Here is a 72,089-nt window from a genome sequence, read left to right on the forward strand (position 1 = left end):
TATTAAAAATTTCCACCTTCTCCCTTTTCCCTCCCCCTCCCCTCCTCCCCCTCCCTTTGTAGTCCTACGAGCAGTCAGGTTTCCCTGCCCCATGGGAAGTCCAGGTGTATAGAGGTAAGCAAACCAGGCTCCCAAAAGGTCAGTCCATGCAGTAGAATTGAAACCCAGTGCCATTGTCCTTGACTTCTCAGTCATCCTTCATTGCCAGCCACATTCAAAGTGTCCAGTTTGATTACATGCTCCATAATTCCCAGTTCAGCTGGCCTTGGTGAGCTTCCATTAGATCAGTCCCACCGTCTCAGTGGGTGGACGCACCCCTCATGGTCCTGACTTCCTTGCTCATGTTCTCCCTCCTTCGGCTCCTCATTTGGACCTAGGGAGCTAAGTCCAGTGCTCCAATGTGGGTCTCTGTCTCTATCTCCATCCATCGCCAGATGAAGGTTCTATGGTTATATGCAAAATATTAATCAGTGTGGCTATGGAACAAGGCCAGTTCAGGCATCCTCTCCTCTGCTGTCCAAGAAACAATCTGGGGACCTCTCCTTGGACCTGGGAACCCCTCTAGAATCAAGTCTTTTGCAAACCCTAAAATGGCTCCCTTAATTAAGATATTTACTTCCCTGCTCCCATATCCACCCTTCCTCCATCCCACCCATCCCATTCCCCCAAGCTTTCCTGAATCCTCCTCTTCTCCCTTCTCTCTACCCATCTCCCCTTACATCCACCTCCCACCCCACCCACTGTGCACACAAGTTTTGCCTGGCAATCTTGTCTACTTCCAATATCCAGGAGGATAACTCTATGATTTTCTTTAGGTTCACCTTCTTATTTAGCTTCTCTAGGATCACGGACACGGTGTGTTTTAAAAATGTTTGTAGACTTGGGAAAAAGAGGAAAAAGAATGTAGACAGTTATAAAAAAGACAGGCATAGATTAAAGGAGTAAAGATGATAAAATAAATATTGAAAAGTAATAGAGTAAAAACAAGCCACACAAACATGGAAAATACATAGAGAGTCTGGATTAAGTATTTTACTGTGTTTTCTTTGAAAATTTTTAATGTAAATGAGCTAATTACAGAGAACTATTTCATTGTATTGGCTGCTAAGCTAAACCAACATTTTAAAGGTATTTTGACTTTAAAATTTAAGTTTAAAGATTAGTTACTTTAGAGAAGATATTCTGTATTTGCTTTCAGAGAAGATGAGAACCTGTGGATTCCTTCCAGACTAATGTGTTTTGATGGAACAAACCCCCCACAAAAGGTCTCTGTGACCCCTAAAAATATTTCACCCAACAAACAGCAAAAAGCAGTTTGGAGAAAACTCTGCCCAAATTTCCAAAATGATCATTTATAAATGCTTATTTTCACTCTAAAACGGTTGATTAAAAGTTACTAATGCTCACTGTTAATTTTTTTAAAAAAAGAATGCATGATATAGAGATGAATACTTTGCACTCATATGGATCTTGGTCTATTTAAGGTTGTTTTTTTATATTATGTATATGCTTAAGGTATTGTATATATGCAGCCCATTTTTTAAAAAATGCAATGTATAGTTAAGGAATATGGATTAATAGGTAGTTATCCATAGTAATAAAATTATAGTCATGTTAGTTAGGTTTTCCAGATGTATGAAGACATATTTCAGATGGATAGGTATTCTTCAAAACTTTCAAAGACCTGAAGAATATGACATTTAAAATTTTTTAAGAACTTAGGCTTTTCTCAGCAATGAGACCTGTCTGCTTCTGGCAGCACCAGTTACTTCAGAGAGACTGGCAGGCATTGAAGAAACTTGTTATAGAATTTGCCTTCAATGAGACAAGGCTAGTCATTTGGGCAAGAAACTTCTCTTGCTTGTATTGCTTTATGGTGTGCTGTATGAGCTGGACATTAAGATCCACAGAAAAGTGACTGCTGAACTTGCTAAAAGATAGGATGGTTCTTCAGGCTTCCTGCTTCAGAGAAGAAACTGCCAAACATTGTGGAGGACACAGAAGAAAGCAACTGACAAATTCACAAGCACAAGGTAAAGTAGATCTTCAAATTTCCAGATTCATGGAAAAGTTTGGCAGAAACTATGGGCCTGTAGGCAGAAGATGGTTGCCTCAATGTTACAGAAAATTTTGGGTGACTGTTCAGGCAGTAAGATGTCTCCGTAAATTCTAAAGTTTTGGAAATTATTTGATTTCACTTCCTGTTTACTAAGGTAATATTATATCCTTCTGGGGTCCTTGATGGAGTTGAAGACAAATAGTTATAGCTTTTTTAGTTATGATAAAGGATAAATTAGATATAAAATTTTAGACTCATAAAATGGGATAGATAATATTTTCTTAATTTGCCAAATGTAAATGGACTAAATATTCTAACTACAATTCTTGCTTAATAACTGTTTTGTTGTATGTAATTTTACTATGTCAAAGTTAAAATCTTCCATTTTATTTAGACAGAAAATGGCAGGTGCTGTGAGATGTCCTTCTGTATATGTGTAGCTGTTATCAGGTAATGAATAAAACTGTTTCAGCCAATGTCTTAGTAGAGCAAAGCCAGGTGGGAAATCCAAATGGAGATAAATAGAAAAAGAAGGCAGAGTAAAAAATAAGCCATGTAGCTGCCAGAGGAGGCAGACACCATGTAGTAGATCAAGAAGCACGAGATAACAAACCATGAGCCTCATAGTAACATATAAATTAGAAATGGGTTAATTTAAGACATACAAGCTAGCTAGAAATATGAGTCATTGGCCAAACAATGTTGCAATTAAAATAGTTTCTCGGTGATTATTCAGGTGTGGGTGGCCAGGAAGCAAACACGCAGTCTCTAGTTATACCAAAACAGGTAACATTATGGTACATAAATTCATGTCTCAAATTTGTATTTATAAATGAAGAATTTATATTGGACTAGATCCACATGCTCATGTCTATTTTTTAAATTATCAACAATGTTTTTGGTTATAAGCCCAGCCTTTAAAGACAGAGTCATCACTCAGGATAGTCAAAACAATCCTGTACAATAAAGAAACTTCTAGAGGCATCACCATCTGTTAGATCAAGCTCTACTATAGAGCTATAGTAATACAAACAACATGGTATTGGCACAAAAACTGATATATGGACCAAAAGAATTGAATAAAAGACCCTAATATTAATCTACACACCTATGAACACATGGTTTTGACAAAGAAACTAAAATTGTACAGTGGAAAAAAGAAAAGCTCTTCAACAAATGGTACTGGCATAACTGGATCTTGACATGTAGAAGAATGCAAATAGATCCATATCTATTCCTACACACAAAATGGAAGTCTAAATGGATCATAGACCTCAACATAAACCAAGCAACACTAAACTTCATCAACGAAAAAGTGGGAACTATACTTGAACATGTGGGCACATGAGACCACTTCATCAATTTAACACTATTAGCACAGACACTTAGATAACAGTTATTAAATGGGACCTCCTGAAACTTAGAAGCTTCTGTAATTCTAAAGAAATGGTTAATAAGAAAAAATAGCAGCCTAAAGAATGGAAAAATATCTTCACCAACACTACATATTACAGAGGGATGATCTTAAACATAAATAATGACCTCAAGAAATTAGACTTTAAAATAACAAGCAATCGAATTTTAAAATTCTATACAGAGAATTCGCAACAAAGGATTCTCAAATGGCCAAAAGATTCTTTTCTCTTAATTATTTATTTATTTATTAAAAATTTCCACTTCCTCCCCATCTCCCTTTTCTCTCCCCCTTCATCTCTAGTCCTAAAAGCAGTCTGGGTTCCCTGCCCTGTGGGAAGTCCAGGGTCCTCCCCCCTCCATCCAGGTATATAAAGGTGGGCATCTAAACAAACCGAGCTCCCACAAAGTCAGTCCATGCAGTAGAAAAAAAATCCAGTGCCATTGTCCTTGGCTTCTCAATCAGTGCTCAATGACAGCCACATTCAGAGGGCCCATCTCCAAAATATACAAAGAACTCAAAAAACTAAACACTAAAACTCTAATTAACCCAATTAAAAAATGAGGTACTGAACGGAACAGAGAATTCTCAGCAGAAGTTCAAATGGCCAAAAGACACTTAACGTCATGCTCAACCTCCTTAGTGATCAGGGAAATGAAAATCAAAACAACTTTGAGATACCATTTTACACCTGTCAGAATAGTTAAAATCAAAAACTCCAATGATAGCCTATGCTGGAGAGGATGTGGAGTGAGGGGAACACTCATTCATTGTTGGTGGGAATGCAAACTTGTGCAGCCACTGTGGAAATCAATGTGGCAGTTTCTCAGGAAACTGGGAGTCAACCTACCTCAGGACCCAGCAATTCCACTCTTGGGAATATACCCAAAAGATGCCCTATCATACTACAAAAACATTTGTTCAACTATGTTCATAGCTGCACTATTTGTAAGAGCCAGAACCTGGAAACAACCTAAGTGCCCCTCAATAGAAGAATGGTTAAAGAATGTATGGAGCAGATACACATTGGAGTTTTATTCAACGGTAAAAAACAATGATATCTTGAATTTTGCATGCAAATGGATGGAAATAGAAAATGCTTTACTGAGTGAGGTAACCCAGACCCAAAAAGAGGAATATGGTATGTACTCACTCATAAGTGGATGCTAGCCATAATTAAAGGACATTGAGCCTATAATTCGTGATCCTAGAGAAGCTAAATAAGAAGGTGAACCTGAAGAAAATCATATAGTTATCCTCCTGGATATTGGAAGTAGACAAGATGGCCAAAAGATTCTTAAGGAATTACTCAAAATCCTTACCCATCAGGGAAATGCTATTCAAAATAGTTCTGACATCTTACACCTGTCAGAATGTCTACGATCAAAAACACTATTGACAATTTATACGGGAGGGAATGTGGAGTAAAAAGAACATTCCTCTATTGCTGGTGAAAGTGCAAACTTGTACAGCCATTTTAGAAACCAATACGGTGGTTTCTTAGAAAATTTGGAACTAATCTACATCAAGACCCAGCAATATCACTCTTGGGAATAAATCCAAAGGATTCACACTCATACCACACAAGGACATTGCTCAGTTATGTTTATAGCAGCATTATTCATAATTGCCAACACCTGGAAAAAATCTAGATGCTCCTCAACTGAGGAACAGATAAAGAATCTGTGGTCCATTTATGAAATGGAGTACTACTCAGTATAAAAAATAGACAGCTTGAAATTTACAGGCAAATAAATGAAACAAAAAAATCCTGAGTGACATAACTGAGACCCAGAAAGACAATCACAGTATGTGCTCACTCATAAGTGGATATTAGACATAAAGCAAAGGATAGCCAGCCTATAGTTTGCAACCCTAGAGAAGTTAAGAAACAAGGAAGACTCTAAGTGGGATATACATGGATCCCACAGGAGCAGGAGCAGATCCAAACCAGGGACATTTATGGAAACAGGACTGAGCCAGTGAGTTAGCCTGAATCAGGAATAAGACAGTGAGCTCCACAGGAGCTGGACTGAGCCATTGACCTAGGCCAGAGCAGGCCTGGGATGGTGAACTCCATGGCAGCAGGAGTGGATTCAGACCAGGGACATTTGCAGAAGCAGGACTGGGCCAGTGATCTAGGCCAGAGCAGGCCTGAGACAACAAACTCTGTGTGAGTGGGAGCAGATCCAGACCACAGACATTTACAGAAACAAGACTGAGCCAGTGACCTAGGCAAGAGCAGATCTGAGACAGTGATCTACAAAGGAGCAGTTACAAAGGAGCAACTGCTGGGGTAGTGAGTCAGAGTCACAGACCTCTCCGGTTTCAGGTGTGAGTCTGAGACCTTTGAGGTAGTAGAGCTGAGCTAGGACACCTTCAGGTACAGACATCAGTCTGGAATCTCCAAGTGAGTAGGAAGGAACCAAAGACATCTGTGGGTCTGGGTCTGAGTCTGGGACCTCTGAGGGAGTAGGCCTGAGCCAGGACCTCTGTAGGTTCAGACACCTCTGAGGTAGTAGACAAGAACAAGAGACCTCTGCAGGTCTGGCATAAGTCTGGGACCTCTAAAGGAGTAGGCCTGATCCAGGATCTCTATGATCCAGGCAAACACAAGTCTGGGATATCTGAGAAAGTAGATCAGAGCCAGAGACTTTTGTGGGACCAACCCCAGGCCAAGGAACTCTACAGGAGCAGATCCAGATCAAGGGTGTTTACAGAAACAAGTCTCAGCTGGCAACCTCAGCCAGAGCAGGACTGAGACAGAAAACTCAAGGGCAGCAGAGAAAACCCCAGGAGCACTGAGTGACTGCCAGGAACACAGAGCAACACACAGGGTGACTGGAACCATGGCACTGAATGCACCATGAGAAGCAATTATCTAATCCTTGGATACACTGACACCTGGAAGATTGATCAACAGAGTCACAGACAGCCCCAACTACAGCAATTAGATAAAAAGATGAATAGACAAGGTAAGAATACATGCAATACCCCAAAGAGCAACATGACACTAGTATGACCCTACAACAGCAATACTTGAACAACCAAATATAGATGAAGAAAATGACTTAAATATAACTTTAGGAAATGTTTAAGGCCCTTAAGAGAAAATGAGACATTCCCTCAAAGAAATGGAGAAAAAGACAAACAAAAAATTAGAAGATATTAACAAATCCCTCAAAGAAAACCAAGAAAAAGCAAATGAACATATGAAAGAAATAATTCAAGACTAGAAAACTGAAATAGAGACAATAAAGAAAACACAAGTAGAGGGAATTATAGAAGCAGAAATCATGAGAAAATGATCATGAACCACAAACACAAGGATAAACAGCAGAATACAAGAGATGGAAGAGAGAATCTCAAGTGCTGAAGATACAATAGAGGAAATAGACTCATCAATCACAGAAAATATTAAATCTAATAAAAGCTTAACCCAAAATACCCAGGAAATATGGGACACCATGTAAAGACTGAACCTAAGAATAATAAATGTAGAAGAAGAAGAAAAAGAAGTTTAACTCAAAAGCACAGAAAATATATTTAACAAAATCATAGAAGAAAATGTTCCCAACCTAAAGAAAGATATCCTAATGAAGATACAAGAAGCTTACAGAACACCAAACAGACTGGATCCAGAAAAAAAGTCCCCTCACCACATAATAATCAAGACACTAAACATTCATAATAAAGAAAGACTATTAAGAGCTGCAAAAGAAAAAGGCCAAGTAACACATAAAGATCAGAATTACACCTAATTTCTCAATAGAGGCAATGAAAGTCAGAAGGTCAGGGCCATATGTTATGCAAACACTAAGAGACTATGGATGACAGCCCAGACTACTTTACCCAGCAAAACTTTCAATAACCGTAGAAAAACAAAACAAGATATTCCATGACAAACCAGATTTAGCCAATACCTAGCCACAAACCCAGACCTACACGATATACTAGAAGAAAAGCTCCAACCCAAGGAAGTTAGCTACATCAACAAAAAACACCAACAATTGATGGTCTCACAGCAGCAAATCTCAAAGAAGGGAAAAACACACACAATAACATCACCAACAACAGGAACTAGAAATCACTGGTCATTAATATCCCTTAATATAAATGGATTTAACTCACCTATGAAAAGACATGGGCTAACAGAATAGATACAAAAACAGAATCTATCCCTCTGCTACATACAAGAAGCACAGTTCAACCTCAAAGACAGATATCACCTCAGAGTAAAGGGCTTGGAAAAAATTTTCCACTCAAATGAACCTAAGAAACAAGCTGCTGTAGCTATACTAAAATCTAACAAAATAGATTTTAAACTAAAATCAATCAAAAGACTTGACTGAGGGTTCTGTGTCACCAAGTCCTATAGCCATTCAGTTCCAAAGAAATACACCAAGGTCTACATTATTTATAAATTGATTGGCCTAGTATCTCAGGCTTATTATTAGCTATTTTAACTTACATTAGCCCAAAAGTCTTATCTTTGTTACCCACATGACTTAATACCATTTTCAGCTAGGCAATCACACCTTGCTTGATCTCTGTCTGGCTTCCTCTGTGTCAGTATAACTACTGAAGACTGAAACTTCACTCTTCCCAAATTCTCATTGCCCTGCCTCTACTTCTTGCCTAGTCGCCCCACCTATACTTCTTGCTTGGCTACTGGGCAATCAGTGTTTATTTAAAATACAAAAGACAGGGTACAGACCATTGCTCCACAACACTTCCCCCTTTTTAAAAAAAAAAGAATTCTAAAATGAATCTACTTTGTTTAGCTTTTCTACTCACCATTATCTATAAAAACTTGCAACCAACATTCTAAACAAAGGCAAACACCCATAATTCATTTTTTGGAAATGTGGGTGTGGTTTTCCAGACTATTTTCTACTAATTGGGGGCACTGATAAGCATATAGTGACCCATAGAAAATTTATAATTATGGTCAAATCCTGACGGGAATATTCTGTGAGACTTGACCTCTCAGCCAGCCATATTGATGCTGTTCTGAATGTTGAACTCAAACATCTGGGCCATCCTTTCCTATCAGAGATTTTTCAGAAGGTATTCCTTGATCAAACCTAAATTTTCTTAATTTGGAATGAATCCACAGCTTCTCATTTCCAGTGGGGAAAAAATCAAAGCCTCTTCTCCAAAGTAACATATATTTTTACTTCAATTCTGAAGTCAAATTATTTTCAAAATACCTATCTTGAATAAATTCAGCAGCATTTAGAAACAAATGTTTTTTATAAGCTTTGGCTCCTTCCTCAACCATCAACAATTTAAAGGAAACAAAATAACATACAATATTCAGATTTTCTGTGTATTTTTCATCTTTATATGGCTTTATTTTAAACTCTATCTCTTTTATTTTTATTTTTTGGATCTTTGAGACAGGATTTCTCTGTATATATTTGGCTGTCCTGGAATTAAATCTGTAGACCAGGCTGTCCTTTGAACTCACAGAGATCTGCCTGCCTTTGCCTTTCAAGTGCTGGGATTAAAGATCTATGCCACCATGCATTGAACTCACAGAGATCTTCCTGCCTCTGCCGTTTAGTGTTGGGATTAAAGGTGTGTGCCACTACACCCAACTACTCTCTTTTTTTTATTGTAAAGACTTTATTCTTTTCACTTGCTTTCCAAGCCTACATGTATTGTAAACACACTATGAACCATTTAGAGGTTCTCTTTGCCTTTGAATCTATCTTTACTGTATATCTCTCTTTTTCTGACTATATGAGTCTTTCATTTGCTAAGCAGTATGGCTAGGATTTAAGCCATGGTTTGACAGCTGGATCCAGCCCATTCCTTAGTTTTTATGAGAGTCTATCCTCAAGGCAGAGTATTGGCTGGAATTTCAAGGTACCTGACGCCATCAAAAATAATGTGGTCAGCTTTGCATCAAAACCATTTTTAGTGTTTTATGGCAGAACCACTTAAAGGAGCTGCAAGGTTTTGCAGCTAAAACTGAGAAAGGATGGCTCGCTTAAAGAGAGCACTTGCCTCTAACAAGCAGAGCCCACCTGAGAAAGTACTGCTATCAATGAGCCATGCTTAACTCTATTCATTTTGTCTAGAATTACTTCCCAAGCTCTCTCAGTCTTTATGTGGATGCAACTGTCCATGTTGGCACCATTTGTTGACTGAGGGTTCTGTCCCATTAAGTGCTGTAGACATTCAGTTTAAAAGCAAGACACCTAGGTATACATTAATTATAAATTGATTGGACTAGTAGTTTAGGATTCTTATTAGCTATTGTAACTTATATTATCCGAAAAGTCTGGTCTGTATTTGCCATATGGATTAATACCTTTTTTGGTGAGGCAGTCACATTTGCTTGATCTGTGTCTGGCTTTCTCTTTGTCAGGGTGACTATTGCAGACTGAAACTTCCCTCTTTCCAGAATTCTCATTCTACTTCCTGCCTGGTCACCTCACCTATACTTCTTGTCTGGCACCTGGCCAATCAGCATTTTATTAAAATTCAATTGATAGAGTACAGACCATTGTCCCACACTAGTGCAGAATAACAATAGACACCAAAGAGAATCATAATGACACACTTAAAAAGCTGTACCTCACCAAAGAGAAAAATGTACAAGAAATTGAAATTATTATCAATAGATAGCACTAAGCAAAGTTAAATAAAGATCAGATTACCAACTTAAATAAGCTTATAACCCCCTCAGGAAAAATAGAAGTCATTAATTGTCTCCCCCACCCAAAATAAAAGCTCAGAGCCAGATGGTTTTAGCTCAGAATTCTATCAGACTTTAAAGAAGAGTTATGCATAATATTCCTTAAATTTTCTACAACATAAACACAGAAAGAATATCACCTCCTTTCTAGATATTGTCCATTCAGTTCTTATTAAACCCATCAGAAGGTGCAAGGCAAGTGAAGAACTGCAATGTTGTGGGATATTTGATCACACGGTGTGAAGATATATCTCTGTTTTACTTCACTTGCTTTGTCAGGGATCTTCATGGAAGAGGAAGATGAAAGGTTGTAGGAGTCATAGGGGATGGAGGATACTAGGAGAACATGGCCCACTAAATTGACTAAGCAGGGCTCAAATTGGGACTGAAATTGCAAGCACAGGGCCTACATATGTCTGTACCGAGTCCTCTGTGTTTATGTTATGGTTGTTAACTTGGTGTTCTTGTGAGACTCCTAAGAGTGCAAGTGGTGGTTGTCTCTCATTGCCTGTTCTTGATACTCATTTCCTACTATTAGGGTGGCATTGTCCAGCCTAGCTATGAGGGTTTTCACCTTGTCTCCCTGTATCTTGCTTTGTCCTGTCTGTCAGGCATCTCTTGGAGACCTGTTCTTTTAAGAAGAGGAAACAGAGGGGCAATAATTCTTCCAGAAAGGGCTAATTAGGAGGACCTGGAATGAGTGGAAGTAAGGGAAACTGTTTGGGATATATTGTACGAGAAAGGAATTTATTTTCAATATAAAAGATGAGTTTATACACACACAATTCAAAATTCAATCTCAATCAAAATCCCCATCTCATTGTTCACAGAAATAGAAGACACTATAGTAAAGTTCATATAGAACCAAGAAAGATCCAGAGAGCTAAAACAATTCAGAGGGAAAAAATAATGCAGCAGGGATTAACATTTCAGATCTTCTGATGTATCATGTGATAAAACAAATCAGTATTGGCACAAAAAGTGTATACATAATTATCCCAATATTGATGAAGATTCCAAAACCTGTGATGGGGAAAAGAAAGCGTAGTCAACAAATGGTGCTATGAAAACTGAATATTCACATGCAGAAGAATGAAATTAGCCCCATATCTACCACCTTGCACCAAAAAGTCCCTAACTCCAGACAGATCAAAGGCCTATTGAGAATGCTAGAAGGAAACATAAGCAATCCCATACATGATATAGATATAGAAAAGGACTTCCTGAATAGGAATTATTTTGCCCAAAAATTAACACCAATGTTTGAAAAATGGGATTTTAGGAAAGTAAAAAGCTTCTGCACAGCTGAAAAATCAAAAAGTATAATAAACAATCAATCATAAAAATAAAATACATAAAGAACTAAAAAAAAGCATTATCAAAGCAACAACAAAAATGGCCAATTCAAATATTGGGCCTGGGACTTGAACACAGAGTTCTCTAAAGAACAAACAAGACCTAAGAAATAGGAAAAAAAAACTGTTTATTGTCCTAAACAATTAGGGAAATGCAAATCAAAACAGCATTGAAATTTCATTTTACTAAAGCCAGAAAGGCAAAGATCTACAATACAACTGACAACAAATGAGGATAATACATCCCTCAGTCACTCCAGACCTTGATGTGAAACTCTTCACTCTTTCAGGTTTCCCTGCACTCTTTCTCTTTCTAAAGATGACTGAGCTATGACTATGTAGCAAGATTGAAAAGTAATCCACCACTCTAAAAATTAATGTGGAAAATCTCAAAAGGCTAAAAATAAAGCTACTGTATCTCCTGGCTATACCACTTCTTGGCATATGCCCAAAGGACTCCACCTTATTTGCTCAGCCATGTTCATTGCTGTTCTGTACACAATATCTAGGGAATGGAAAAAACTTATATGTCCTTCAACTAACAGATGGGTAGTAAGAATGTGATACATGTACACTATGGGATACTATTTTGCTATAAAGAAAAATGAAATCATAAATCTTATGATGGATGGAACTAGAAAGATCACAATGAGTTAGATAATCCAGACCCAAAAAGACAAACATCGCATGTTCACTCTCATATGAGACTCCTAACTCCAGATCTTGATGTGAAACTCTTCACTCTTTCAGGTTTCCCTCCACTCTCACGTGACTGAGCTTTGAATATGTAGTGAGAATGAAAAGTTCCTCTAAAAAACCTCACTGTATTATGCTCCTTAGTCTCATTCTCTGAACATGCATTTTTAGTATACTTCTTAACAGTCTCCTCCAGAAAAAGAGAACTAAATAAAAGGAATTTTTCTGCAGATTTGACTATCAAAATAGTGTAAATTTGTACACCTCTTCATTACACATCATTCAGGTATTAATTAATAATTAATTATTAAATTACTGTAAAGAGACAAGGTGAAGGGAAAAGAAGGAAATGGAAAGCCTCATGTGATAACTAATCTAAAATATAAATATGTTGAATGAGGGTAGCTGTGAATAGAATGACAGACATGAACTCTTTCTATGAAAAGCTCTCCAGACAGAAAGGTCCCCTGCTTCTGTAGAGATGCTGACTCCTGACCAAAGGATGATGGGAAGGCAGTTGTTTGGTACACCTTAGCACTGGTAACTGTGGAAAGCAGGGAAAACTTCTCCTTGTTGGTGGAAGATATTAAGTACAGGGAAGAAAGTGTGTAGTTAGTATGTTTACAATCTGTTAGCCATTCATCAAAAACCAGGTAATGCTGGAAACCTGGAAATGATAAAGGATGGAAAGACGGTAATAGAAGGAATCAATCTGCATCAGTCATTTAACCTTCTGTTCTTCTTAAATGAGACATATAAAAGGCTTTTACAATTGTTTATAAACAAATAACACACTTCTGGGAAGTGTTAAATCAACTGAATTTTGTGCAGTTCTTTATAGTTTTAATTGTAACATTTTTATGAACGTTGTGACATATTATATTTTAGCCCTTATAGGCCATGTTAATGAGCTTAACTGATTGATACCCAGCAAGGTCTTTGATACAATATGGGAGAACTGTTTGTTTCTTCCCATAGAAGGAAACAAAGACATTTTTTTCTCCTACTGCCATCTGTTTCCTCTGTCTGGAAATTTTCATGTGAAAATTACACACACCCTGAGCATTCTGGCAAATAGTCTTGGCAGAACTCATCAGAGACCTGGAAGAGTTCATAAAGTGGAAGTTGCAAGAAAAAGTGGCATTCTCCATTGTGGGGCAGGAAAGTTATAAATCCAATCTCTGAAGCCCTGTTCTTGGGGTAACACTATCAGGTCCAAGAATCACTCATATCAGCCAGATTCCTCTTCACTGCAGCCAATCCCACTTGCATCCTGTGACTTACAACCAGAAGAATTTTGGTAAACATGTCCTACCAAAAAAGCTAAGATTCATCAAAAATGGAATGGGTCCACAAACACTGAACTTCATCTAGTTAACAGAAGTTCAATTTCTGACAGTAACACAACTTCATTTTAGAAAATTAGTAAACGTTAACATTAGTAAAATCACATAAAGTTTTATGGTCTCGCACCTGACATAAAATTATAACCTAAAAATCCTGTCACCTCATTATATGTAGAGAATAAGTACTGATTCAAGGGGAAAAGGGGGAACAGCTGATTATGAATAGTTACTCCCATAGCATGAAATGTCTAAAGTTTCTTACTGGCTCTTACTATTAAATTTTAAACCAATCACTAGAAAGGGATCAGACAAAAGAGGAATGAGCCCATGGCTACTTAGTAAAAGTCTGCTCAAACTGATTCATGAACTGCAACTCAATGATTGGTATGTGCACCTGGATTTACTAACCTCTTTATGTGTGGACAAGCTTCTCACCTAGAGTGTCAATATATGTAAACACACTGCTTTGTGTGGAGTGTAGAGGTAGGATAAATATCTATTCTATCCAGCTGCATACTATTTGACTACATTTTATGAGTCTGTATACTTACGTTAGGGTTTTTTATAACTTACTTAGATCATCTACACTAGATTCACTGCTGGCTGCATGAAAAACTAGCAATACAGGAAGATGATTTAAAAAGCCCAAAAGAGGTACATAAAATTATATGTATTCTACATGTGCAAAAAAATTGAAAGATAGGAGATGTTTCAAATATTGCCAGTATGACAAATGAGATGCTGGTGACAAGAAGCTGACATTACACTCCTTTGAAATAGTTCTGAATATATTTAATAGCACATGGGAAAAAATGTGCAGCAAATTGTGATGGTATTATCTTGATTAATCCTTCCATATGAAAAGATAAATCTGACTAAGGAGATTCTGGAAATCCTGTAAATGAAAGCCAGGCAGAAACATAGTTTTCTGTGTTCAGAAACAGCCTAATACAATCCTCGAGTTGTATCCTGGATAAACTTCTCTGTGATGATTTAAAGCCTATCCAACCCCTTTCCTATTTCTTATGGGTAACTGTTTTATAGCTGTTCATTCCATTCTTAAAGTTAATTCTTATGAAAATGCTTCAGAACGCAGTCAATATCAATTAGGTGTTACAGTGTGTTTATGATCATCTGAGAACTGTTTTCAAGAACCTGGTGAGGAGGACAGACATGTTGTATGTGCTCTGACTTCATCCGTAAGTAGGGGTTGGTATATCTATAACTATTGAAAGAATATTCACTCAATATTTCTTAGAAAAGAAATGAACTCATTGGCCAAGCTCCTTACTCACTGAGCCATCTCCCTGAAGCTAATGGCATCTCCTCTTATAGCCCAAGTAAGCGACATGATAACCCTTTAGTAAGAATTACATAGTCTCATTCAGAACACAAGTTATATTATAAAACTTGGGCCATGTTCCACTAAGTACCAACTAGCAAGTGAAACATAGCTGTGTTTGTTATTAACGTCAGATTATTTTCTCAACAAGTGAAGTCATTTATGTGACGTATATAACTTCACAATGCCAGACAAGACAAGAGTTATAGACAATTTTTTCAGATAATTACTCCATCAACAGATCCTTATTAAGATCTAATTAAGTAATTAGTCTTCTATTGAGAATTTTGGAAAAATATGGGCAAAGCATAAAACGGATTATATTTTCTCAAGGAGATTTTTAAAACAAAACAATTTTAAAATGCAAAAACTATTATACAATAACACAAGCAATAATTAATTAAAAGAAAATGGCAATATTTTCAACAAAATAAAGTTCCTTCGGCGATGCAGTCGGAGGCCCACATTGGAGCACCGGACTGAGCCCCCGGAGGTCCGGATGGGGAGCAGAAGGAGGAGGAACATGAAAGACGAAATCAGTACTGCGAGGGATGCTATCACCCACTGATACAAGGGAACGGATCTGATGAGAGTTTACCAGGGCCAGTCGGACTGGGACTGAACGAGGACGTGATCTAGCCAGATTCTCGGAATTTGGCCGGATTCTCTGACTGTGGCTGGCCCGGGGTCTTTCTGAAAAGCCATTGACTATGACACTGGGACCTGTTTCCTCTGCATATGCTGGATTTTGGGGATCCAGTCTGTTTGGACGCTCGCCTTCCTGGACCTGGAGGGAGGGGGAGGGAGCTGGAGCTTCCCACAGGGCAGGAAACCCTGACTGCTCTGGGGGACGGAGGGGGAGGAGGGGGGGAGTGGGGGGAGTGGGAGGGTGTTGGGAGGGGGGGGCGGAAATGGAAACTTTTATAATTTAATAAAATTTACTTAAAAAAAAAACAAAAAAAAATAAAGTTCCTTTTTGTTCATTGAAAAAGAAAGTCATGAAAGAGAATGAAATATCAAAAATGCTATGTACATACCATTTTGGGTGCTCCAAAACAGTGGTGTTTAACATAGGATGAAGGATGTGGTTTAATATAGGACTTTCACATGGTAAAATGCCTCACTGAAAAGTTAAGGCAGGCACTTGGAGCAATTACAGAAGAACTTTGGGTGACTGTCCAGGTAGCTAGAAGTCTCTGTTAATTCTAAAGTTTTGTAAGTTGCTTATAATGCACTTCCTGTTAACTTAGGTAATATTGTATTCTTCTGGAGTCTTTGATGGTGCTGAAGAATAGATATAGTTTTACTTAGTCGTGATAAAAGATAAAATGGATATAAACTTTGTAACTATAATTCTTGCTTGATAACTGTCTTGTTATACGTAATTTTTCTATCTTACAATTAAAACCTTCCTTTTCAATTAAACCGAAAAGGGAGGGGATGTGATGTGGGATTCCCCTCTGAATGTTGTAAATACTGTTGGTGAAAAAAGAAACTGCCTTTTCCTGTTGATAGGGACTAGCATAGCTAGGCAGGCAAATCTACACTGAATGCTGGGAGGAAGAACGTGAAGTCAGGGAGAAGCCATGGAGCCACTGCTGGAGACAAACATGCTCAAACTTTGCTGGCAGGACATCACCTTATAGTGATGCACCGATTAATGGAGATGGGTTAGCTTATGATATGAGTTAGTCACAAATATGCTTAAGCTATTGGCCAAACAGTATTGTAAATAATATGATTTCTGAGCCGGGCAATGGTGGCGCACACCTTTAATCCCAGCACTTGGGAGGCAGAGGCAGGCAGATCACTGTGAGCTCAAGGACAACTTGGTCTACAAGAGCTAGTTCCAGGACAGGATCCAAAGCCACAGAGAAACCTTGTCCTGAAAAAGCAATAATAATAATAATAATAATAATAATAATAATAATAATAATAATAATAAGGTTTCTGTGTGATTTTTTTCAGGGTTGAGCAGTTGGGAAACAAACAAGCAACCTCTTTATAACAATCTGACACTAAAAATTCTCAGGAATCCACAAGAATAACCCTAGCTAAGACCCTAAGCAACGAGTAGTCATGCTTTCTAGCTCTATAGTTCCAGAGAGCTGCTGAAGTTAATCAAGACCAAAGATAGCCAAATAAAGTTATATGCTAGGGGTATATATGTTAGTTCACCCAAGGAAAAATAAGTGTGGTATAGGCAGAAGAACTGGAGGGACAAGTCTACCAAGACCTTTGATCTGAGTTGATCACATTATGAGCCATAAATAATAGGCATAAGATTTCTGAATTTCCCTACAAAATTTTGGTCTTGCTTTGGTGTAATTTTGGCATACTGTGATATCACATTTTATCATGGGAGCATCTACTCTGCCTTTCTTTGTTAGGAGTTTGTAAGCTACATTTTTACTTTACAGGACATCACATTTCAGAGATTTCTTTGAATCTCAGGAAACTCTTAAGACATTGAACACTTTTGTATTTGTTAAAAATCATGACAACTTTAAAGTTGGTGTAAATACATTTTTTATCATGAGATATAAATAAGCATATGAGGAATGAGTTGCTATGTTTTGCCTTGAAAGTAAAATGTCTCCAAAGACTCATATGTTTAAATGCTTGACTAATACTGTTTGTGCTGCTTAAGACTGTGGACCATTTACAAGGTAAAAACATGGTAGAGAGTGTAAGTTAATAGAATTGAGCCCTTATGTTTTATAGTTGGGTCCCATTTCTTGTTCTCTTTCTACTTTCTGACTGCAGAATCAATATGACCAGAAGCCTCACACAATTGCCAACATACATTCCCAACTACGATGGGCTGGAATATCTTCCTGAAATCAAAGTTAAGTTGCTTCTTTTCAATCATTTTGTCACAACAATAATGCACTAATTAATATACTTATTTATTTATAGTATAATTCTAATAAAAACTGACAAATTTATCCAAGGATATTGACAAGTTTCTTCTAAAATCCATATAGAATTGCAAAGGATCTATGTTAACCAAATCAATCTTTTAAAAGAACAAAATATAGAACTACCACTTCTCAAATTCATAGCTAACTACAAAGCCACAATAATTTACAGACTTTCGAGTAGACATATATATATATATCAATGGTATAAAACTCAAAGTCGATCAATCTTCCTTATATTTAGGACTAACTGATTTTTTTATAGTGGTGTCAGAAAAATAGTTCCAGCAGGTGTGGACCAGTTTAAAGGTGTGCCTTACCGTCTCAAGATCTGTTTAAAAGTGTGTGTCAAAACACCTAAAGATTCAGATCAAAAGTCTGTGTCTTCCAGGCTAAAGAGCCAGATCAAGGGAATGTTTTTTTATTTTCTGACTCAAGGTTCTGATCATAAGTGTACCCTGGATTTCTGGGTTGTATTGCAGTTCATTCTAGGTATAATCAAATTGATAACCAACATAGCTATCACACCTGTTAAACACAAAATGGTGGTTAATAATTGATTGTGCATACAATTCCCACACACAGCTCACTGTGCTAACTTTGTAGGGAGGTGGTAAACTTCCATAGTCATTCTCTTCTCTTTACTGCTCTCCACAATTAACCCTTCATATAGATTTTTCTCTGGCATCTTGGATTTCCTTATCTATAAACAAGCCACCTCATGATTTCCTTTGCTTGTGGCTAAGAACATTTTTTTCCCTGGGATTTATGTGTTTTATCCTTAATCATAGTCTAGGGTAATGCTAGAAAATGCCTCAAGGTATGTTCTACACTGCAGACATACTTTTCCTTTCTCTTAGGTGAAATGGTAGTGCAATTTCTTCTTGGTATTTTGGGTCAATTGTCCTGCTAATGTTGTAAGTCCGCTCTTAACCTGCTGATTTAAGGATATGGCATGATCAAAGTCAAATGGAAGCCCTAGCAGCCAGTTTAATGCAATTGTTGTTCCTTCAGATAAAGATACTACTGTTTTCAGAGCCAGGTGGTCTAGGACATCAGAGTATAAAGGCTAAGAGAGCAAGAAACAGTAACTTCATTTGAAGGTCAATAAGGGAGATGGTGACTTGCTCATTTCATTTCTTGTATTATCTCTTTTTGTTTTTATTAGAAATTTTATTAGTGCACATGGATTTTCTTGACATTTCTCTTATGTCCATAATGTATTTTGTCATATTCATCCCTCCATTATTTTCTTATCTCACTCTCATTCCTTTTATCCCCCTTTCCTATCCAACTAATACTTCTAATGTTTTTATGTCTTCTATGCTCCTCCCACCATGACCCAGTAGATCACATTCACATTGTTTACAGGACCATGAGTAACAGGTTTTTATAGGAGTGTGACTACCTTAACAGTGGCTCTACAATTAAAAAAAGTCTCTCCCTTCCTTAGCATTACTAATTTCATGTATATGTCCAGGGGTGGGTAAAACCTCATGAACCCTATCCTTCTACATAGCAAAGTGTTAATGGACTCAATATTGCATAGGTAACTAGAGCTGCTGTGAATTTCAGAGTAAAATGACTATGTCATTACTAGGAGATGGCTTTCCACACTATTTACCTACTTTCTCTGGCTCTTAAATTCACTTTACATTTTCAGCAATGTTCCCTGAGCCTTAACCCTGTGAAGATGATAAAGAAGTCACATTTATGACTGAGTATTTGAATGTCACAAATTCTCACCATTTTGATCAGTTATGAGTCTTGACAGATACTCTTAATTATGATAAACAATATAAAAAGAAGTCTAGTTGATCAAAGTTGACAGTAGTAAAATTTTTGAGTATAAACATTGTTATTTAGGAAGCTTTTTAGAAAGGATGTTACAGGACCATGTAGAGAAGCTATTGATGTTATTTTGTTAAATGAAACTGATTATCCTCTCTAAAAGCTTCCTAAATAACAATGTTTATACGCAAAAATTGTTATGGCTGTCAAATTTGAACAAATAGACCAGATGATGATTCCTACTTTGCAGTAACCTTCAGATCAATGAGACAGTGGTTGGTTATCTTTACAACAGATTTTCAATTATATCACCAGTAGGCATATACTTTCTGACATGTCAGTAATGCTTCATAAAGGTTCCCTATCAAGCTACTATTTTACCAGTGAACGTATCTAATCTTGAGGTCAGTGTTGTGTCACATAGGTTACATATCCAGGTAAGACAATTAATGGACTTTTCTGTTCAAAGTATTATTAGTATACTAGAATAATGGGCTAATATAAGTTATAAGAGTTAATAAGAAGCCCGAGCTAATGGGCCAATCCGTTTATAACTAATATAGATATCTGTGTGATTTCTTTGGGACTTAACGATTGTGGGAGCTGAGCAGGACAGAAACCTCAGACAACAACTGACCATTTCTATGTCTTACCTTGAGAAATGTGTTTTCATTTCATTGGCCATAGTGAGTATCCATAACAAAATTATTCTCCTCATACTGTGTTCTTTGCACTCACAATGAGCACCTCATTAGACAAAGACTTTTTCCATAGAGGGGTGACTACTGATGTTTTCATTTTGGACTAGCCTGGATCACTTATCTTACTATATATATAGATATATAGATATATCCCTAAAAGATATCCTATTCCTATTTATGGGGCCCTGATGGGAACAAGAACAACAACTTGGAGACTGTGTTCTCCTCGAAGAGATTTTGAGTCTCCTTACAACTGTTTATACGACTGCAACTCTGGAATCTCAGTGCCTTGTAGAGAGCTGGCTAATAAATGAGCTCAGCCTTGACATAAAGGAATTCGCAAATTCCAGGATAATTGGGGGGAAATGTCTTTTGTTAATTCATTACAGAAACCACAATATGTTTATCAAGTTGTCAGACTGTATTTTTTTTCAAAGTTTATTAAATTATAAAAGTTTCCACTTCTGCCCCTCCTCCCAAAACCCTCCCACTCTCCCACTCCCCCTCCTCCTCCCTCTCCATCCCTAAGAGCAGTCAGGGCTTCCTGCCCTGTGGGAAGTTCAAGTTCCTCCCCCCTCCCTCCAGGTCCAGGAAGGTGAGTAGCCAAACAGACTGGATTCCAAAAATCCAGTATATGCAGTGGAAACAAGTCCCAGTGTCATTGTCAATGGCTTTTCAGAAAGACTCCGGGCCAGTCACGTACAGAGAATTCGGCTACATTCAGAGAATCTGGTTGGATCACGTGCTCGTTCAGTCCCAGTCCAATTGGCCTTGGTGAACTCTCATTAGATCAGTCCCCTTGTATCAGTGGGTGATCGCACCCCTCGCGGTCCTGATTTCCTTTTTCATGTTCTTCCTCCTTCTGCTCCTCATTTGGACCATGAGGGGGGGCTCAGTCCGGTGCGCTAATATGGGTCTCCATCTGTATCGCCATCCATCTCTGATGAAGGTTCCCTCTGGTCTTGCCTTCTTTGCTCACGTTCTCTTTCCTTCTGCTTCTCGTTTGGACCAAGGGAGTTAAGTCCAGAGTTCCAATGTGGGTCTCTGTCTCTCTCTCCATCCATCGTCAGATGAAGGTTCTATGGTGATAAGCAAAATATTCATCAGTATGGTTAAGGGCCAAGGCCGGTTCAGGCACCCTCTCCTCTCTCCAGAGAACAATCTGGGGATCTCTCCTTAGACTTGGGATCCCATTTATAATCAAGTCTCTTGTAAACCCTAAAATGACTCCCTTAGTTGAAATATATACTTCCTTGTTCCCATATCCATCCTTCCTCCCTCCCTCATCTCAGTCCCCCGAGTTTTCCCCATTCCTCCTCTACTCCCTTCTCTCTAACCCTCTCCTTTTCCAACAACCCCCTCACCCCCCCCCATGCACCCGAGGTTACCTGGGACTCTTGTCTATTTCGTACCTCCTGGCGGATAGCTAAATAATCTTCATCAGGTTCATCTTCTTATTTAGCTTCTCTAGGATCATGAATAATAGGCTCCAAGCCCTTTAATTATGGCTATAATCCACTAATGAGTGAATACATACCATATTCCTATTTTTGGGTCTGGCTTACCTCCCTCAGTAAAGCGTTTTCTATGTCCATCCATTTGCATGCAAAATTCAAGATGTCATTGTTTTTTACCACTGAGTAAAACTCTAATGTATATATGTTCCACAACTTCTTTAACCATTCTTCTATTGAGGGGCACCTAAGTTGTTTCCATGTTCTGGCTATTACAAATAGTGCTGCTATGAACTATGAACTATGAACTATCTGCTTCAACCAGATTGTTGAAGATGCTTTCCTTCTTCCATTGCATACCTTTAGCCCCCTTGTCGAAAATCAAGTGTTCATAGGTTTGTGGGTTAATATCTGGGTCTTCTATTTGATTCCATAGGTCGACTTCTCTGTTCTTATGCCAGTACCAAGCTGTTTTCAATACTGTAGCTGTGTAATAGAGTTTGAAGTTAGGGATGGTTATACCTCCAGATGTTCCTTTATTATATAAGATTGTTTTGGCTATCCTGGGTTTTTTGTTTTTCCATATAAAATGGATTATTATTTTCTCAAGGTCTGTGAAGAAGTTTGATGGGATTTTGACGGGGATTGCATTGAATCTATAAATTGCTCTTGGTAGAATTGCCATTTTTACTATGTTGATCCTCCCAATTCAAGAGCAAGGAAGATCTTTCCATTTTCTGGTATCCTCTTAAATTTCTTTCTTCAAAGAACTTAAAGTTCTTGTCAAATAGATCTTTCACTTCCTTGGTCAGAGTTATCCCAAGATATTTTATGCTATTTGTGGCTATCGTGAAAGGTGAAGTTTCTCTGATTTCCCTCCCTGCTTCTTTATCCTTTGTGTATAGGAGGGCCACTGATTTTTTGGAGTTGATCTAAAGGTGTTTATCAGCTGTAGGAGTTCTTTGGTAGAGTTTTTGGGGTCACTCATGTATACTATCATATCATCTACAAATAACGGGAGTTTAACTTCTTCCTTTCAAATTTGAATCCCCTTGTTCACCTTATGTTGTCGTATTGTTATTGCTAGAACTTCCAGCACTATATTGAAGAGGTATGGGGAGAGTGGACAGCCTTGTCGTGTTCCTGATTTCAATGGAATGGCTTTGAGTTTCTCTCCGTTCAGTTTGATGTTAGCTGTCGGCTTGCTGTAAATAGCTTTTATTATATTTAGGTATGATCCTTGTATCCCCAATCTCTCCAACACCTTTATCATAAAGGGATGTTGGATGTTGTCAAATGCTTTTTTAGCATCTAAAGAGACGATCATATGGTTTTTTTCTTTCAGTTTATTTATATGATGGATCACATTGATGGATTTGCGTATGTTAAACCAGCCCTGCATCTCTGGAATGAAGCCTACTTGATCATAGTGGATAATTTTTCTAATGTGTTCTTGAAATCGGTTTGCCAGGATTTTGTTAAGAATTTTTTGTTGATGTTCATGAGTGAGATTGGCCTGTAATTCTCTTTCTTGGTTGTGTCTTTATGTGATTTTGGTATCAGGGTAACTGTAGCTGCATAAAAAGAGTTTGGCAATGACTCTTCTGTTTCTATATCATGAAATACCTTAAGGAGTATAGGTATCAGCTCTTCTTGGAAGTTCTGGTAGAATTCTGCATTGAAACCATCTGGCCCTGGGCTTTTTTTGGTCGGGAGGTTTTTGATAACAGCTTCTAACTCTTCGTGACTAACAGGTCTATTTAGATTGTTCACCTGGTCTTGATTTAACTTTGGTAAATGGTATTTATCTAATAACCAATCCATTTCTTGTACATTTTCCAACTTTGTAGCATATAAACTTTCGTAGTAAGATCTAATGATTCTCTGAATTTCCTCTATGTCTGTTGTTATGTCCCCCTTTTCATTTCTGATCTTATTAATTTTAGTGTTCTCTCTCTGCCATTTGATTAGTTTGGATAGGGGTTTGTCAATCTTGTTGATTTTCTCCAAGAACCAACTTTTTGTTTCGTTGATTTTTTTGGATTGCTTTCTGTGTTTCTATTTTGTTGATTTCAGCCCTCAGTTTGATTATTTTCAATCTTCTACTCCTCCTGGGAGAGTCTGCTTCCTTTTTTTTCCAGAGCTTTCAGGTGTGCTGTTAAGTCTCCAATATGTGCTTTCTCCGTTTTCTTTAATTGGGCACTTAGTGCTATGAACTTTCGTCTTAGCACCGCTTTCATTGTGTCCCATAGGTTTGAGTATGTTGTGTCTTTATTTTCATTAAATTCAAGGAAGACTTTAATTTCTTTCTTTATTTCTTCCTTGACCCAGGGATGATTCAGTAGTTGACTCTTCAACTTCCACGCGTTTGTAGGCTTTCTGGTGTTCGAATTGTTATTGAATTCTAACTTTATTCTGTGGTGATTCGACAAGACACAGGTGGTTACTAATATTTTTTTTGTATTTGTGGAAGTTTGCTTTGTTACTGAGTATGTGGTCAATTTTCGAGAAAGTTCCATGAGCTGCAGAGAAGAAGGTATATTCTTTCCTTTTTGGGTGGAATGTTCTATAGATATCTGTTAAGTCCATTTAATTCATTACCTCTAGTAATTCTCTTATTTCTCTGTTGAGTTTCTCTTTGATTGACCTGTTCATTGGTGAGAGAGGTGTGTTGAAGTCTCCTACTATTAGTGTGTGTGGTTTGATGACTGCCTTGAGTTCTAAAAGTTTTTCTTTTACATAAGTGGGTGCTTTTATATTAGGGGCTTAGATATTCAGGATTGAGACTTCCTCCTGATGAATTGTTCCTGTTATGAGTATAAAATGTCCATCTCCATCTCTTCTGATTGATTTTAGTTTGAAGTCAATTTTGTTAGATATTAGAATGGCCACACCCGCTTGTTTCTTAGGTCCGTTTGCTTGGAAAACCTTTTCCCAACTCTTTACTCTGAGTAGATGTCTATCTTTGTGGTTGAGGTGTGTTTCTTGTAAACAGCCGAATGTTGGATCCTGTTTTCGTATCCAATCTCTTAGTCTGTGCCTTTTTATAGGTGAATTGAGTCCATTAATATTAAGTGATATTAATGACCAGTGGTTGTTGACTCCGGTTATTATTTTTTTGTGTGTGTATGTGTAGAAGAGTTTGTGTGTTTCTCTTCTTTGAGTTGTGGTTGTGAAGGGTCGCTAGATGTCTGGGTTATTGTAGGTAGTGATGGCAATGTTGGATTCCTTGGGTTGCGATTTTCCTTCTATTACTTTCTGTAAGACTGGATTTGTGGCTACGAATTGTTTAAATTTATTTTTATCCTGGAATATTTTGTTTTCTCCGTTGATAGTGAACGATAGCTTAGCTAGGTATAGTAGTCTGGGTTTGCATCCATGGTCTCTTAGTTTCTGCAGTACCTCTATCCAGGATCTTCTGGCTTTCATGGTTTCCATAGAGAAGTCCAGTGTAAGCCTGATAGGTTTACCTTTATAAGTCACTTGACCTTTTTCCTTTGCAGCTCTTAATATTCTTTCTTTAATCTGGATGTTTTGTGTTTTGATTATTATATGGCGAGGGGATTTTTTTTTTTGATCAAGTCTATTCGGTGTTCTGTATGCTTCTTGAACCTTCATAGGAATATCGTTCTTTAGATTGGGAAAGTTTTCTTCTATAGTTTTGTTGAATATATTTTCTGGGCCTTTGATCTGCAGTTCTTCTCCTTCTTCAATCCTTATTATTCTTAGATTTGGTTTTTTATTGTGTCCCAGATTTCCTGAATGTTTTGTGTAGAGAATTTGCTGGATTTGCCGTTTTCTTTGACCAGAGCATTTATTTTCTCTATGGTCTCTTCAAAATCTGAGATTCGTTCTTCTATCTCGTGTATTCTATTGGTTATGCTTGATTCTGTAGTCTCCGTTCGTTTACCTAGGTTTTCCATATCCAGCCGGTTCTCGGTTTGTGTTTTCTTCATTGCCTCCGTTTCAGTTTTCAATTCTTGAACTGTTTCCTTTACCTGTTTGATTGTTTTTTCTTGGTTTCTCAGGGTATCATTCATGGATTTACTTATTTCTTCAAACTTTTTGTTATATTTCTCATCCATTTCTACACTCATTTCTTCAAACTTTTTGTTATACTTCTCATCCATTTCTATACTTATTTCTTCAAACTTTTTGTTATACTTCTCATCCATTTCTATACTCATTTCTTCAAACCTTTTGTTATACTTCTCATCCAATTCTTTAAGGGTGTTATTCATATCCTGTTTAAGGGACTCTATTGCTTTCATAATGGCACTTTTTTCCACTTCTTCTGGGTTAAGGTATTCAAGTCCTTCTATTGTAGGGTCGTTGGGATCTGGTGTTTTCATGTTGTTCTTCAGATTGTTAGACGAGGTCTTGCCTTGGCGTCTGCCCATCTCTTCCTTCAAATGCTCTCTATTGGAACTTCTGGTACCGGGTCACATTCCCTTGGTGGGCAGGGACTTTACTGACAGAATGCCCACCTTTCCTCAGGCAGGCTATTGAAGCACAGGCACTCCCTCTTTCTGAGATGTGTCTACAGCCCAGGCCCAGCTTGCAAGGCAGCTGAGCTGGGGAAATTTTATGGCCCTGGGGGGAAGGGAGAAATAAAGAAGTTTGTACCTGGACGGAAGCTGGGATGGCAGGCGGGAGAGCTCAGCAGGGTGAAACTAGCACGGCAGGGTGACCTGGGAGTCTATGGGGTCGGGGAAAGTCCGAGATCCTCCTCACTGGGCCCCTGTGGCAGGCCAGAAACAAAGTCACCCCTCCGATGGCCCTCTGGATGGAAGCCGGGATCCAGACTGTGTTTTTGCTCTGGGTCCCTTCAACTATATCTGTCTATCTTTTATCTCTTTATCCCATTTACATATGGCAAAATACAAGCACATGATTTATTCTAGAAATAATAATAAATAGGATTTTTCAGCTCATCTAAATATTATTGCATATAAGTTACACATAGTGCACTCATTTAATTATTATAAAAGTCTTTAAGGATAGTTAGACTGAAAGCAAAAAATGATTGCTATTTTTTCTGCACCTTTTTCAGTATTATTGAATTTACTAAACAATAAAATGTCCTAATTTTTTAATTCAAACACTTTTTTGGCTCTCAAATATTTTCAGAAATAACTTTTCCTCGTTAATTTCCAAATCTTGGCTGCATTTTCTGATAATTTCAAACATATGTCATATTCAAAATATGTTATTTTTCCAAATCAAATTTGGCAGGAATGATTTTGCGGACTACTTACAAGCGATCCTGGAACAAAAACAGAGCTGTGTGAAGCTGCTGTGACTCAGGAACATTTTTGCAGCCTTCTTTAGGTCCACCAATGCAAGGCAGCATTGTGGGGCGAAATGTTGGCATGAGAAAAAACACACCCTGAAATTAATCTTACTTCATAATTTTAATTTTAAAAAGAACATACAGCAAATATTAATAACCTCTTAGGACACAAGTTATGGAGAGAAATTAAGATGCCAATAAACAGAGTAGTATAAGTTGTATTTGAAAACAATAATCCTATAATAAAATTCACAAAGTTTTAGGACCTGTCATTTTTCATATAGTGAAAGCATTTGGAAAACACCAGATATTTCCAGTCACATGAGATTGTTTTGAAATGTGTTGTTAACATTAAATGGAGGGAAACTAGTAAATAATATAGTAAATTGATACAAGTGCATTGCCACAATCTACTCAGCAAATCATGGTCAAGGCATTCTCTGAAATATTTGTTTCCTTATAAGCCTTCAAACTCAAGGTACTGGTATGTAGCATGAATAGTAAAAAGAAAAAATTTCTGGTCTGGAGATGTAAAAAAGTCTTTAAACTTTTGCTCATTCCAAGTTTGAGTCTCAAGGATGCAGTATGTTTTCTGTGCTCACTCACACCATCAGTGCTCTCTCTCTACCCTACCCTTACACCCATGACAAGAATATGCCTGGGTGACTTACAGAGGACCAGGTACACAGATGAGAGTCATTCCCAGCAAGATCCCAGACAAATGAGAAAGCATCCCTAATATCAAGTAGGTAAACTAGCACAGTTACAGGTGATCAAAGGCACATGAGGAGACTTGTCAAACACTTGTCAAAATAAAGCATCAGTTGAATTACACACTTAGATGAAATAATCTTCTGGTGTCAATTTGAAGAATATAAATCATATATATACATATATACATTTATATGCATATATGTAGACAGACAGAAGATAGATAGATAGATAGATAATAGAACACATTTATATGTCAATGGATAACTGATTCCTCTTGAATAGGTGGTAAATAAACAAGTATTTAGAAAAATTATATGTTTTTAATAAGTAAATTTAAGCTTTAGGAAAGTATTAAAATCTTCCAGAGTTTCATTGCTTGTGAAGATAAGTGTTTCATGTAATAGAATTATATATGAAATCAGCCTCCAATGTAAAATTTGGCTCAGTTACAGATGAGCAGATGGTATCTGCTCAAGTAACAAGAGGAACTTGACTCATATGTATAAAATTATTGAAAATGAAAACAATAAAATTGTTTTTATATAATTTGTTTTCAAATGGAGACATTACTTCAGAAATTAAGTTCTCCATTTGATTTTTTTTAAACTTCCATGTAGTGAAAGCTAGTGTGCTGTACAATTGCTCTAGGAAAACTATTTTAGACATTATCTGGATAGTTGCCACTCACTTCCTATATACAAAAGAATGACGAAAAAAGACATTCAGAAAAGAAATTCTGAAAGCTAACTACTGTCTAAATATTAAGGACATTCCCTTCCACTATTTAAACTAATCCAGGCAACTTAAGAAATGTAGGCAAAAATGAAGCTCTTGTCACTCAGAAAAGATAGACTCTGAGAACTATAGAGATGCATGGATCAAATATGGAAATTGACTCATTCTCTAGCTAACTTTGGAGCATTGAGAATCACCCAATTTATCTTTTTCTAGCTCACCAATGTCTTTGTATTTTCTTCAATTCACAAAGCTAGGTGAACAATGGAAGCAATAAGTGTGTGAAAATCAGAAATCCCATATTACTTCCTGGGTGGGAGGACCCTGTAGTACTACACTGCAAGGAGAAGAAATAAAATTGCTCTTATCAGTCTACTTTAGAGGATCACAAACATATACACACAAAAATAATTAGGATAAAAGGTAAAAATGTGAATCAAGAAAAAACATGCTGATGGTAACTTATCTTCATTTTTCCATTACCTTGCATATCTAAAATTTGGACCTGAAAATTTTTATAACAAACAAACAAACAACTAATTTTAAAACTGCATGAGTTGAATAGAAGTATAAGGGAGGCATTAAAATTGAAAAAGCATAATAAAGATGTCTATGTTTCACGACCTCGTTCAGTCCCAGTCCAACAGGCCTTGGTGAACTCTCATTATATCAGTTCCCTTGTATCAGTGGGTGCTCGCATCCCTCGCAGTCCTGGTTACTTTTTTTATTTTCTTCATCTTTCTGTTCCTCATTTGGACCGTGGAGTGCTCAGTTCGGTGTTCCAATATGGGTCTCCATCTGAGATCCAACCAGATTCTCTGAATGTGGCTGGCCCGGAGCCTTTTTAAAAAGCCATTGACAATGACACTGGGACTTGCTTCCTCTGCCTATACTGGATTTTGGCGCTCCAGTCTGTTTGGACTCTCACCTTTCCTGGACCTGGAGGGAGGGGGGAGGAACTTGAACTTCCCACAGGGCAGGAAACCCTGACTGCTCTAGGGGATGGAGAGGGAGGAGGAGAGGGAGTGGGGGGAGTGGGAGGGTGTTGGGAGGAGGGGCTGAAATGGAAACTTTTATAATTTAATAAAAAAAAGATGTCTATGTTTGAATAATGGATAAAATAAACCTTTAAAATAAATTTTAATTAATTTTTTTATTTTTTTCAAATTTATTTATTTATTTGTTTATAAAAATTTCCACTTCCTCCCCTCCTCCCCATACCCTCCCATTCCCCCCACTCCCTCTTCTCCTCCCCCCCACTCCCTCTTCTCCTCCCCCCCACTCCCTCTCCTCCTCCCTCTCCAATCCTAAGAGCAGTCAGGGTTTCCTGCCCTGTGGGAAGTTCAAGGTCTAGGAAGGTGAGTCCAACCAGACTAGGATCCCAAACACAGACCCAAAAAGAGGAATATGGTGTGTACTCACTCATAAGTGAATTCTAGCCATAGTTAAAAGTCTTTGAGCCTATAATTCGTGATTCTAGAAAAGCTGGACTGGGACTGAATTTTTTTATTTTTTGAGATTATAATATAATTATGTCATTTTCATGAACTTGAAAATTAAGTTTTTATGGAGTTTTTCTTTGAAAATTTTATTCATATGTAAGATTCATTCTGGTTACTTTTAGTCCCCAGTCTCTCTTATGTCTCACCTTTGTCATCTCCACTTCCTCCCTTGGCCTCACATTTTGTTTTGTTTGGTTTTCTTTTGTTACCCACTCAGATTAACCAGGTCTGTCTGTATGCCAATGAGGTTGGAACTGATTGTGAGAGACTAGTGGCTTGTCCGTGGGTTCATCACTGAATAAATGTCTCTTGCCCCAGAATCCACCAGTTTCCAATAGTTCAGTTAAAAGGAATGGGACCTTATCTGCCTTCCTCAGATCCGTTGTCAACTAATAATGGATTAAGCTATGTGCAGGCCCAATGGAGACAAACTCAGGCACTCTGGGGTCAAGATTACAATGGATGAGAAATCCCCAGAAGATAGCCCTTTGTCCTACTTTTCTGGTTCTTTAATTCTTACTTGTTTTAGGGGGGACGCTTGTTTGTTACCCAGTTGCCCAGCAGCACAAACCCGAAATAATCACACAGAAACTGTATTAATTAAATCACTGGTTGGGGCTGGGCAGAGCCGCAACGGCTCAGCCCGGGTCTGCTCGGCCCAGGTCGGATGGGCCGTGGGCATCTTCTGGCAGCGACCTTTGGGGTTGGCGCGGAGGCTGCGTGCCTAGGATGGCCAGGGCGCGAAGTCTTACTTCCGACCCCGACTCCTGGTAGGCCAGCCCCGCCAAGAAGGCCCTTGTCGGGCAGGACGAGCCGGCCAAGCCGCCCTCGTCGCCGCTCAGTGAGGAGCAGCTTGTCAGCATCCAGAGGAACAAGGCCGCGGCCCTGCTCAGGCTCGCCGCTCGCAACGTGCCTGCCGCCTGCGCAAGAGCTGGAAACAGCACCTGAACGGAGAGTTCGGGAAGCCTTACTTCGTCAAGCTAATGGGCTTTGTTGCTGAAGAGAGAAAACATCACAAGGTCTATCCACCTCCGGAGCAGGTGTTCACGTGGACCCAGATGTGTGACATCCGAGATATGAAGGTTGTCATTCTGGGACAGGATCCTTATCACGGCCCTAATCAAACTCACGGGCTCTGCTTCAGTGTGCAAAGACCAGTTCCACCTTCACCCAGTTTGGAAAACATATTTAAAGAGCTGTCTACAGACATCAATGGTTTTGTTCATCCATGGGGCCATGGGGATTTGTCGGGGTGCGCCAGATAAGGTGTCCTCCTCCTCAATGCTGTCCTCACTGTCCACGCCCACCAGGCCAATTCCCATAAGGAGAGAGGCTGGGAGCAGTTCACTGATGCGGTTGTGTCCTGGCTAAACCAGAACCTGACTGGCCTGGTCTTCCTACTGTGGGGCTCTTATGCTCAGAAGAAGGGCAGTGCCATCGATAGGAAGCATCACCATGTCCTGCAAACAGCCCATCCCTCCCCACTGTCGGTGTACAGGGGATTCTTTGGATGTAGACATTTTTCTAAAGCCAATGAACTGCTCCAGAAGTCTGGCAAGAGGCCCATCAACTGGAAGGAGCTGTGATCTGCAGTGCGGGCCACCGGTCTCCAATAGTGGCTCTGAGATACTACTGCCACTGAAGCATTGGCCAGTTTAGAAGTCACTGGGAATGTCCCTGTTAAGTCTCTGTGTGTGAAGACGATGGAAAGATCTCTGTAAAGCAGTCACGTGCCAATCAGGCTGCAGAAACCACAACTTAAGCAACCAGACCTCGACTGGCACTAGGTGGAACTCTGGGCTAGTCAGGGTGGCCTAGCCACGCACGCGGCTCCTCACGGTCCAGTCACATACTTGGCCCTCTGGGCTGTACTGGGTTGGGGGAGAGATTTGTACCTTTTGATCAGCTAAAAGTTTGGCACCTACTGCTGTTTACTTTTGCCTTTAGACTAGAGGTTACAAGGCGTTCGGGCCCTTATGTCTTAAAAGGGTGTTTTGCGATCTTGAGAAATCAGGATAGAAAGTGAGACTGTTCGTGATCACAAAGGGAGTGAGTGTGTGTTTTCCGGGGCTCAGGAGAAGTGGCTGCTGCCCATCCTGCTGCTTGTCTAGATTTTTGCCTTAAGCAACTAGTGAGTTGAGCAAAGCAGAGGACAGGTTTATTTTTGTTTTAAATGGGGGGGGGGGGGTTCTTCTGCCTCTGGAGTTGGGGTTTCCCACAGCAGATGGCTAGATGTTGGTTTGTGTGTAGAGCTGGGGATCCAACCCCAGGGTCCTGGTTTTTATGGACTGAATTCAGGCAGGTTATGTTTTTCTGCAACACTGGAGGATATTGTCTTTTATGAGTGGGGCAAGTACATCTTTTTTTTCCAGTCTTTTTTTTTTTAAGAGACAATCTAAGTTTATACCTCATCCTGGATTCAGTAGATCCTGCTGGTTAGAGAAGTGACCCTGCCTGGGCAGGATAATAAAGACTTTAGTTTGGAAAAAAATAAAAAATAAAAAAAAATAAATCACTGGTTGGCCCATTAGCTCTAGCTTCTTATTGGCTAACTCCTACATATTAATTTAACCCATCTTCATTAATCTGTGTTTTGCAACGTGGCAGTGACTTACCAGCAAAGTTCAGCATCTGTCTCTGGTAGGGACTTCATGGCGTCTCTCTGACTTCACCTCCTTTTGCCCAATATTCAGTTTAGTTTTCACCACATACTTCTATTCCCTACATAGGCCCAAGGCAGTTTCTTTATTAACCAATGGTATTAACAGCATACAGAGGGCAATCCCACATCACTCACCTTGATTTTACTCATGTGTAAGGTACATTCTGGTTACTTTAATCCCAGGTTCCTCTTATCTCCTCACTTTTGTCATCTCCAATTCCTCCCAAGAGCTCCCACTCTCTAGTCTTAGAAATAAGAAACTGCCTTGGGCCTATGATAGGGTAGAGTAGAGCTAGGTGGGTAAAACTAAACCAAATGCTGGGAGAAAGGAGGCAGAGTTCAGGAGAAGCCATGGAGCCACCACCAGAGACAGATACACTGAAATCTTGCTGGTAGGCCATGGGCTTCATGGTAAAATATAAAATACTGGAAATGGGTTAATACTAGAAGTAAGCGCTACCTAGCAATTCATTTAAGTGATTGGCCAAACAGTGATTTAAATAATATAGCTTCTGCATGATTATTTTAGGAGTCTGGGCAGCCGGGAAAACAAACAAGTAGCTTGTTACTACATTATCTTTCTCTCATCTATGATGTTCTTCAAGAATTGGAATTTCTGGTACCTTAATTTCAAAATAGTTGCTTGATTATCTGTATAAATGTTGAGAAGAATTCACTAGAAAGATGAAGACCAGTGACTGCTTTTCTGAAAGGTAATGAAGAGGGTTTCCGAATAAGAAAAAAAAAGTCTTTATCCTAGAGTGATAAATGCTGTAGAAGAAAAGTTTCAGAAACTCATGGGCAAATGAAAGTTGTGAAAGAGCAACAAAAAAAAAATGAGGCACCACCACATGAACAGAGAAAGTCTAACTATCCTCAACCTTGAAGCATCTTCTTTGGGAAATGTAAAGAAAAAGATCTTTTCTTCCTCAAATGGATTTTGCTCATGGTATTTTATCATATCAATAGTATCTGTAACTAAAACAATAGTGCTTTAAGTAACAGATAGAACAATACTATAATGCAGAAAACAAAAAATGCACATTGAAAAGGCAGAAATTGATGTATTCCTACTTGAATATGACATGATTCTATTCATGAGAGACCCCCAAGGACTGCAGGAGGCAATTAACAGACACAAATTAGCAGCCTTTGTATATACCAAAGACAGATAAATTAAGTGGGGGGGGGGATTAGGGAAACAACCCCATTCACAAAATACTAAAATCATGAATTTATGTAGAATAAACTTACCCTAGGAGGGAAAAGTCCTATATTATAAAAACCTTAAGACAGTGCATAAAGATACTGAAGAAGACACTGGAAGATGAAGAAACTATCCATTCATGTGGATTAGTAGAATTAATATTGTGAAATTTTCAAAATATACCTTACAGCCAGGGTATTAAAAATAGCATGACACCAGCACAAAGAAAGAACACATTGACCAAAGGAATAGAACTGAGGACCCACAGATGAATTTGTGAATCTATAACCAATTGATTTTTGGCAAAGATGTTGTTCTGCTTAGCGTTTATGGTAATATTGACACATCGGAGCGTTGCCTGGGTAAAGGGAATCTTAATTGGAAAATTCAACCCATTTTAGTTTGCAGAAATATCTGTTAGGTTGTCATTTGTATAACATCATCCTCAGGCAAATGGGTCTGGGCTGTTAATGAAAACTAGCTAAATACATTCACATACCTGCCGATTAGCTCCCACTGCCCTACTCCCAAACAATAGAGAATAAGATCCAGATTCTAGGTAGAGATCCCTAGTGCCATTCTTCACATTCCCTTGTCATCTATCAGCTACCTCACCCACTATCCAACAGTGGTACTTTCTGGAATCTGATCTGGAAATCAGGTAGGGACTTCCAGAGCCCATCCACTCATCCACCTATCTATAAGCCTCTCAATTCACCACACCAAGACAGCATGGTGAATGATACAGAAACCAAGATAGCTAAATCCAGTCTACCTAACTCACCTCCTATTAGACACCCTACCAACAACCCAACCCTGGGACCACATAGAATCCAACCCAAAATACCATGTAAGGATCGATACATTAAATATGACCACCACCTTCAATGATGTTCAGGGACTAAATGGTATCTAACCCAGAACTCAAAATAGGGACCCCCAAGAGCCAGTCTGATTGTCTGCCTGATTGCTTGCCTGCCTGTGAGCTCCCTGAACTACTACTTCAATCAAGGGCCACATGGCTCTTGTGTGGTGGTTAGAATAAAAATGGGCCCATAGGCCCATAGGAAGTGGCACTATTAAGAGGTATGACCTTGTTGTAGTAGATGTGGCCTTGTTAAAGGAAATGTGTCTTTAGGGGCTAGTTTTGAAGTTTCAGATGCTCAAGCTACACTCAGTGTACCATTCTCTTTTTGCTGTCTGAGGATCCAAAAGTAGAACTCTCACATATTTTTCCAGCACCATGTCTGTCTGCATGCCATCATGCTTCCTCTAATGAAAATAATGGAGTAAACCTCTGAAAATGTTAACAATCCCAACTGAATGCATCCCTTTACAAGAATAGCTGTACTCCTGGTTTCTCTTCATATTAATAGGAATCCTAACTAAGATATCCTGTGAGCCTTAATCCAGATAGGCACCCCCAGATCCAGTCCACCATCCCACCTACTAGCATTTTCTAGGACTATGTGTCATTCTTTGCTCCAACCCTCAAAAATATTACAAAGTCTGGCCTCTACCCTGCCTAAGTCCACCTGAGAATAATGAAGCATCATGTTTCTCGCCACCAGAGATATTGCCAATTCTCACCATGACACCACCCAAAGATCACCTGTAGAGCCAGGCAAGCTCTCTGTAGGCTTCTGAAGACAAGCAGTGAGAAATGCCTAAGTCTACTAATCTTGATCCTAGACTCAGTAATTGTTTCTATTCCTAGATGAGTTGAGACAACTTTGGCCATCACATTTGTACATCAACATTAAGTGACCACAGTTGAAAACCAAGCACCATTTGACTGATTCATAACCTGACAAATTTGATTTAGAGCATACAGAGATCCAAACATGACTCAAAGGCAAGACCAGACACCTAGAAATATCATAAATCTACCCCAAGAAGCCTAGATCCCATTGTAAAATACAAACGTAAATAACCTAGAAAAGGGGTCTTCTTCAGAAAATAACACCCCAATTAAAGTGATCTCAGAGCCAAGAAATTTAGTTGACATGCAATAAAATAATTTCAGAATACCAGCTACAAATATGTTCAAGGGACTCAAAGGGGATACAAATAAGCACCTAAAAGAAGACTATGAAATAACAGTCAAATGACATAATGAAAACAATTCAATATATAAAAATAGAATTTAATAAAGAGAAAGAATCTCTGAAAAAATCAAATGAAAATAAAATTTGAAATGAAAACTCAAGAAGTAAAACAATAAACTCAGAGGAAAAACTCAACACTGGTTTAGATCAAGTGGAAGAAATAATATGAGGTCTCAATGACAAAGTAGAGGAAGTGACTCATTGAGACAAATGAAAAATTAAATATAAATTAATAGAAACAGAAATAAAATATATAGGAATTCTGAAACACTATAAAACTATCAAATCTGCTAACCTTAAATTTAAATTACCTCAACCCATCAATTAAGACATACAAACTAACAGATTAGATTGAAAGGTTATAAACAACCTTCTGGTACCTTCAAGCATAACATCTTACTGATAAAATGTTCACAAAAGGAGCCAAGGGATACAGAAAAGTCTACCAAACCAGTAGAAAACTCTTTAAAAAGCTGGTATAACTATTCTGGTAACAGAGACAGTAGACTCCAAATGAAAAATAAAATGATAAGGGAAGCAGTTAAACAGTTTGTGTTAATATAAAGAACTATTCATTAAAATGATGTAGCATGGGCTGATAAGATGGCTCCCATGGTTGAGAACATTTCTTTTTCTTGCAGAAAATAAAGGTTTAGTTCCCAGCATTCACATGTGTAGCTCAAAACCATCTGTAATTCATGTAGTCTCTAAAGGTACCAGGTATGTACATTGTGTGTTTACATATATACAGGTAAAACACGTGTACCCATAGAAAAAATAAATAAACTTTTTTTAAGTGAAGATATAACAATGGTAAATATAAATATGTGAAGCTTTGAAACTCCAAATTTATTGTATTAAACACTAATGGACATAGAAGGTGAGATTAGTTCTGATAGAGTATGAGTAGGTGATTTTAGTACTTCACTCCAAGGTATACATAACTGATGTCAACTAAAATCAAAGAAAGAAATATAAGTGTTAAACTATGCTGTAGAGAAAACAAAATTTAAAGATGGTGAGGATTCCTTAGTCAATCTGACAAAAAGAACAGTATAAGCAAAATTAAAAAAATTAGAAATGAAAAGGATATTGTTACAATAAAGTTCAATAAAATCCAGACCTTGAGAGAATAATAATTAATTTTATATGGAAAAACCAGAACACCATTAGAGAATACTTTGAAAACTTATACTCCAAAAAGCTGAAAAACTTAGGAGAAATAGACAAATTGCAAAGTGTGTGTAAAATGTCAAAATCAAAGACAGAAGTTATAAGTAACTTAATAAGACACATTTTAAGCATGAAAACCAAAAGTATAATCAAATGTCTCTCCTCAAAGAAAAACACAAGATGAGATAGATTCTGAGATGAATTCTATTAAATATTTAAGGAAAATTTAACATCAACACCCATCAATTTGTACAAAATAAAAAGGGGAAAGAAACTCAAACTCACTCCATTAACAGTGTTATTCTGAAATCAAATAAATAAAGCTGTAACATAAACAACAGACCAATTTCTCTGATGAATACAGACCCAAAGATTCACAACAAAAATACCTGAAAACTAAATTCAGGAAGACATTAAAATAGTAATGCATCATAATTAGGAGTATTTCATTTGAAAGTTCAAGAGTGTTTCAGTATATGTAAATCAATAAAGGTAATATATAAACAAACTTAAAGAAAGAAATCACATAATCATTTTAATACATGCAAAATGGGTATTTGACAAAGTTCAAAATGACTTCATAATAAAAACCCTGGACATCAGGAATACAGAAACATAACATAGCATAACATAATATAACAGCCATTTAAAGCAAATCTACAGACAACATCAAATTAACTGTGGATAAATTGAGAGAATTTACCTTAAAATCAGGAATGAACAAACTATGAGCTCTCATTCAAGTCATGCTTAAGGTTTTGACATGGAAAATAACAAAGAGAAAGACATAAAAGGATAAAATGAAAAAAGGAAGAATTAAAACTGTCCTGATTTGTAGATTACATGAATCTGTACTTTAAAGACTCTATAGACTCTACCAGAAAACTCTGAGATCTAACAAATACTTTCAATTGAGCTACAGGAAGCAAAATCAATACACAAAAGCCAATACCATTCCTATGTACCTTCAATGATCTTGAAAAGAAAGAAATCAAGAACAATACCATATCATAATATCTTCAAGAAAAAAATAAGTACCTATAAATAAACTTACACAGAAAAATAAAAGACACCTCCAAAGTAAACTTCAAGACACTGAAAATGAAAACAAAACAATATAGTAGACAAGGGAAAAGAACTTCCATGATCCTCAGTGAGCAAAATTTTTATTATTACAGATCTCTGTGAGTCACCATGTGGTTGCTGAGAATTGAACTCAGGACCTTTGGAAGAGCAGGCAATGCTCTTAATCACTGAGTTATTTCTCCAGTCCCTGATTGGCAGAATTAATACAGTGAAAATGGCTATATTACCAAAAATCCTACAGATTAAATGAAATAATCATCAGAGCTCCAATGTCACTCCTTACTGAACTATTAAAATCATTGCAAGAATTCATATGGCATGAGAAAAAGCTGTAAAGTGTCAAATCAATTCTAAGGAGAAAAAGCACGGGATATCACAAGATTGGCTTCAAGTTGTTTTACTGAGCTATAACAAAAAGAGTAATAGACCAATATTACAAAATAAGGAACATGGAAGTAAAATGACAAATCAATGACAACCTGATTTCTGACAAAAGAGGCAAAAAATTAAGATGGAATAAAGAGTCTGTTCAGCAAATGGTGCTGGCAAAACTATGTATCCATATCCAGAAGAATAAAATGAGATTTACATCTTCATCCTGTACAAAAATCAACTCAATGTCAAAGACTTTAATATAAAACATAAAAGGCTGAAACTATTAGAGAAAAACATAGGACATGCTTTTCAAAGTATTGGCATTTGGGCAAGATTTTTCTAAGAACTCCAATAGCATAATAGCTCTGAAAATGGGACTCTGTAAAATGAAAGTTTTAACATAGCCAAAAATCTTGTCACCAGATCAAACAGAATGGAAAAGACTCTTTGCCTGCTATATACTTCAGCTAGAGGGTAAATGTACAGAATTTACAAAGAACTATACAAAGTAAATACAAAGAATAACTGTCACCAAACAGTGAAAGAGCTAATGAAATAAATGGGCAGTTCTCAAAAGGAGAAACGGTGGCAGCCAATAAAAACATTGGAAAGCATTCAACATCACTACTCATCATGAAAATGCAAATTAAAACTAGTTTGAGATACTACCTCACTTCATTCAGAATGGCTATTATCAAGAAATCTAACAGCCTCCCCTGCCAGTGGCTAACCAACTCAACTACCATGCAAACCCAGGTCCAACATTTTTAGTCAGCTCTCCCCAACACCTACTCCTTCTACAAATGTTGGAGTGCGTGAAGGAGCCAGTTCTGTAGAATCAGAGCTGCAGGATCACTGTGACTCTGGAAACAGCAGGATATCTGAGGCAAGTTTTGACAATGGTCTAGTCCAGATGAGAAACCAGAAACCTTGAACCAGACCAATGACTCATTGCAATGACTGTTTGCTATGAGAACAAATCATAAAGAGAGCTCCACAGTGTCTCAGGTCTATGGAAATCAAGAATAAAGTTGTAGTCTTTTTGGAAAAGACAGGATTTGTAGATAAAACTGAATCTGACAGACTATGAAGCAGGAGAAAGGCACGTTCTGGGAACTGACTGCTAAAATGACTGTAGAAGAAGCAAATGGGGTGGCTTTACAGATCCCATTACTACTACAGCTCATATTTGATGGAGAGATGATAAAGATAGAGAAATAGAGTGATGACATTCAGCAGCAGGGAGAGCGATGAGAGAAGTCTATGGTGGACTTGGAATATTTTGTTGCTAAGTAGGGCCATCCAAGGTGTAGTTAGCAGACTGAAACTTTTGCACTCAGACTCACAGTCTCAGCTACCAAGCACACTGCCCAAACACACGATCATACTACTTCTGAATAATGACAGGATGTCTAAGATGAAGAACGCTTCATTTTCTGCTTTGAACCTCATTGAAAAATTCTACAGTCCATGCTGTCCTTGGAGGGCACTTTGGTATCTGTGATTTGCTGCCCAAGGTCATGTTGAAGCCTGAGGTTCATGTGAATGGATATTCATGGATTCGTGGTCCTATAGCAACCAGGAGCACAGTTGATGTCAGTGATCTGAGTTACCGTAGAAGGAAGTGTGTGCGTGCACGCGCGCACGTGCGTGCGTGTGTGTGTGTGTGTGTGTGTGTGTGTGTGTGTGTGTGCGCGCGCGCGCATGTGTGTGTGTGTCTTTGATGTGGACTGACACTTGAGGCCAAGCTGATGTCCATGATCCACGCTTCTGATCAGAGGCCATGCTGGTGTGAGTAGCCTCTAAAACCACCTGAAGCCACCTTGACGTCCTTGGTCATGCTGCTATTGAGGGCCATGTCTAGATCTATGATCCTTCTGTAGCTGGAGACTATATTGATGCATGTGACCCATGTTACCACCACATGTAACATTCAGATGTCTTTGGTATGTGCTTCAACCTGAATCCATGATCATGTTTATGGTCTATGCTGCCACCAGTGGCCATATGACACCTGAGGTCATGTTGACGTCTTTGGCCTATCCTGCTGCTGACAGTTATGATGATGTCTGTGGTCTTTGCAGTGGCAGCAGGCCATAACAGTGTCCATGGTCTTAACTGACACTGAACACCATGCTGAGAATTGTGGTATGTTCTGACACCAGAGTTCATGTATATTCCATGGACTCTGCTGTCTCCCAGAAACCATGTGTACGTCCATGATCCATGTTCCCACTTGCAAAGGGCAAGGAAGTTATTTTGTCATAATATTGATGACTGCAAACTCACAGTTGAGAAAAAGGGACATAGAAGGCTTCAGTGAAAACACTTCACCCCAGATGTGGTGACATCTCTCAAAAAATAGAAAAGATAATAGCCTAGACAGAAAGCCACTGAAAAATAACTCTTAAAAATTGTGATAAGGATGCTTAGATGTAGCTCTCCACAACTGACGTCTTCTAGATGGGGATAGGGTGAGGAAAGGATTCAGTTTTCTTCAAGCAGAGACTACCAGGATTTTGAACAACCTCCAGTAAGTATATGGGCAAAGCAAATTGGACTCACTTTCAAGTTTTTAACTTGTTTAAATCTCCATCATCCAATTTTATCAATAAAGACTTGGGTAAAAACCTGCTAGCTCAGAGAGGCAGAGAATGCACCTAACTAACCTTCTTCCTCCACCAACATCCCACAAAGAGCTTCGTCTATGCAACCTCAAACAAAACTCAAGCTCAGTGTACCTCTCTTCTAGTTCCTGTGCATCTCTCTATCAATCCTCCTGACTCCCTCTTATTGTCTGTGGTGTTTCCCTGTCAACTGCTTGCTTGCTCAACCTCTTGGCCTATGGTTGACCTTACTTAATTTCGTTTGCAATAAGCAAAAGGATCTTGGATTAAAAGTATTTGCTAGGGCTGAACCACACCATAACTAGAAACATTTTTTTCCAATAAATAACTCAATCTTGGGGTACACAGTGTGATTAAATACCCTGAAGTATTTTCTCTTTTCTTTTTTTTCTTTTATTAGGAAGGAGGTCAAAGGGTACAAGGACAGATCTGGAAGGACTGGGAAGTTAGTGCACTGAAGGATTTTGATGTAAATTTTCCAAATGATCAATAAAAACATTCTGAAAACAAGAAATGCAAGTGCAAATATTGGTGACATGAGAACCTTTAGTCACAATGTTGGTGGGAATGCTCATAAATAGAGTCATAATGGAAGTCATTATGTAGGATTCTCAAAACATTAAAAATAAATTATCACTCACAAAGTACTTCAGATTACCACTGAGACAATTGCTCATCCACTACTTGCCCTATTCACTGTATCCAGGAAGCTGATTCTGCCTAGATGTTCATCAGTGACTAAATAGATAAGAAAATGTGGTGTCTAGACATAATGGAAAGTTATTCATCCACAAAGGAAATGAATTCTTGGTGTTTGCAGAAAAATGGGTATAAATAGAGATCTTTGTATTAACTTAAATCAAATCAAATAAGCTTTTAGAAAGATAAAATATGTATTATCTCTTATATGCATTACCTAAATTTAAATTCATAAATATGTAAATAGATAATAAAACTAGATATAGGAAATCTATAAAAGCAGTCTTAAGATGCAATGGTTGTGAGAAATTGAGAGGATAGTGAGCTACATGTAAAACACAAGGAAAAGAGGACTACGTGTGGAAAAGAAAGACAATCAGCTGGAGTCAGGGTGAAGAGAAAGAGGAAGGGCTGAAAATAAAGGGCTGAGGATACCCAAGAGATTTACCTAAAACATTAATTTTTACGATACAATGTAACCAAGAAAATAATAACAGATAATCATTAAAGAAGAGAAGAAAGAAAACTGTAAAATACTGAAGAAAGAGATGAAGATATAAGAAAATGGAAAGACTCCCCAGTATCCATGAATAAGTAGGGTAGCTCTCACTAACTGGCCATATTAGCAAAAGCAAAGTCCAGATTTGAAGCAATCAGCCAAATGTAAGTAGTATTATTCACAGAAATGGGGGAATCCATAATTTAAATGCCATGCTGAAATAAAATATCATGTATGATAACTGAAAATTAATTTTAAAAATAAGCAATAAAGCTGAAAAGATCCTGGAGTAAAAAGGCCTGCCCACTAATCTTCAGCTCTGTTGTATGCAAAGTATGAATAGGTGAGAAATTTAAACCTATGCTTGAAAAACAACACAAATTCTTACATCAGGTTCCTCCCTTCAAAGATTGTGGAACCCTGCAGAAGAGGGGAGGAAAGACTGTATGAGTCACAGGAAATAGAGGACACCAGGAAAACATGACCCACTGAATCAACCAAGCAGGGATTATATTGACTCTCAGATGCTACTAGTACACAAATGTTCAGGGATGTAGGCCTATGAATGTAGGATAATCTTTACACACCAGATACAACTCCTGTAGCAAATGTGACCACTGAAAGAAGGTAAGATAAATGACCATATATTAGCATTACTAGTTACAAAATGCCAAACTTTTAGCTGTTTTGCTCAGGTCCTTTGCCATGCTTTCCTATTCCTCACTTAGGTACTGTTTGCTTCTATCAGCCTTTAGTACATGCTATCTTAAACTAATAGAGATCCTTGATCCCTGATCTTGCAGAGAAAATAAAAAAGGCCTGAGCATTCCTCAATTTGGGGGACAGCATTTGATCAATGTCCTTCTAGGCTGGAAGATGATACCACACTCCTTGCCTGGATGTGGACATATTCCTGAAGAATTTATGCCCTAGAACACCTTGAAAAAATCAGATTGATACTGAAACTTTGTCTCCACTGCACAGAAACCCCTGCTCATTTTCTTCTTCTGTTAAACCCTTTGCTCTTTTCTTTCTGAAGAAATTCCTAAGAAAGTATTCCCAAGTCCTTACCACAGGTTCTGTTATGAAGAAACCAACCCATAGAGAAAATCAATCTGGCTGTCCTGAAACTTGCTCTGTAGACCATGCTGACCTCAAGCTCACAGAGGTCCACCTGCCTCTGCCTCCCAAGTGCTGGGTGGGAGTAAAGGCATGTGTCACCAACACCTGGCTAAATATTCTTGTCTGGGATACATTTGGATAAGCAACCTGCTGACCAAGGATTCTGTCCTGCCCAGTTTCCACAGTCATTAATTCCCAAAGAAATCTCACAGAGGTCTAAATTAGTTATAAACTGATTGGCCCAATAACTCAGGCTTCTTATTAACTAATTTTTATAACTTACATTAGCTCATAATTCTTGTCTGAATTAGTCACGTGGCTTGGTACCTTTTAAGGCAAGACAGTCACATCTTACTTCCTCTGAGGCTGGGTCATGACTACAGAATGAGCTTTCCTTTTGTCAGAATTCTCCTATTCTCATCGCCCCACCTCTACTTCCTGCCTGGCTACTGGCCAATCAGCATTTTATTAAATAAGTACAAGAAACAAATGCTTACAAGATAAAACCATTGTCCCACAACAGTAACCGATAACCTAAAACTAAGAAAAAAATTTCTTAGGATTTCTTCTTGAACATCTACCACCTCCCAGCGCCCTAATACACAACTTTTATGTAACTGTGTATTCTTCATTTTTTCTGGTTTTTTAAACAAACTTTTTTTCACAAATATATTCCAATTACATGTGCTCTCTCCTAACTCCTAGAAAAGCATGCATTCAGCTTTTCACCAACACTGTTTGAGTGTTTTGTGGCGGGACCTCTTAATAAACTCTTACAAAGTTTTGCAGCTAAAGCTGAGTCAGGAAGCCTTTCTTAGATGAGAGTGCTTGCTTGCCTCTAGCAAGCAGAGCAGACCTGAGAAATTGTTGCTACCAAGAAAACATGCTTTACTCTATTTTTTCCCAAACTTTCTCAGGCTTTATGTGGATGCAATTGTCCACATGGGCACCACCTGTAGCAGGAAAAAAGCTGCGCTGTTTTAAAGCTGCTGGCTTTCTGGGCTGTCCTGCCAGGGCAAACTCTGACTCTTTCAGGCAGGCAGTCCGACTGAGTGTGGTCTGTGAGCAGAATGTTGCAGTTTGCATGCTGGCAGGGGCCTTGTAACGCCATAGAGTTGTGGCAATAAAAATGACTGCAATTGGTACCTCAGCCATGAGGCTGGAAAGCTAAGGAATGGGCTAATTCCAGCCCTAAAAGCCACAGTTTTAGTCCTCTCCTTAAAGACTCATGTGGTCAGAAAAAGAGAGATATACCGTAAAAAGAGATTCAAAGATGAAGAAAACCTCTAAATGGTTTATAGTGTGTTAAAAATATATGCAAGCTAAAAGGTTAAAGTCATTAAAAATAAAGAAAGGGAGATATAGGGTGTGGTGGTACACACATTTAATCCCAATGCCTGGGAGGCAGAGGCATATTGACCTCTGTGACTTCAAGGAACAGAGGTAGAGATTGACCTCTGTGACTTCAAGGTGTGGTAGCACATGCCTTTAGTCCCAATGTCTGGGAGACAGAGACAGACAGATTTCTGTGAGTTCAAGGTGTGGTAGCATACACCTTTGAGCCCAGCACTGGAGAGGCAGAGACAGAGGGATCTCTGTGAGTTCAAGGACAGCCTGGTCTTCAGAGTTATTCCAGGACAAAGATATATACAGAGAACCTGTCTCAAAATGCCAAAAGTTAAAAGTAAAAACAAAAGAAATAGAGGTTAAAATAAAGCCTCATAAAGATGGAAAATACACAGAGAATCTTGGTACTATATGCTATTATGCTCTGTTTGAATTGTTTGAATGCTGAGGAAGGAGCAACAGCTGCTAAAGGACTTTTGTTTATAAATGCTGCTGAACTAACCCAAGATAGGTATTTTGAAAATACCTTGGCTTCAAAACTGAAGTCAACAGGTATATTACTTTGGAGAAGAGATTTTGCTTTTGTTTCCACAGAAAATGAGAGGCTGTGGATGCATTCTGAGTTAAGAAAAATCAGATTCGATAAAGGAAGACCACCTGAGAAATCTCTGATAGGAACAAATGGCCCAGATGACAGAGTTCTACATCCAGAACAGATTCAAGACTGCTGCCTGAGATGATCAAGACTCACAGGATACTCCAGTCAGGACTTGATAATTTATAACTCTAAATTTTCTTTAGGTCCCCATAAGATCATCAGCACCCCCAACCAGCAGGAAGTAGCCTGAAATACTATGCCCACATTCCCAACAAATGGATAATGGGCATTTTCCTTTGTTTAAAAAAAAAAGAGGAAAATGGTGCAGGAAAATTATCTGTATTCTGTCAATCATATTTTAATAAAACGCTGATTCGCCAGGCAGGCAGTATAGGTGGGAAAGCCAGACAGAAAGTAGAGGTGGAGCAAAGAGACTGGGAGTATTCTGGCAAGCAGGAAGTTCCCTCCGCAGTTCTGCCCAGACCACCAGAGAGGAAAGATGTAAGCTGCCCCACTGGAAAAGGTACTGAGCCATGTGGCTAACATAGATAAGGATAATGGGGTAACAAAAGTTATAAGAGCTAATAAGTAGCCTGACCTAATGGGCCAATCAGTTTGTAACCTAATGTAGACTCTGTGTTATTTTCTTTGGGATTTGCCGGTGTGGGGTACCGGGCGGAATAGAAATCCCAACAAGCCGGCCCTCATGCTACAACCTCTCTTCCCACTGAAATCACCAACCTTTCTTTCTCTCCCTCTTTAGATAGAAAACATATATCTAAAAATAATAATATGGAAAACTAAGATAAAATAAAAACAAATGAACCAGAATAGGACAAAACAAACAGGAGAAAAAAGATAAAGGAAAAGCACAAAAAAATATATAAACACATAGACTCCCATTTGCAAGCATAAACATTTCATTAAAAACACAAAACAGGAAATTTTAATGTATAAGCAAAAGACCTATCAGCTAAAACAAGCAAATAAATAAAATAAAATTGGGCATCAAGGAAACAAGATCTTTTAAACAAGGTAGGACTGATGTACATATTCACTCACAAAGACTGTATTATTCTTTTAGTAGATTTTCTGTGGGTTTTTAGGATTATTTGGATTTCACTTTCTTATTTTGTTGAATTTTGAATCAAGGACTTAACACAAACTTCCAACTTATCTCCAGCCTGAAACTGTCTTACCTTGCCGGTAGATCACATCTTTAATAGGTTATTAAGAAACCCACATTCTACACAGTGCCAATATGTTATCTAATGTATAACAGTGACTGTTCATTGTTTATATGTGCTTTGTTTATATAGTACCATTCACAGAAACATGAGTGTAATGTTAGAGACATACTCATTCCATACAAAAACACTCTTTTCCTTCCATTTTCTCCTTCTTTCCATAGAATCCATATTCTTAAAAAGAAACATCCTTTATTCATCTCTTGTAAAAGAACTCAGTTTGAGTGACTATGAGGATGTAAAAATTTTCTTAGTTATGTTTGGCCAGCAAGAAAATAAGAGTCACAGTATGGAATTTTCATGCTAAAATCATCTTGTGTTAGGCTAATTCCAAACAGCTGTCACTAGCTACCTTTGAGGTCTGTGTCTAATGGGAGTTTATACTGTAATTATGGAGACTCCCTCCTGCTTTCCCACCCATGGGCTTTAAACACCCTAAAAATTTTTTACAAATAAAAGCAAAAAATTTTAATTGAAAAAGAGAAATGTTAACTACTTAATCAATTATACTGATCAGTTTATAGGGAAACTGAATGGCACATTAAAATTTCATTTTACATACAAACATATAATACAAGACTGCAAACACATAGAAATGAATGTTATGCTTTTATAGGCTAAAAATGCACATATATTGTAACATAAATGTTTTAATTGGTTATAAAGCATTTTATGTCAGTTTTTTGTTATAATTTCTAATTCCTATCAATAAGTATGTAACTATAATATAATAAAACAAATAATATTATACCAAATGCCAATATAAAGTTTTGTTGAAATGAAGCAACTGTTTCTATAACTCTTACTTAATGTTGGGATTTGATATGCCAAGGTGACATAACTGTGTAAAATGTGCAAAACAAAGGTATTAGCATAATCAGATATGATAATAAAAGGAACAAAACGACTTTTAAGTTTATTGTACATGCTCATTAAAGGTCAGTAGAAAGGAAGAGTATATGATTATATACTCTCATTTTAGTAATTCCTTAAGCATCAAGCCCACAGTCTCAAAACTAGTTTGCTACTGGAGCTCCCAAACACATATGCACACATCAATATTTTAATAGAGTTCCATTTTTGAGTCGTTCAGGAGTCAAGTGTTATATTTCAAAGTTTTACTTACTTTTTCCAAAGGTTGCCCACTCTTGACCTTTATTAGTATGTCGTAAATTTGTAGCCTAAATGAAAGACAGTATCTCTCTCTCTCTCTCATACAGTCATACACACACGCGCGCACGCATGCATGTGCGTGTGTGCATGCGTGCACACAATGTTGACATTTAACAGCGCTCGAGAATAAAGTCTGGTACGATAAGTTGAGATTCAAAGCCACCCTCACAGCAATTGCCTTGCCGTTATACATTGACAGTTTTGTTTTCTTATTAGTCAAAAAATTGGAGGCAACTAAGAACTTATGTATCAAAAGTAGCTTCAAAGAAGACTTTCAGAAAGATACATGCATACAAATTACTTCTATGTACAAGTAATAATGACAGAGTGAAGGTGTATATGTTCCTGGTATTGTGACCATTGCGTCTGTCCTAGGGGTCTTTGGCCTCAGTTGTTGGTGTTTGTCCTGTTCTTTCCTGTTGGGAACACACCCTCCTATTAAACACCTGAATCCTCCACTCTAATACTCTACTCTCTTCCAGTATTTCAGAGCAAGTAAATAAAATATTTTGGACTATAAGGATTACTTTGATTTAGCTGTAGTTTTAAAGTAATTGATTCTCAATACCAAAATTTAATCAATAATGAGAAATTATCTGTTCAACACTTCATGAGTGATATGCCCATAGGTTTATATAAGAAATGGTAAAGTTGATAGCCTAAAACAATGAAGTTGAAAGTGCCCATTTTTACCAAAGCCGTGAGAAAATGTCTGACACCACAACAGAGGAAACATTCACTAACCTCTTAGTGCTGTATAGCACAACTTTCCTGCCTAGAACTCTTACATGTGCTGAAATATTATTCCAATTCTTTGATTTTTACCTACTGAGTTTTAGCCAGAGTAAATAGGATGAAAGTAATAGTGACTAGAATAGAGATTTAAGTCTGATAATATCATGAAAGAACTCTTGTGTGTGCCATATATGTAAGACTATGGTATATGTATGTGCTATGGATAAAATGATGCTAGAGACCAGGAAACAGAAGCTTTTTTGTGCCCCCATGAGGCCTCACTGGGCTGTGATGACTAGCAGAGTCTGGCTAAATTCAGTGGGAAAGATTCTCAGACTTCATTTAATTGTCAACCCCAGCAGGTTTACTCAAAAGAGATTCATACTTGAGTTGCTTTCCCTATGCAAATTAGACAACTCAAGGATTTTTAATAACAATAGAGTTTTAATTGGCATATTAAATCCCTACTTCCCACACTCAGCAAGCCAAGGCATTCCTCCAGTGACTGTGATTAAGCCTTTTGCAGAATTATAAAGTTGGAGAGGGATTGAACAACAGGGGGGATTTAGTCAAAGATGTCACAGCTCCAGTCCTTAACCCCAAAATCTATCTCCAAAAATTAAAATAAGGAGAGAGAGAGAGAGAGAGAGAGAGAGAGAGAGAGAGAGAGAGACCGCTCAGGCAGTTGGTTTGACAATATATTTAATGCATTCCTGTTTTTCCATGGAGGATTAATTCATGTCTACTGTTTGGAATGTTATAATCCAAAAGAAAATTATTAAACTCACATGGCATCTCTTTCAGTCAAACTGTATTATAATGTTCATCTCTGGGTGACAGTAACAGTTATTTACAGTTTTTATATTAACACACAGACTTCCATCACAGTCTCCACTATGCACAGTTGCCACATTTATACATCTCTGTATAAATAAATGTAAGAACAGTGATTGGCTGGTGAGAGCTAGAGTGAAAAGCAAGCATAAAGCCAAATCTGAAAACTTTAAAGTTTTTCTGGTAAAAATGATCAATGACCTGAGATAGAATACACACAAGCAAAAGAATTTAATCCAGATCATAAAGAAGAAAAGAAGTTTAAAATAAAATATCAAAAATATTAGGTGATTGGTTGTGGGTTTCTGTAATGATCTTCATCTCCTGCAAAGATAAATTTCCTTGTGGAGGGTAAAGAGTACACTTATCTCTGGATGTAAGGAAAAATATTTAGAATGAAGTTATGAATTGTGCTTGTTTAGTAAAGGGAGAGTTTTAAGTTCTCCTTCAAGATCCATGGCTGTATTAGCCCTAGGTTTCCAGTACTAGGCATGATTTCTTTCTTGTTGAGTGGGTCTTAAGTCCAATAAAAGAGCTGTTAGCTACCATCAATGATTGTGCCATTAATGAAATGTTAGAGCTATCCTGTTATACTGATTATTTTTGAGGTTCATAGGCATCATTGATGCACAGAACTGCTGATTGCTTCCCTCGTTTGGAAGCTTTCATGACACCTTCTGGGATGAGGATTACACAGAAGGGTTTGAAAAGGAAATGGACATGAGAAATGATGTAAGAGCCCTGTAAGAGACTTGTACCCTACTCCTATGGACTATCCAAGTCCCAGAGAGTACTGCAAGAACACCTCCAAACACTCAAGAAAGATCTACTAGTGCTCTCTGACGATAGTAACTAAAATACTGCTAAGACATTGATTTTTCAAAAACCGGTTTGTCATTGACAAATAATAATGACCTATGCTAAGGGAAGCACAGTTCTCAATGGTGTGAAATGGTCACTGAAAGAAAGGCTTGAACTACCACACAATATTCTGACATCTACACTAAGAGGTAGGAAGCAAAGCTACTTCAATAAGAAATTAAGGTTCTTTGGGTTATATGGGATAGCCATGCTTCAACTAAAACTCTAAGAGACAAGACAATCTTTTCAGAGAATAGGGAAGCAATTATTAAAGGGTGAATCAACTTCTTTCTCTAAGCATAAACCCTGTGCTACCTAAAATGTATGTCCACATTGGACAGATACACACACAAAGAGGGGGGGGAGAGAGAGGGAGGGAGGAAGAGAGAGAGAGAGAGAGAGAGAGAGAGAGAGAGAGAGAGAGAGAGAAAGAATTCACTTGTGCTGTTTTTCGTGTGGAATCTATTTCTATTCACCCAAGGTAGGGTAATTACAGACCAAATAAATTATACAAACCAAGCCCAGTTTTGTAAAACTCTTGTTGTTGGGGGTAATTTCAAAAATGTGGGTTTGAGGTTACTTATAGGAGAATGGAAACATTATAGATACTTATCTAATTAAAGTCTTCCCTCTTAGCAGCATGTTAACCACTTATATATCACCAAAAATGTGTAAGATATTAAAGGGATCTTATGAGCCTACATGTGTCTCTACCTAATAATACTAACAAGCTCAATCTCATGTGTGGTCCACATTCTGATAACCACAGCTGTGCTGATAACAGTAATCATGTCTAATCTAGACAAAAATGCCATATACTACCACTGCATCCGGACATTTATTTGGGGACAATTAATATTCTCAACAAGATATGAGTTGTTTGGAGAGAAGGAAATATCTTTGAAAAGTCTTGAGGACTATTTTCTATTATTATAATTGATGACCTCTTAACATATCAGAAGAATCTGAGCATGCTGTCAACAGAGAAAAGTAATCAGTAGCTACCCAGATGTAAAAAGTATGAACCATAACAATAATCATCTAGGCCAAATATCCCCAAGAGTGCAATAGTAGCACTTATAACTTGGGAGTAGCCAATAGCTATCTAATTAGACTTAGTCCCTGCTCAAAAGAAAAGAATTCATGTCTAATATTGTCAACTCTGCCAAAAACTCATTGCTAGTGAAGTCACAGATCTAAAGAAGAAGCCACTAGAGCCACTTTCCCAAATGAATCTAACTCCTAATAATATTCTTAATATTTATACATATATCCACAGATAAGTTTACCTCTTACTCTTCAATAATGACACTTCTTTATGCAGCAGAGGGAGACCATTACAGAAAGTCACAACTGATCAAAATGCAGAAAGCAAATAATCTTAGTTTTCCAACTGTGTGCACAGATACATACAGACAAAAAATGCACACACATTTAACAATAATAATTAAAGAAGAAGGGATCACAATTTTGAGACAGAGAGGGACAGGGAACATGGGACATGGGAGGAAATAGTGGAGAGGAAGGGGTAAAAATGCTATAACTACTGTACATCTGTATGAAGTTCTCAAAAAATATTAAAATAAATAAATAATACAGAAAAATCCCCAGCATGAAGCCTTCAACAAAGTGAAAGACTGTGTCTGGGACTTGGTTACAAGGTCAGCTAGCTACCTACAGATGGGTCTTTGATGGATCCAGGCTCACCGTGTTTGTAATATGAGGTAAATTTTTACAAATGTAAATATTTTAATTTATGGGCTTCTCTTTATCTCCAATACAGATAGATCAAAATTCTCCCTCACCATCTGTTGTGGTTTTGACAACTGTCCCCGTATTCCTATGAACGATGGCATTATTTTGAAGAATTATAGAAATTGGGGGCAGGGGCTATCTGTAGGAAGTAGATCATTGGGGCATGAGTGTTCTTTGGCACATCTTGTTGTGGAACCCTTAATACCACTGCAACTGTTGAACCTATGCATCACAATATCCTCAACTAAGCTTTATCAGGCATTTTGTCACAGTGGCAAACTTCTAAGACAATGACCTTTGATTTTTCTAAATGCTCATTCATTCTGAAACCATGTATTTCACAGTCCAAGATGATATCTAAATAGGAAAAGCACCATTGTCCAAATGTTTCTAGTTCAGATCATTACTTTCAGGGATATTAGATCTACATAATAAGAATATCCCAGAGACAATCACTTGTAAAAAAAAATGTAGTTTTCCTGTTGACATTGAAATCTGTGTAACTCATCAAGCATTTTTGTTAAAGTCTACAAGTATAAAAGTTGAAAGCGGTACTGGATTTACAGACAGTTGTGAGCTGCCATGTGGGTACTGGGAATTGAACCACCTTCACACCGATGCACATAAAATAAAGTTAAATAAATCATTTAAAAAAATCTTCTTCACAGAAAATTATGTCAGGTATTTAAAAAAAAAAAAGAATGGCCAAGATCAAAAACACTGATGACCTAATGACGACTGATGTTGGAAGGTTCTGGAGAAAAGGGAACACTGCATTGCTGGTGGGAGTGCAAGCTGTTAAAACCCCTTTAAATGTCAGTGTTGCAATTTCTCAGAAAATTAGGAAACAACCTTCCTTAGTACCACTTTTGGGTATATATCCAAAGGAAGCTCAATCGTGCCACAAGGACATGTGCTCAACTATGTTCATAGCAGCTTTGTTTGTCATTACCAGAATCTGGAAACAACCTAAGTGCCCCTCAACCCAAGAATGGATAAGGAAAATGTGGTATATTTACACAATGGAGTACTACACAGTAGAAAAAAATAATGACATCTTGAATTTTGCAGGAAAATGGATGGAACTAGAAAATGGATGGAACATTATTTTGAGTGAGGTAACCCAGACACAGAAAGACAATTATCACATGTACTCACTCATAAGTAGTTTTTAAACATAGAGGAAAGAAAGCCAGCCTACAAACCGCAATCCCAGAGAACTTAGACAACAATGCAGACACTAAGAGAAACTTACATAGATCTAATCTACATGGGAAGTAGAAAGTAGAAAAAGACAAGATCTCCTGAGTAAATTAGGAACATGGGGACCTTAGGGGAGGGTTGAAGTGGGGAGGGGAAAGGCAGAGAGGGGAGCAGAGAAAAATGTAGAGCTCAATAAATATCAATAAAAAATACAGAAATCTAAAAAAAAAAAAGTTGAAAGTGGTTGAAAGCATTCACTACATTTTGACAGGAGAATTTAATCTAACATATAACATGGAACTTCTAGTTCCAGTGTCTACTAAGTGTCACTTTCCCTGTGGCTTATTTTTGTTCTCTTTTAGTTGTGTTTCAGTCCATTATTTTTCAAATGCCAGATACTTGTAAATAAGGTTAGCATCTGAACTGCTGATCTCAGGAAAACCTACAGGTCCTCTCAATATAGATGAGCAACACCCAATCTTTTGAGGTCATAAACAAAATAAAAATGTGAATTAAGAAAAACTCATTCCTTTTGGTAAGTGCACATGAGAACAGGATCAGGATAAGAGGAATACACCATGGACTTTCCTAGCTCTCAGAGCATAGGAATCTGAATGACAGCAGGTTTCCAGTTCTTTAAAAAAAAAAATACTGGGACTTTGTCACCTGCATGGCTGGCTGCATAAATTAATTGTTTTCTTTTGTTTTGCTTTTGTTCTTTGAAACAGGTTTTTCTATATATCTCAGGCTGCTCCCAAACTGATGACATAAGTCACAAAACAATCCCACACCAGTTCAGAATAATGAACAATAAAAGGATTATGTATTTAAGAGGGAAAATTACAGATCACTGTCATAGACAACAGTCCTCTACATGAACAGAACAGTCTAGCAGCCAGAAGTAGGAGACAGAAGCAAGAGAGCTGACACACGTTTATCACTGCTTTTATAGTATAAGAGACCATGCCCGAGTGGGCTGGTATCTTAAAGCCTATTGACTGAAGGAGAAAAATGTGCCATTTAGAGCATCTCCCCCTTTTGTTTAAATAAGAGCATACCAAACCAAATACAAAACTATATACACCAGGAACAGATATAAAGTATACTTAGAATTACAACCAGCATAAACAATAGTAAACAATGAACATATGCTAAATGTTTTAATAAATATTCTATCCTATGAAGTCTAAGTCCTGTATATGAAATGGCTTGGCTAGATCATAAGAGTACAATAATTGTGGCTATCTAATCTTTGACCACATTGAAGACCTGAGAAGGGAGATAATATTACTTGAGCAGGAAGGAATTAAAATCAGGTAGCTTCCAAAGTGAGCAATATATGATGGAGACAATTAGCTACCTGAGCAATCACCCAAAGTCCCATTTTGCAATGTTGAAGCAACCAACTATAGCTAAGGCCTAGCATAATTAACAGATCATTTTCAGAGGCAAAAAAATTTAAAACTTTCTTACTCTGTCTTGGCAAGATTTGACAGTCCTGCTTATCCATTTCAAGTTATCATTTACCTAGTCAGTGGTTGAGGCATTGACAGTTCTGTGCTCAAAAGCCAGTTTTGCAAAGAAGAAAACAAGCTCCAACTGCAGTGTCTTCAGTGCTCAACATTCTCTCAAGAATAGATTGGTGCTGTCAGAAGCAATCATGTCTCATGTCAATAGAATCCTAAGTTATTTAAATGCCATGTTTCACAGATCCTTGAAATGGGTAAAGATTATGTATCTAGACAGAATATGATCTCTGTGTATCTAAAAACTTAATTGATCTGACTAAATGTAAAACAAACATGAACAACTATTGACCTATAGTAATTAATTCCTATATAACTTAAAGACTAAAACTTCATGTTAGAATATTAAATAATCTGTATGCAAATGTGCAACGAATGAAGACAATGATCTAAAAATGTAAACAATCTATATGTATCTTGATCAGACGTAGGAATAATATATAATGCAATATGAAAGTATATCCTAAAAGTTGTAGCAAAATACAAAATGTCCTAAACAGAGGTAAAAACATGCATATATACAATCTGACAGAATAACTTTGCATAGGTGTACAAATAATGTAAGCAAAAATAACAAATATAATTTGAACTTGTATTAGTATACAAAAAATATACCAAAGTAATGTAAATTATCCATAAATAATAGTTCATAAGTAATCACTCTATTACCCACTAGTTATCATCCTTTTTTTTTCCAAACATAATTTTCACTCTAACCCTCTATCTAGTACAAGTAATAATCAACAACCCCTAAACAGTGTTCCCAACCTGATGGACAAACCTTTTTGGGATAGGGGGCATTGTCCTCTAGAATTGCTTCCTGCTGTCATGGAGGTGATGTTCCCTGCATGGGATCCTGCAAAAATTAAGTGATTGTCAAGTTCCAAAATTACTGTCTAGTATACTTGCAAACAATTTCTGAGCAGTCAATAGGGTTTTGTCTTGTTTTGTTTTTCAAAGTTCTTATTTGGAGTTCTGGCCAGAACATCATAAGAAGGTGCAACACTTCAGTGTAACCAAGAACTGTGGGTTAATATAAGTTATAAGAGTTAATAAGAAGTCTGAGCTACTAGGCCAATCAGTTTATAACTAATACAGACCTCTGTGTGATTTTCTTTAGGACTTAAAGGCTGCAGGACTGGGTGGGACAGAAAAACCTCAATCAACAGAATGGTGCTCAACATGTAAGCAATTGCATCCACATAAAGCCTGAGAGAGCTTGGGAAGAAGTTTTAGACAGAAAAGAATAGAGTTAAGTAAGCACAGCTTATTGATAGCAGCACTTTCTCAGATGGGCTCTCCTGGCTAGAAGCAAATGCTCTCACTTAAGAGAGGCTTCCTGACTCAGCTTTAGCTGTAAAATCCTGCAGCTCTATTAAGAGGCTATGCCACAAAACACTTAAGTTTACGAATAGTCTACAGCACACTTCCTGGTGGCTACACAGATCTTGAAACATCATAGAGTTGTGGCAATAAACATGGCTCCCCTGGTAACTCTACCATGAGGCTAGAGTCTCAGAAAGGTAAGGAATAGGTTGGATCCAGCCATCAAAGACACGGCTTTAACCCTAGAGCAAATTAAAGACTCATGATCCAAAAAGGAGAGAGATACACAGTAAAGATACATTCAAAGATGAAAAAAACCTCTAAATGGTTTATTGTGTATTTAAAAATATATGTAGGCTCGGGGCGGGGGGGAATAAAGTCCTTAAAAGAATAAAGAAAAAAAGAGAGTAGTTGGGTATAGTGGTACACACCTTTAATTCCAATATTTAGGAGGCAGAGGTAAGCAGATCTCTGTGAGTTCAAGGTGCAGTGGCACACAACTTTAATTCCAGTACTTGGGAGGCAGAGACAGGCAGACCCCTGTGAGTTCAAGGACAGCCTGGTCTACAGAGGGAGTTCCAGGACAGCCAAAGTTATATAGAGAAATCCTGTCTCACAATTCCAAAATACAAAATAAAATAAAAGAAATAGAGGTTAAAATAAAGCCACACAAAAAGGAAAGTACACAGGGAGTCTGGATACTGTATATTATTATGTTGTCTTTGAATTGTTTGACAGCTGAGGAAAGAGCAACAGCTTCTAAAAGATATTTGAATATAAATGCTACTAGATTAATAAAACATAAATATTTGAAAATGTGTTGACTTCAAAATTGAAGTCAAAAGATATGTTACTTTGGAAAAATGTTTTGTTTTTGCTTCCACCAAAAATGAGAAACTGTGGGTTCATCCTGAGTTAAGAAAAATCAAATTTGAGCAAGGAAGATCCCCTGAGAAATCTCCAGTGTAACAGATGGCCCAGAAGTCTGAGTTCTACATTCAGAACAGTTCAAAGACTGCTGCATAAGATGATCAAGCCTCACAGGATATTCCAGTGATGACTTGATCATAAATCTAAATTTTCTTTAGGTCCCCATAAGATTATCAGCACCCCCAACCAGCAGGAATTAGCCTGAAAAACTATGCCCACATTCTCAAAAATATGGACTATGGATATTTTTCTTTGTTTAGAATGTTGGTTATAAGTTGTTATGGATAATGGTCAGCAAAAAAAACTAAACAAAGGATATTAGATTCAGAGTTTTTGTTAATTTTTAAGGAACAAGTATTGTGGGACAATGGTTTGTACCTTGTCAATTGTATTTTAATAAAACACTGATTGACCAGTAGCCAGGCAGGAAGTATAGGCAGGACAACCAAGCAGGAAGTAGAGCCAGGGCAATGAGAACAGAAGAATTCTGAAAAGAGAAAAGCTCATTCTGGAGTTGTGACCCAGCCACAGAAGAAGCAAGATGTGGCTGCCTCACTGCATAAGGTACCAAGTCACATGGCTAATTCAGACAAGAATTATGGGTTAAATAAGTTATGAGAGTTAATAAGTCTGAGCTACTAGGCCAATCAGTTTATAACTAATGTAGACATATGTGTGGTTTTCTTTGGGACTTAATGGCTGCAGGACTGAGCAGGACAGAAAACCTCAATCAACACCAAACACAAGGTCCTCCTGCCTTATACTTTTGTTAAAATTGGAGGCATCTCCCATATCTAGCTTAAAGTATTAAGTATGTGCACCTGTGTGTACCCATGTCCTGTTGATTGCTTATCTAGAGAATATTGTTAGCTGACTCATCATCCAAGCCCACAAAGGGTTGCTATGGAGAACATGCTCTTATATCATGAGAAGAGGCAAAATCAAGTACACATTAGAATCGTATAGTCGGATTTAAAGAATGAAAAAACTATTTGAGATGAACTTTGGCACTTTCTTCCCCTATTGGCCCTTATTCAGAGTTCTCTGTAAGAATTTACTTTATGAAGTCTATAGAGATGGTTCACTGGTTAAGTGCTCAGATTCATTCCCAGCGCCCATGTTGGGCAGCTCACAGTCACCTATTACCACATTGTACAGGGGACCCATCATCCTCTTATGACCTTCATAGGTATCAAAAAACATATGGTGTATGGTGTGAATATGTATACACACACATACACATACTTCTTTCTATCTATCTATCTATCTATATATCTATCCATCTATCCATCTATCTATCTAGAATTTCTATATGACTATAATGGTACACACCTTTAGTTCCAGCACTTGAGAGGCAGTGGCAGGTGGATCTTTGTGAGTTGGAGGCCAGTCTGGTCTACAAAGCAAGTTTCAGAACTGCCACAGTTGTATATATAAACCCTGTCTCAAACAAACTAAGAAAAAAAATTTTCTTCAAAGATCTTCAGAAGTACCTTTTTAATGGGCTAAACATTATATAGTCATTCACCAACATTCTTCTTTAGAAGTTTTGTCATGAAAATTAAAGTACTTGGATGACTTTCTTAAGATATAGGAATAAAACAAACTTGCTCTTGATAAATAGCTATAATAACTCAGCTGAATTTCTTGGCACAAAAGTATGGAAACTTTGGAATCCTATGGGAAGTCTGAAAGAAAAATTATTCAAGACATGGATAAAATTCAAAGTTTTTCATTGAAAATTGTTTTACATTAGTTTGCTAGGGCAGTTATGTGACCAGTGTGATGGTTTCTCTCGGTTGTCAAAGAGTTCAGAATCACCTAAGAGGCATGCCTCCAGATAGACCTGGGATGGTATTTCCTGGAAGGATTTATTAAGGGAGGAAGTTCTTCCCCAGAGTGAGAAACCTTGCAATAGAGTCCCAGATGTAAGTTCTGAAGGAAAGTCATTATCCCTCCTACCTTTACTCCTTGATAGGAAAAACATCAACTCCTACTGGTTCTTTGTTGTCTTCCTCTACTGGCATTGGAACCCAGCTTCTGGATTCCAAACTGTATTAGCAAGCAGTGGCTCTTCTGGAACTCTCCAGGACTTGAATGCAAGATTGAGAAGGCTGATGCCTCTACCCTTGTAGACTAGGCAGCTACTGTGTTCTCAACCATCTCCAAAGCCCATATAATGTGTCAATCAAATAAATCCACCTATGATAAATATTCATCCTATCTGTTCTATTCTACTGGAGAACCCCATTAAAATGAAATATTTATAAAAATCTGGCAAATTGGGGTTTTATTTCTCTTTTAAAATGAAATAAAGAAAAATACAATAAAAATTAAACCTTGAAAAGTAATCTAAAAGAGCACTTTGGTATTTTGTGTGAGAGATAGAGATTAAATTTCTGTAGGTATCACTTGGCAAAATAACTCCTTGTTTATCTCTCTGCCATAAAGCCACAACACAGGCAGCAGGCAAAGAGATGTCATCTTTACTCTAGCTAGGTGGTCTCGTAGGAGCTTCAAAAATCTAGGTTGAAAAGATGCGTGGTGGTGGCACATGCCTTTAATCCCAGCACTCGGGAGACAGAGGCAGGTGAATCTCTGTGAGTTTGAGGTTAGCCTGGTCTACAGAAGATAGTTCCAAGGTAGGCTTGAAAGCTACAGAGAAACCTTGTCTTAAAAAACAAACAAACAAACAAACAAATCTAGGTTGGCATTGTAACTGACAGGACATTTTCAAAGGCAAGAAAATTCTTAAGGTTACCCAATAGAGTACTACACAGCAGAAAAACAAAGTGACAGATTAAATTTTGCAGAAAATTGGATGTAACTAGAAAACATTCTTTTGAGTGAGGTAACCCAGACACAGAAAGACAATTATCACATGTACTCTCTCATAGGTGGTTTTTAAACATAAAGCAAAGAAAGTCAGCCTACAAACCCCAATATCAGAGAACTTAGACAACAATGTGGACACTAAGAGAAACTTACATAGATATAATCTACATGGGAAGTAGACAGTATAAAAAGACAAGATCTCCTGAGTAAATTGGGAGCATGGGGACCCTGGGGGAGGATTGAAGGGAGGAGGGGAGGGAGGGGAGCAGAGAAAAATGTAGAGCTCAGTAAATATCAATAAAAAAGAAAAAAAATGATATGTGCTTTCAAAACAGGAGGGTGGAGTCAAGCTAGAGATTAAATTATTTTAACTTTTAAAAAAAAGAAAATTCTTAAAACTGTCTTACCCTGTCTTGGCAAGGTTTGGCAGTCTTTTTTCTTGTATCCTGCTTGTCCTGTCTAGACACCACACATTCTGTCAGTGGTTAAGTCATGGGCAGTTCCTTACCCAAAAGCCAGTTTTGTCAAGAAGAAAACAGTCTCCAAGTGGAGTGTCTTTGGTGTTCAAGATTCTCTCAGCAATAGATCAGTGCTGCTAGGAGTGACCATGTCCCATATCAACAGAACCCTAAACTGTTTAAATGCCATATTTTACAGTTCTTTGAAGTGGTTGAAGATTACCTATCTATGTTGAAAGCAGTCTCTATATATCTAAAGAACCAGATTAGTCTAACTACAAATATGACAAACATGTATGATTATTGACCTATAATACTGAATTCATGAATATGTTAAAGACTAAAACTTATTGTTAAGATATTAAGCAATCTTTAAACAACTGTGCAATAAATGAGAACAATGACCTAAAAAATATAAATATCTTGATTAGAGGTAGAAATGTATAATGCAATATGATAAATAAATCCTTAAAATTATATTAATTTATGTATCAATGCAAAATGTCTTAAACAAAGGTATAAGCATACATGCACAATATATAAAATAATTTAGCCTAAGTATAAAATATTGTGAACAGAAATAGGAGCATATTTAATATATCAAACAAAATTTGAAATTGTACAAATATACAAGAATCTACACCAATGTAAATTGTCTCTAAATAATAGCTCAGAAGTATGTACTCTGTTACTCACCATTATAATTGATAGAATGAGTAGGCTCACACTAATCTACCTATTATTCTATTCAATTCTCTTTTTTTGTGAGATCCCAAGCCTACAAAATTTTCATGCCATTTATACCCCTATATCAGTTATAATCTAATTGATGTCCCTAACCCTGAGAACAAATTTTGTTCAGAGAAGGGCCATTGTCTTCTAGAATTACAGCTGTCATGGGGGTGATGTTATTTTATGGAATTCTGTAAAATTAAAATGATGGTTAAATTTTAAGATTACAGTCTAGTATAATTGCAAATAGTCTCTGCATAGTTAATAGGATTTTTTCAAAGTTCTTATTTGGAGTTTTGGCCAAAACATTGTAAGAAGGTCTACCATTTCAGCTAACCAAGTTGGAACCATCTTGAGCATCTGGTATGAAAAACAGATCTTAAAGTAGCACTATTGGCATCACGATCTCATTTCAACCAGGTGGAATCATTGTTGTAGGGCCCCATCTTTTTTCTGGAAATTTTTAAAGATTAATGCAGAAAATTTATTGTTCATTATGTAAAACTTTAACATCATTTATATAGACATATATTTTACAAAAGGTATGACAGAGACAAAAATAGGCATGGAGAGAAGTACAATTTTTCCAACATTTAGGTTACCTGACTTATCATGATTTTTTTTAGTTTATTTACGTGCAATTTTCAAGATGTCATTGATTTTTTTTTTTACTGCTGAATAGTATTCCACTGTGTAAATGTACCACATTTTCTTTATCCATTCTTTGGCTGAGGGGTGTTAATGCTGTTTCCAGGTTCTGGCTATAACTAGTTAAGTTGCTTGAACATAATTGAACAAATGTCCTTCTAGTATGATTAAGGATCCTTTGAATGTATACCCAAGTGTGATATTGCTAGGTCTTGAAGTAGGTTGATTCTCAATTTTCTGAGAAACTGTGATTGTGATTTATAAAGTGGTTGTTAAAAGTTTCCATTTCCACCAGCAATTGAAAAGTGTTCCCCTTACTCCATGTCCTCTCCAGCATAAGTTATCACTGATATTTTTTATCTTAGCCATTCTGACAAATGTAAGATGGTATCTCAGTGTTGGTTTGATTTTTATTTTCCTGATGGCTAAAAATGCTGAATATTTCCTGAAGTATCTTTCAGTAATTTGAGATTCTTCTGTTGAGAATTCTCTGTTCAGATATGTGTCCTATTTTTAATTGGATAATTTGGTATTTTGATGTCTAATTTCTTGAGTTCTTTATATATTTTGAAGATAAATCCTCTGTCCAATCTGAGGTTGGTAAAGATCTTTTCCCATTCAGTGGGCTACTACCTTTTCATCTTATTTACCTGTGTCCTCTAATTTTTTTCATTTACAGAAGATCTCAATTTATTTATTGTTGCTAGATTATCTATGATACCAGTTTTATATTTATGAAGTGATCTCCTGTTCTTATGCATTGAAAGCTCCTTCCAACTTTCTCTTCTATCAGACTAAGTGTGACCTGATTTATATTGAGGTATTTATTGCATTTATACTTGAGTTTGTGTATAGGGATAGATGTGAATCTATTTGCATTCATCTACATGCTGACATAGAGTTATGATAGCACCATTTGTTGAAGATGTTTCTTTTCTATTGGACAATTTTTGTTGCTTTTTCAAAAATCAGGTGTTCATAAGTGCATGGATTAATACTCAGGTCATTGATTTGATTTCACTGTACAGCCTGTCTGTTTTTAATGCCAATACCAAACTGTTTCTATTACTGTAGCTTTATAATAGAGCTTGATATAAGGGATGGTGGTGCCTCCAGAAGTTCCTTGATTGTATAGGATTGCTTTGGCTCTCCTGGGGTTTTTCCTTTTTCATATGAAGTTGAGTATGGATCTTTTGAGGTTTGTAAAGAATTGTTTTGGGATTCTGATGGGGATTGCATTGAATCTATAGATTGTTTTTGGCACAATTGCCATTTTTATTATTTGATCCTACCTTTCCAAGAGCACGAGATATCTTTCCATTTTCTGATATCTTCTTTAATCTCTTCCTTCAAAGACTTAAAGTTCTTCTTAAATGGGTCTGTCACTTCTTTAGTTAGTGTTACCTCAAGATATTTTATGTTATTTGTGGTTATTGTAAATGGTGATGTTTCTCTTCAGCTTCTTTATCATTTGTATAAAAGGGATATTGTGATTTTTTTGAGTTGTTCTTGTATCCTGCCGCATTACATAAGGTGTTTATCAGCTATAGGAGTTCCCTAGTAAATTTTTGGGGTCACATATGCATACTCTCATATAATCTACAAATAGTAAAAATTTGAGTTCTTCCTTTCCAATTTGTATCCCCCTTTTCTCTTTTTGTTGTCTTATTGATCTAGCTAGAACTTAGAGTACTATGTTGAATAGATATGGATAGAATGGACAACCTTGTCTTGTTCCTGATTTTAATGGAAAGATGAGCATGGTATGTACCAACTCATAAGTGGATACTAGCTCTAAAGCAAAGGATGATGAGCCTATAGTCCATGAACCCAGAGAAGTTAAGTGACAAGGAGAACCTTAAGAGATTCATATATTGGTACCCCTGGGAAGGGGAAATAAACAAGATTCCCTGAGAAAATTGAGAGGATGGGTGTGTGGGGGAGAAGGGAGGGCAGAAGGGGAAGAAGGGGAAGGGGAGGGGAGGAGAACTTGAAGAAACAAAACAGTCATGATGGAGGAAGAACAGAGATGGAGAAAAAAAAGAGGTATCTTGACTGAGGGAGCCATTGTAGGACTATCAAGAAACCTGGCACTAGAGAAAATTCCAGGAATCCACAAGGATGACCCCAACTGAGATCCTAAGCAATACTAGAGAGCATGTCCAAACTAGCCTTGCCTTGTAGACAGATTGATGACCATCTTAAATGTCACCATAGAGCCTTCATCCAGAAACTGATGGAAACAGAGGCAGAGAGCCCTAGCAGAGCACTGGATAGAGCTGCCAAAGTCCATTCCAAGTGTGGGAAGAGTGAGAGTATGAGAAAAGAGGTCAAGACCATGGTGGGGTTATACACTGAAATAGCTTACCTGAGCTAATGGGAGCCCACCAACTCTAGCCAGATATGGAAGGATCTACTACAGGACCAAACTAGGCCCTCTGAATATGGGTGACATTTGTATGTCTCGGGCAGACTCTGAGGACAATAGCAGTGGGACCATGATTTATCCCTACTGCTTGTATTGGATTTTTGGAACCCATTCCCTTTGGATGGATACCTTGCTCAGCCTAGATTTAGTAGGGTTGGCCTTGGCCCTTCCTCAAAGTGAACTACATTACATTCTCTGAAGGGTGGATGGGAGGATGGAATGGAGGGGAAGGTGGCAGGAATGGGAGGAGGAGGCGTGGGAACTGGGATTCGTATGTAAAATGAAAAAGGATAGTTTAGTTTTGTTTTTAAAAAAATAAAAGAGAAAAAATAGCATACTTTCCTGCATAAGACTCCATGTCCTAAAATTTGTAAAACCTTTTCAAATAGTGTCACCAACTGGGAAACAAGTAATAAAATATATGAACCTCTGGGAAAAAATTACATTCCAACTATCCCACAAGCAGAAGCAAGAGAATAAAAACTATGAAGCAATTTCTCTGATGAACATACAAGTAAAAATTGTCAATAAAATACTTAAAAGTTGAATTAAATTATACATCAATTTACTATTTACCATTATTAGCTTCCTTCTGGGGCAGCAATAATGATTGAATAGACACAAATGAATAAATGGAATACAATACATAAATAGAGTTAATAACAGGAATCATGTAGTTATCTCAATAAGATGCAGAAAGTTATTGTTTTAACATAGTGACTGCATCTTACTCTATCACTATTTCAGCCAGCAATTGTGACTCTGACAATGTCCCACCACTCAGGACACAGCCTGGCAGGAAATCTGCTCCTGTAGACAATGGCTCTTCCACTGCTACTAGAGATAGTTTTAAAATAATCTCTATCATTCTATTTATAAAAAATGTCAGAATTCAAAGGCTGAAGTGAAAACTTACTAACTCACAGAGGTTGAGTAACACCTAACTAACCTCTCCTGACTGGCATCTCCCAAAGAGAGATCCTTCAGTTTGACCAATCCAAGAAAGCCTCATCATTCAAAATCTTTCTCTACTACTACTACTACTTCTGGCACATCTCTCCATCTCTTCCAGACGCCCTCTTTATGCTCTATGATTAGTTTCTGTTAACTAGTGGCTAACTAAATCTGCTTACCCAATGTTAATTTTATTTAATTAATGTAAATGTAGACTCAGGGTTCACAATGTGATCAAATATCCCCCAACATTTCTCCCTTTTTGTCTAAATAGAAAGAAAAGGATTTTACTGTTACACACATACACACAAAAAAAATTCTATACAATAAGACCAAGTATCAGGAATTGCATAAATAAAAAGGCAAGAATTTAACTCTAACATAGTAAAATTCTATACAATAAGAACAAATATTAAGTTAGAATTACATTCACAATGTTCAGTCCACATGTTTTGGCAAATTAATAGAAACTAATCTACTATCTATTCTATCTTGGAAAGCCCAAACTTTTGTACATAATTTACTTTCTATTCTAACTTGCATTACTAACCCAAAACTATTTTCTTAGATCTGAAAAAAAATTTAGATAAACAATTTAAGCTTTTATATCACTCAACCTTATACACTACCTCTTTTGTGAGATTCTTTTCTGAATTTGGTAGCAAGAAGATTGTAGCTAGAATTACCTAATCTTCAACTCCATTAGAGACCGGAGAAGGATATAATATTACCAGAGTAAATAGTAAGTGTGGCAAGCATCTTCCAAAACAATAGAAATGGCAGAAGCAGCTGATAGGTGAGACAGTCAACCAAAGTTCATCTACAACATTTGAGCATCAGTCTTCAGCCTATAGAACTGGAGTATCTGACAGACATTTCTATGAAGTAGGAATTTTGAAGGATTTCTTACCCTGTCTTGGCAAAGATCAGCCGTTACCATTTTGTGTGTTTCTCATTCAATTTGGACATTATACTATCAGTAGTCAAAGCAAGTACTGGTTCTTTCCAGTGGTTAACTTTGTCACAACAAAAGCAAACTCCATATGGGGGTTCTTTGATGCTCATCCTTTTTTGAAGTAAATTGGCACTGCTATGAGCAAGCATGTCCCCCTGTCATGAAAAGCATTAGGTGAGTAAAACATCTTAAATGTCATTTCCTGCAGGTGTCTGAAGTGTATGAAAACCAATTATGTCAAATCTTAACTTTCTATAAATATGAAAAATACCTTAATGAAGAGTAAGAACATATATAGAGTATGTTCTAAAAAATGACTTAAATTTGTATCAATGTACAAAAATCCATATCAAAGTAAAATGTTTGAGATTAATAGTTGCTTTTTAGTTTAAAGCAGATTAAATAATCTACTCTTTATCCTATTATTTCCATATCTTCCCTCTTTTTTGAAAAAATATTCTTAAATCAAACCTCTTTTGCTTAGGTTCCTTCCTTACCATGACCAGTAACAATTTACAACCAATCCCCATAAACAATGACAGATATTAATAACCCACTGAAATACCAAAATAAATGTCCTACCCTTTGCAAATATGGACATCATATTCTTAAAATTACCTCCTGATATCTAGGAGTGACAACATATTTAGGGGACTCAGAAAACTGAGAAAATGGTCATGTCCTGAGAAAACTGGTTGCAACTTTTGCTTTCAAGTTTTTCCAGTTTGTGTGTATGGGAAAGTACAAGACTTATCTGAAGTCCTGGTTGGAGTAGTCTGTGAGGCTGAACCATCTCAGTTAAATATCTTGAAGTTGTACTGAGAAGTTTGTAGTTCAAAGCTGTTTTGGATGCTGTTTGTCAGGTTAATGATGTTATAACACTCCAGGTGGAATCATCATTTTGGTGCCCCCATCATTCTTTTGAAAATATCAAAGGTAACTGCTAGGAATGGTCAGGGTTCACTGCAGAAAACTTGAATATTTTACAGCTCATATGCAAAATATCTCTGAGAGGTTAAAGATCCACAATCTATTAAGTATGTCCAGGTAAACAATCTTAATTATTATTTACCTACCTCAGATGAAAGCCAAAATTGCATATGAGAAGGTAGATGAAGATTATTTCAAGAATTAGTACTCTTTATGATCATGAATATATATATATATATATATATATATATATATATATATATATATATAGAGAGAGAGAGAGAGAGAGAGAGATAGCAATCTTCTAAGTTTAGAGATATTTACACTTTAAGAAAAGTTAAAATAAAACCAAAGCATAGTGATATTAGTGACGATATGATAGTCCCCTAATTTTGGTTTTCTTCTGTCCTATACCAATGGGATCATCTGACATGAAACAAGGATTTTGGATTTTCCTTTTAAAGGTATGCTGATATTCAGAGAAGGAGAAAGCCATAGTTCAACTCCAAAGCAAGTTTTAATTTTTATTTAAATTGTGACCTCAGGAAGATAATTTGCCTTTATGTTTGTAGAGAGCAGTGGAAATAAATACTTAGGAAGATTTAAGAAATTTTATCCTATTGGAAATGTGCTATATTATTAGGTCAATTTAACTCTTTTTCTTGGAACATTTTTGTATGGATGCATCATCCTTCTTCTGATGATTTGTATGTCCAATTGTCTTCAGATTCCTGCACTGGATGCTTTTATTCTACTGCAAAGAATAACAAAATCCTTCCCCAAAACTAACTTTAAGGAGTTCCTTTTTTATAAAGTTACATCTTTCTAAGACACATTTTTTGACAACAGAAAAGCATTAACTTTGAATAATAAAGAATATTTTCATTACCATCATATGAATGACATTTGCTAGTCTTATAAGTTAATTTGAATTGAATAATCCAACTGTTGTAGAACTATTGCCTCTACTATTCAAGAGGCATCAACTGTTTGAACATAATCTTTATTAATTTGATGGCATCCATAGGTTTTCTTCTCCTATGGAAACAAAAATAAAACCCCTTCCCCAGAATAACACATATCCTGGCTTGCATTCTGAAGCCAAAAATATTTAACATATACAGACTGATTAATTTAGCATTTTTCTATTATTTTGTGTCTCTCCACAACTGCTGTTCTTTTTTTTCAGTAACATTTAAAAATATTTAAAGTCAATAAACTGTGTATTTTTGGAGTCTTGGTTACCCCTTTCTGTTTATTAAGCATATCTTTTAAAGTGTGATTAGATTTTTCTATAATCACTTGTCTAGTTGGATTGGTGAAAAGCCTATAAATGCTTTATGCTGTAATATGCAGAAAACCCACTTTCATTTACTAGAGACATATGCTAAAGCATTGACAGACATAATTTGTACAGGTATCCATAATGATCATGAGTTCTAATAAATGTGTGATTGCAGAGTCAAACTTTTTGGAACATAAAGCAGTTTCACATTGAAATTTTGAATCTATAGCATGGTGCATATATTTTAACTTTGCAGACTCCACAAAATGAAACACATCTGATATAGATATGAATATTTTGCATTAGTGTGGGTCTTGGTTTATTGATACAAATTTAAGGTCAATTTTGCTATATGTATATGTATTTCTAATAAGATGCTAGAGCTAATGAGCCAAGCAGTGGAATAGGAGGGCCTTATGTCTAAGTGTTGCTTTTATTGGTCAAATAAAGAAACTGACTTGGCCTTTTGATAGGACAGCAGCTTAGATAGGCTGAGTAGACCAAACAGAATGCTGGGAGAAAGAAGGGAGGCAGAGAGACAGAGCCACCCATAATGAAGCTGCCAGGTCAGACATGTTGAATCTTTCCCGATAAGCTATGACCTCATGGTGACATACAGATTATTAGAAATGGGTCAATCCAGATGTGAGAGTTAGCCAATAAAAGGCAAGAAAAAATGGGCCAGGCAGTGTTTAAATGAATACAGTTTCTGTGTAACTATTTTGGGTGTAAAGCTAGCTGGGAGCCAGGTGGCAGGAATGCCACCTGCCACTCCTTTTACTACAAAGCAGTGATTTAATGAATACAACTTCTATGTGGTTATTTCAGAGCTAAGCTACCTGGGCAGCCAGCAAGAACAAGCAGGCCCCCTCCTTGCTACAATTGGTACCCACATAGTCAACTAAATCCATGTAAAACCTGAAAAAGTTTGACAAGAAATTCTAGACAAAAAAAAAATACAGAATTTAACTCAGCTTCTTTCTGTTTGCTGGTGGTGTGCCACAGCTTCTTTAAAAGAGATTTTTCTGATTCAGTCATAGCAGGAAAAAAGTCACAGCCATTATAAAATGCTGTTTTTCTGGACTGTGCTGCCAGCACAACCTCTGACTCTTTCAGGACACAGAATTTTTGAGTGGGGTTTGTGAGCAGACTGTTACATCTTTCTTGATAGCAACTTGGACTGTGTTCTGGATAGCACACAGTTGGATAGCAACTGTGTGCCTGGAAGTGGGGCAGTGTGTGTGACTCAAAGAACCAAGCAGCTCCACCATGCTGAATTGTGAAGAGCAAGCAGAAAGTACCATATATATCATAGTACTTGTGCAGCTGAAGTTTTAAACAGAGCAGGCAAACAGGTGGTACCGCTTTACCCCCAACAATGGTGCAACTGAAGCTTTTAAGAAGCACTTAGCATCTTAAGAAGTGTTCTTGGACAGTAAAGAGCTAATTAATTTTGTCATTACCTTGTGCAAGAATGCAAGGTAGACATGAATAATGTCTGATATATACCATATAATGTATTGCATACAAAGTATGATTTCTATTTGTGATTACTTGTTGTAGTTGAATAAATAGAAAGGTAATTCTGAAAAATCTGGAATAAGTTGAATAGTTTTAATATAAAAAACAACATTTGCTGCATATTGAGAGTTTGTAACTATATTAAGAGGTTCCAGAAAAATCTAATAATACAATGAAAGTAAAATATAATTCTCATTTTCAAACTGAGTCTTAGGGGTTTGAGCACTTACACAATATTTCTGACTTATAACCTGCCTTTCTTGATTTATTTTCATCAATGTAGATTATAGGGGCTCCATAAACTGGGATTTCCTTTATTATATGAAGCAGAATCCCATTGTCTTTTTATAAACTGGAGTGTTTTGCTTTGGAGATATTTAAAGCTCTTCTCTCCCAAGAAATTATTTCAAACTCTTTGTCAATGTCCATTTTTTGCCCATAATGAGACAATTTCAACATTGATAAAAAAAGTACCACAATTTCTGATCTATCAATTTCTGCTAATTGATGATCTCAATTTCCCTTCAAGAATCAATTCAGAAAACTTTTCTATATAGGTCTTTAATTTTTTACTCTGTTTATATGGTAAAGATATCTACAAGTAGAAGGTTAAATAACCAGAATACAATTAAGCTCTGGATCTAAGTGATCCAAGTATGCATCCCATAATTTGTTTTCTACCAAAGTCAATTCTCTCTCAGCCTATACTGATAGTTGAAGTATTTAAGTCCTTATCACCATGTAAGGTTTCAGATAAATTTATACTTGAGTTGTTAACCCAAGTGTGGACCATAGAGTTTATAATTAATCTCTCCTGATTTATACTTTCTGTGGCTAAATCTTTTTTATAAACCTATTTTATTTCCTAGGTAATGAATATAATCTCTTCTCTGTATTTTTTTCAGGAGCAATTTGTAAGCCCCAACAAGGCAAAATTCTCTTTACGTTATCAAACCTTTTTTCTAAAGTATCTGTGTCTTAATCAGTTAGTAAGATATTATCCATATAATGGTAAATTATAGATTGGGGAAACTATTTACAATTTAGTTTTAACAGCTGTTGTAAAAAATATTGATATGAAGTAGGACTGTTTAATATTCCTTGTGGAAAAAATTTCCAATGGTACCTTTTTAAGAGACTGAGAAGTATTATAAGTAGGCACTGTGAAGCCTACTTTTTCTCTATCCTGTTTATTGTAAAGATATAGTAAAAAGGAGACTTTTAAATCAATCACTATAAGAGACCATCCCTTAGGAAACAAAGAAGGCAAGAGAAATCCAGGCTGTAAAGAACCCATCTGCTGAACCACCTTATTCATGGCCCTTAAATCTGTTAATATTTTCCATTTTCCAGATTTTTTTAATAACAAATATAGGATAAATCCAAGGAGTGGTTGAATCTTCAATACGTTAAGCATTTAGCTGCTAATGTACCTGTTGTTCTAATGCCTGCAATTTTTCTGAAGTCAAATGCTATTTTTTCATGAAGTTTTGTCAGTTAACCATTTTAAAGGCAGTGCTGTTGGTCTAAGAGATCTAAGATCAGCAGCTGTTGTGCCTTCTTCTGTACAAATTGAACAGTCAGTGACTGATCTTGATAAAACATTTTAATAATTTTTCTCAAAAGCATATGTTAATTTATGTTTCTTTCTGAGATTTGATGAATATTGTTCTGTGTTTTAAAATTGCTGCAACAAATCACATCCCCGTAAGTTTATTGCTATGTTGTCCACTTATGGCCTGAATTTTCCTATCTGTTCTTCTGGCTCTATAAACTCAACCCCTCTTACACTTTTTTATACCTGAAATAAAGTTGCTTTCACTAGATGCTGAATATTTATATCCTGAAGATGCCAAACTCGACGTCAAGATTCTGGTAAAATTATTGCTACATATACATATACCTGTGTATACCCAACCCTCATTTTCAATGTCATTTATATGTTTTATCTTTGGTCTTTGATCACTTATAGAAGTTTACCAAGTTACTTGGTGTATGGTCTCTCCTGAAAACTTTATCTATTGAAGCTGTTCTGTTGTCCAGAAAAGTATTGTTTTTAACAATAGGCATTGATTTTTTTAAAAAATCGCTCCGTGGATAGTTTTCCCCAATGCTGAAAAGAAATGATTGAACCAAATTGGACATTGGGGACTGTAAGAGGTCCCATAAGGTGTTTCTCAATGACAAAGGAATACCTTGCCTTTCTCATGCTGATCTG

The 72,089-nt window shown here is 37.1% G+C and overlaps 1 pseudogene; it reads left to right on the plus strand.

The window, feature by feature from the left end:
* The first annotated feature begins 17,598 nt into the window (after nt 1-17,598).
* On the plus strand, nt 17,599-32,088 carry LOC148122798 (uracil-DNA glycosylase pseudogene; annotated as a pseudogene).
* Nucleotides 32,089-72,089: the final 40,001 nt, after the last annotated feature.

Source organism: Myodes glareolus, chromosome 3, assembly GCF_982192425.1.
Source record: "Myodes glareolus chromosome 3, mMyoGla1.1, whole genome shotgun sequence".
NCBI classification, from domain to species: domain Eukaryota; kingdom Metazoa; phylum Chordata; class Mammalia; order Rodentia; family Cricetidae; genus Myodes; species Myodes glareolus.